The sequence below is a fragment of the Cricetulus griseus genome, chromosome 3 (assembly GCF_003668045.3).
Source record: "Cricetulus griseus strain 17A/GY chromosome 3, alternate assembly CriGri-PICRH-1.0, whole genome shotgun sequence".
Taxonomy (NCBI): Eukaryota; Metazoa; Chordata; class Mammalia; order Rodentia; family Cricetidae; genus Cricetulus; species Cricetulus griseus.
In genome coordinates this window covers 22,524,026-22,579,199 of record NC_048596.1, presented here as the reverse complement: position 1 = coordinate 22,579,199, position 55,174 = coordinate 22,524,026, and the positions used below count along the sequence as shown (strand labels likewise).

The 55,174-nt window shown below is 38.7% G+C and overlaps 1 protein-coding gene and 1 pseudogene across 1 annotated transcript; one reads left to right on the top strand and one right to left on the bottom strand.

Annotated features, from left to right (window-relative positions):
* Positions 1-8,785: 8,785 nt before the first annotated feature.
* Positions 8,786-9,154, bottom strand: LOC118238525 (annotated as a pseudogene).
* A 7,318-nt stretch (positions 9,155-16,472) lies between these two features.
* LOC113834830 (cytochrome P450 2C26-like) lies at positions 16,473-54,441 on the top strand. Its single transcript, XM_035443080.1, is given in 10 exon segments — positions 16,473-16,707; positions 18,212-18,374; positions 18,550-18,699; positions 29,077-29,237; positions 32,478-32,654; positions 36,510-36,651; positions 42,417-42,604; positions 44,878-45,019; positions 46,192-46,236; positions 54,281-54,441. Coding segments are annotated over 10 exon segments (1,479 nt in total). The 5' UTR covers positions 16,473-16,539; the 3' UTR covers positions 54,424-54,441.
* The last annotated feature ends 733 nt before the right edge of the window (positions 54,442-55,174 follow it).

Here is a 55,174-nt window from a genome sequence, read left to right as displayed (position 1 = left end):
GGATATCAACCATTTGTCAGATGTGGAATTGGTGAATATCATTTTCCAGTCTGTGGGCTGCTGTTTTGTTTTGTTATCTGTGTTCTTTGCCTTATAAAAGCTTCTCAATTTCAGGAGGTCCCATATATTAATTGTCAAGCTTAGTGTCTGTGCTACTGGTGTTATGTTCTGGAAGCAGGCTCCTGTAACAATTGGTTCAAAGGTCCCACCTTCTTTCTCTTCTAAGAGGTTCAATGTGGCTGGATTTATGTTGAAGTCTTTGATCCATTTGGACTTATGTTTTGTGCATGGTGATAAATATGGATGTATCTGCAGTCTTCTACATGGAAGCATCCAGTTATGCCAGCACCATTTGTTGAAGATGCTTTTGTTTTTCCATTGTAAAATTCTAGCTTTTCTGTCAAAAATCAGGTGCTCATAGGTGTGTGGGTTAGTATCAGGTTTTCATTTTAATTCCATTTTTCTACTTGTCTGTTTTTGTGCTACTACCAATCTGTTTTCATTACTATAGATGTTGTGGCCCAGCATGTTTCAGCCCCAAGCCACGAGGTTCAGCCTGAGTGGGGGACCGTGGACTCCAAAATTCCTAGCAACCCAATGTCGATAAAGACGAGATGCAGGCATCTTGTCATCTTTAGAGAGCTCTCAGTTCCATGCTGCAAAACTGGAGTCTCTTCGTTATCCAGCATCTTCCTGGCTGTTTCCTAACCATGCTTTCCTGACCCTGAGACAGCTTCTCTTCCATCTTGCTAGACCCTATCAGCATATCTCTTTCTACCATCCCCCCCCCAGCCAGATACCTCCTAACTCTATTTGTCCCCACTTGTCACTACACCTAGCCCTCTGCCCTGGTGCAGGCCTATTCAAATGCTTAGTTCTGTAGAGATGCAAACTAGGAAGCATTTTCCACGGAGGCTATGCTATTAAATAGCAGATCAGCTAGTATCTGCAATACAATTATAGACTGGAGCAACTGGTTACTGGAACCAAAGGGTGGGATCTCGAGAAATTCCCTACTGGAATTTTCCTGGCTCCCAACAATTCCCATCTCTTAAATTAATAAAAAGAAACCCATGCTTCTGCAATGGGACAGAAGACTGTGCCTGTCTTAGGTGGCTCTCTTCAACCTATGGGGGTTGGGGGAAGGTGAGTCATGTGTGATCTGTCTTAGGATTCCCTGAAGGCAAGGAAAACTGTACCCATCTGGAATCAGTCCCTGTAAAACAAATAAGGTTAATGGGGAATGGGCCTGGTCCAGCTCTAAGAGTTCCTGAATCAGAAAAAAATCCACTGGGAGGTAGCACCTGAGTTCTCACAGCCTCTGTGAGAAAGGTATAAAAGAGTTAAATGGCTTTTTAAAACCTGCATGGGGATGTCTCCAGTGCCTCTGGTACAGACATGACTGGAGTTTGCTCTCTTATACATACTTTTATCCTAAGGCTTGTGAATTAAACGTTACATTCCTGTTAGAATGAACTCTGACTTGTAGTTTCTATTAACATTTGCATAACACGTACAGCAAGGTTACAGACATTAACAATTTCATCATGAACATCCAAGGGTGAATTACAATACAATTAAAAGACAGTAAGATATTCTCATGATCTGTGAGGTGTGAACAATTTCACAATTCCAAACCATTTTCCTTTATTCCTTGCCTGGAACCCAATGCTCTTTGAAACTTTCTATTTCTTGCTTAAAGTCCAAAGTTCTGAAATTTGTAAAGTTCTGAAATCAGGTTTGTAATATTATGCATAGTCTTGGAATGTTAACTGAAAAGTCTTTTGTCCATGTCTCATTTAAGCATTGTGAAGGGGCTTCTGCCACTCACTCTAGTTTATACCAGTATCCAACTGTCCTAAATGGGTCCCTTTTCCCATGGGAAAACTGGCAAAACAGTTTTGTGTGTCTAGATGTGGCAAGAAGGCAAGCTGTTTGTTGTCCAGTTCTTAGTCTGCTCCAGAATGAGCACTCACATATTCGAGACTTGGATGTAGTTGATCTGTAGGGAAGCTGGGGCTCTGGAAAGCATCAAGAAACTGTAACTGGGTATCTCCCATCTTCCTCCGGCTGTAGGTTGGATGTCCTCAAGGTTTAGGAACACGGGTTCAGTGTTTCACTCCAGCTGGTTCAGATGGTCTCCTGTTGTCCCTGGCCCGTGCATGTCCCTGTTCCATGCATCTCACCAACCGTTACAGCAACCAGCACACCTCATTCTCCACCTTCGAGAAAACACAGACATGCCCTTGACCCCAGTTAGTTACGGCGTCTGGTCCCCTCTATTGTCTGGTACATAGATCTCTCCATCTGACCTGAGCAAAATTCATTGCGTTTGGTCATGCCAGAATCTGTCTGCAGCAGATTGCTCACTGGCATCCACATTTAAAAAGTTTCATTAAACCACCATCATGTGGAGACTGGGGGCACAGCCTTTTTATCTTAGAAGCTGTGTTTTTAAGGAGCTATGAGCGTGTTCTGAAAGTCCTTGTCTTGGAGGATCACAAGAAATATCTGTCTTTTGATCATTTTCCCAATGAGTACAAAATAACTGACATGCCTCATCATAATATCCATCTCTATTGTCTGTCTTTATAATTTCTGGGACTTCCATGTAAGCAAAAAACATCTTAAAACAGTGATTTATAACATCAAGAAATCTGAATATGTGTCAATTGCCACATGTACGTATTTTTAACTTGCCAAACTGCAATAAGTAACATCCATTTGCCATAGATGATTGGGTAGTAGGGCTCGAGGATTCACCACTAAATTAGCCACAGGTAGATACTGAGAACACACTCTACATTGTCTGATGATTTGAAACACAGTCTCTCTGGTTAAGCCAAATTGCTTTCTTAGACTTTTGCTATTTTAATGATGGAAGCTACAAGATTGTAGAGCTCTCTCTATTTAAGGCAATTCAACAAATTTTGTTAATCTGCTGACTCATTCATTTGGCTAGTAATCAGGGAAAGGCCTTATTTAACAGGTTCCCAGTGTGATCCATGAACCATGACAATTTTCTCAGGTGGACTACATTTTGAATTTGCTCAAATAATATTCTAACCTGACTATTACTGGATCCTATGCATGGAATTGTCTCTATTACCTGAAGAGCCTTAAAAACATAGTGACTATCAGTATACAAATTAAATGAGTTATTTACTAGGAGCTTGCATTTACAACAGCTTGCATTTCCACTATTTGTGGTGAAGGCAGAGCTGTCTTCTCCACCTATTCCTTTCTATCAGTAACATATAAAAGCAGCTTTCCCATTAGAACCATCAGTAAAAACTAACATAGCATTTTTATAGGATTGCTTTTTACAACTTTTGGGGAATAAAAGGATGTATCAGAGTAAATTGTAGTGGTATATAAGCTGCAAACTGATTATTAATTTTTCCTGAAAACAGAGCATAGGCAATTGCCCATGAATCATTGTTCTGAAAGAGTCAACCTGTTGCTTGGAATAAGGAACATATATCATAATAGGTTCTCTTCTAAAATACCTCCTAGACTCCATATGGCATTTCTGCACCATGCAGGCTACTGCTTTAAAATAAGGGTTTGGCTGGTGAGACAGGTAGGTGCAATGGTTCCCCCTTCCACGGAACAGAAGTGGGACTATGCTTTGTGGGAATCCCATAAGCTTCCAATTGTTTCAATGTAATATGTCTGCTGATGCTGAATCACCTCCTCTAATTATTGAAGGACTTGTCTACCTTCTTAGTTAGCTGTCTGGGTAAATTGGGATCACTACCTCCTTACAGAATGTCATTTAAAGGATTTAAATGAACATTAGATGCCCCCAAAAAGGGACTCAACGATTGAATATTTTTAACAACTTCTAACCAAAAATCACTCAAAGATTGTAAACTATTTTTTCTAATTGCTATCTTTAAGTCTTAATTTCTTTAGAGCACTGTGAATCTAACAGGGCAGCTGTCTCCTGAGGCTTTTTCTTATGAACCCTTCCTTTTTAAAACCATGTATCAACTTTTGCTTTCTAGATTTTCCTTTTATAACCATAAAATTTTAGGAGGATCTGTATCCTCTCCCCTGCCAAATTTTACAGAATCATCCACAGATTCTTCATGCCCCTAAGCTAATGCTATAGGCTTCTGTTATCTTTTTTACTATCTCCTAGGGCTCAACTCATTGATTTTTCCTGTTAAGACATTGATTGACTGGATGCTCTTTTTGACTATATTTAAAGCAATTTTGGTAGTTTTATTTAACTGTGTCCGAGGCAATATAAATATCTCTCTAATCATATAGAAGGCAATTTAGGCAGTTCCTTTTATCCACATTCACAAATTCATAATCATATCATGCACTAGGTGTGGCCACACGGATCATTCATAACTTGCATACATCTCACATTTCTCCTTTGGCCTAGGTTATGATCAGTTTGATGAAAAGAAAAATCCTTGACTGAAATTTTTCCTAACACAGGAGCTATAGTCAATCCTTGAAATATGAGCATCCAAAATTTGAACAGATCTAAACTTAAATATGTTGCCCTTTCTTCTCCATAAGGTCTTAAGACAGTTCCTGACAGGCTGTATTAATAGTATTTATATACATTTGACTGGCATCAGACATAGTAGCATTTTCCAAGGCTGTAAGTTACCCTGAGGAGCTCCAGGCTGTTCACTGCCCTGTCAGCCACTATTCAAATGTTTAGTTCTGTAGAGATGCAAACTAGGAGGCATTCTCTATGGTGGCTATGCCATTAAATAGCAGATTAGCTAGCATCTGCAATACAATTATATACCAGAACTCCTGGTTATTGGAAGTGGAGGGTTGGACCTTGAGAAATTCCCTAACGGAATTTTCCTGGCTCCCGACACATAGTTCTATAGTAGAACTTGAAGTCAGGGATGGTGATGCCTCCTGAAGTTCCTTTATTGCATAGGGTTGTTTTATGTATCCTGGGTTTTTTTCCATATAAAGTTGAGTATTTTTCTTTCAAGTTCTGTAAAGAATTGTGCTGGGATTATGAAGGGGATCTCCTTGAATCTGTAGATTGCTTTTGGAAAATTGCCATTTTTACTATGTTGATCCTACCTATCCAAGGTCATAGGAGATCTTTCAAATTTCTGGCATCTTTTTTGATTTATTTCTTTATGGACTCAAAGTTCTTGTCATACCCAATTGGGTTTAACAGACATCTATAAAACTAAGAGGTTCAGTTTGGCTGGATTTATGGTCTTTGATCCATTTGGACTTAAGTTTTGTCCATGGTGATAGATAAGGATCTATTTGCAGTCTTCTACATGCTATCATCGAATTATGCCAGCACCTGCAGATCAGAATGCAAAGCTAGCCACAGCCATAGAGGCCAGGCTGTGGTGATACACATTTTTAGTTCCAGTGCCACCCTAGTTACCTATAGAAGCTTGGTGGTGGTGGCATATACTCCAGCACTAGAGACATATATAAGACAGGAGCAGGGTCTCAGAGTAGGCATTCAGTTTGGGAAACTAGTCTTCAGTCATGTTTAGGACAGGATTTTCCCAGTCTTGTTAGTGATAAGAGCTCTCTGGTGGCTTGACTGCTTTGCTTTTCTGACCTTTAACTTGAACCTCAGTATCTGTCTGTGGTTTATAGTATTTGAGCTACACAGTAGAGTTGACCCTATGGATGGGGTACAGGTGAACCAGCCCTGAGAATGTGAGCATAGGAGTTCTTGTACTGCATCTTATCTGCGATATGGTGGTGTGGGCAGGAGAAAGATGCCCTATCAAACCCCAACCCTTGCCTTTCTTCATAGCCTGTTGCACATGGGAGAACTGGCCTTGAGGTCTTGAGTGTGGGAGAGCTGTTTCTGCCCCTCAGCAGCTACAGCATTTGGGAGAGTGGTCCTTGCACCTCACTTGGTGCAAGTGGAGATGGCCCTGATGGTGTAGGTATGAGAGCTGGCCCTGAGGGTGTGAAAGCAGAGAAAAATGGCTATGTCTCTTGCTCCTTGTTGCAAGGGGTGAAGTAGCCTGAACAATACTGGAGAGCTCACCCTGGTGGTGAAGACAAGGAAGAGATGTGGGGCTGACCAACTCTGCAACTACTGAGGCCCAGAAAAAGGTTTATGAGTTAGCCCACCCCAACATCCAGACCATCTATGATCTGCTGGAACATGTGAGGGGGCTGGTCCTCCAGACCCAAAGGTGCAGGATCTCCATGACACAGGGCATCAACAGGAAATCCAAGAGTTATCATAGTGAGGGCATAGCATTGATAGTGTATCAGCAACCAGTAGAGTAGAACCAGACCAATGATTCTTGGCAATGAACACTTGCAAGTAAAGATATTTGGGCAGTTATCCTTTGCTCTATGTCTTATGAGTGAGTAAATACCATGTTTGTCTTTCTGTGTCTGGGTTACCTCACTTAAGATGGTTTCTTCTAGTTCTATCAATTTGCCTTCAAGTTTCAAGACCCCTACTCCCCGCTGCTGAGTAGTATGCCATTGTGTAAATGTACCACACTTTATCCATTCTTCCATTGAAGGGCATCTGGCAGTGGAACCCGTATTTATCCTTAGTGCACTAATGGGCTTTGGGAGCCCATTCCCTATGGAGGGATACTCTCAGCCTAGATACAAGGGGGTGGGTTTAAGCCCTGCCCCAAATGATGTGTCAGACATTGATGATCCATCATGGGAGGCCTCACTCTCCCTGGGGAGTGGATAGGGTGGGATAGTTGCAGGCATGGGAGGGTGGGAGGAACAGGGAACTGGGATTTATATATAAAATAAGATTGTTTTCTATTTAAATAAAAATTTATTTTAAAAAGATTCATTACAAAAGAAAAAATAAAGATATATGGACAGAAAGGTTTATTGTATGATTCACAGTGTCACACTAAAGCTTCCGTGATGGGATTTTCATTTTTTCTCCTTACATTTTATTTTATTTTATTTTGTGTGGGGGGGGGAGGTTGCTAGGGGAATGGGCAGAAACAAAAGGTAGGGAAATCAATGGAATCTAGATGCTTGATATGAAAGACACAAACAATAAATTAAAAAGTAAAATAACACTTGTGAATTTTGAAGGAATTACATAATAAAAAGAAGTCACTCTCTATAGTTTAAGTTCATCTTAGATATTTAAAACTTATTTATCGTGAAAACATTCAAAATTCTTTCCCCTGCTTTTGGGAATATAGAGTAAATTTTAATTATAAGTATTTATGCCAAAATTGCACACCAGAATTTCTACTTCCATGTAACTATTGCTTACTACCAATTGATTAACTTTTGCTCATCTTCTATTTTCCTCAAACTTTGATAAATACCATTTTATTCCCAATTTCTATGAGAAAGCCTTTTAAAATATATATACCTCATAGGTGAGAAATTGTCAATAGCTGCTGTCCTGGTACCCATCTATTTTCACTTAACATAATGATTTCCACATCCATTCACATCAACTGAACAGTTAGCTGTGTTGTCTAAACACTCCCTCCTATATGTTAAGATTTATGAAAGAAATAAAACATGCCAAATTGAGAAAGTAAATAAAAATACACAACTTAGAAAGTCCCTGGAAGCTACGGATTCACAAAGTCCTATACATTATTAAATAAATTGCACCAATTGTTGAGATGAGATTTTGCAATGGGGCAATCTGCCTCTGGAAGATATTCAGGAAATTCTAGGAATGTATCTTTGGAGAGTACTTACACTGTGGTTGACTGTTTGGTGATACAGCTACTTTGAGTCATGCTCCTTTGAACAATCTCTCATTCATACTCATGTAAGTCACCCAAATGAACTCCATGGTTCACCAAACTAGATTTGGGAAACATTGTTTCTTTAGTCTGCTTTGCGTGCATTGTTTGACGATATTTAGTCAATTAACATTTACCAAAATTTAAAGAAAATATTCTATCACCTATCCTATCTTTGTGAGTCTAACATCTTACATGTATCTTATCTTTTATCATAACTAAGGAAAACCATAACCATAACTATTTGTCTTCAACACCATCAGAGACCAGAGAAGGCTTATATATAAACTATAGAATTGACAGAGACATCTTGCTGCCTGGACAGTCGCCCGAAGTTCTTCTGTAACATTGGAGCATCCATATTCAGCCCATATGCCATAATGTGTCTGGCAGACTTCTCAGCAAAACAGGAAATTTGAAACTGTCCACTTTTTTGGCAGTTTGCCAGTCATTTTTGTCTGTTTCTTGCAGAATGTCTGGCAGATTCTCTCATGAAGCAGGAACCTTTAAGGATTTTCCCATCATGTTCAGCAGTCACTTTCCTGTAGATTCTGCATGTCCAGTTTATCAAACAGTCCGGGCAAGAGCAGTTTCTTGGCCAAATGGCTAATCTTTCCATGTTGAAGGCAAACTCCATATTGAGTTTCTTTGACGCTCATCTTCCTTTCTGACTTAATTGGTATTTCCAGGAGCAGTTGTTTCTCACTGTCATGAAAAACCCTAAACCATTTTAAATGCCATATTCTGTAGGTCTTTGAAAGTTTTAAAGACTATCAATCCATCTCAAATAAATCTCTGCATATCCAGAAAACATAACTAAAATAACTAAAAGTTTTTACTATCATAGGTGACTCTATATAAGCTGTGTTTACTTATACATTACATTTTACAAAGAGCTGTATAAACACAATACTTAAAAAAGTGGAGAAATATATAACAAAGATGATCGATCTTAAATTTGAATCAATAAATGAAAATCCATACCAATGCAAAACATTCATTTCTAAATCATTCCCCCCTTTTTTCAGCCAGTCTTACACTTCATTGCCTTCTCATCAGGCCTTAACCGTATACTTGGGAAGAAGGTACAGCCTCTCCTTCCTCTGCTGCTTCTTGGTCTTCAGCTTCTCTTCGTGTTTGGTGAGCCAGTGGTGCATAGCTCTAGTCTTCTTGGGTCGCAGGTCTAGAGGCTTGTTCTTCTTTCCCTTGTAGAATTTCCTGAGGTTTTCTTTTTGAGTCTGGTTAATTATGGTGAGGACATGGGCAACAGATTTTCAGAAGACTCCTATCTTGGAGAGTTTGGAAGCGGCACTGCCTGTCACCTTGGTGACACGAAGCTGGGACATCTCCACCTTCAGATCGTCCAGTTGTTTTAGCAGCTCCTCCTTTTTGCCGCACAGGTCCTGAGCCTTAATCTTGGCCATAGCTGCGCTGCTCACTGCTGAAGCCTCCTGGTCCGAGAGCTCCCCCTTTTTTCTTTAGAAGGATATTGACTGTGATCATTAACCATTTATAATCAATTCCATTTAACTGAAACCAAATATTTATAAACAATATTTGGGAATTTGAGTGTCATTCTCTCCAAACTGCTGCCTGCTGCTTGGGGGTGCTGTAAACCGTGGGGATCATCAGAAAACACAGAAACCTGTCTAAATCCTGGCTGTAGTAGTCTGCAAGGCAGCACGGTCTCAGCTGTTTTGAATGTTCAATCACTTGGGTCACTGGTTCAGGGGGTCTTGCTTGATCAAACCATATTAGTCTCAAAGGAATCCACAGCATTTCATTGTCTGTGGAAACAAAAGTAAAGCCTCTTTCCAAAGTAACATGTTCTTATACTTAAATTTTGAAACAGAGCATTTTAAAAATATATAGGTTGGATTAATGCAGCAGCGTTTGCAATCGAATATCTGTGAGCAACTGTACTATTTCCTCAGTAGTCAAATGATTCAAAGACAATACAATAACATACAGTTTCCAGACTCCCTATATACTTCCTATCTTTATGTGGCTTTTTTGTTATGGTATTTCTTTTCCTTTTATTTTTCTCATTTTCCAAGCAGGGTTTCTCTGTGTACTTCTACCTGTCCTGGAATTCACTCTGTACACCAGACTTGCCTTGAAATTGCAGAAAGCTGCTTGCCTCTGCCTCCCAAGTGCTGGGATTAAAGGCATATGCCACCTCTACCCAGCTCCTCTCTCTCTTCTTTCTTTCTTTCTTTCTTTCTTTCTTTCTTTCTTTCTTTCTTTCTTCTTTTAAACTACTTTATCTTGTTTCTTTTATTTTTAAAATATACTGTGAACCCTCTAGAGGTTTTACTTCATCTGAATCTTTCCTTACTGTAAATCTCTACCTTTTTATAGTCAGGAGCCTTTAATTGTTAAGCAACATTGCTAAAATTAAAGCCATGGCTATTTTAGCTGATGTCTTTCCATGGTGGCATGGGTATTTTTACCACCAGAACTGGGAACTATGGTCACCGCCTTGCTCTATACTGCCATCAAGCAGCATGCTGCCAGTTTGGAGATATGCTCACTGCCACTGCCAGCTGCTTGTACACACCATTCAGTTGTTAGCAGGGCCTGTTAAAAGAGATCTTCTGTTTTGCCACTTATGCCAAGTCAGGAAACCTCCCTCAAAGGAGCTTCCTGTCTCTCTGCTTGTCTATAGTAAAACAGAGCCTATATGAGAAAATGCTGTTATCAAGAAGGTGCACTTGCCTCTTCTGTTCTTTTGTTTTAAAAATCCTTTAGTAAGTGTTTGTCAGGTTTTAAGTGGAAATATATGCACTAGTCCAGGCACCATTTTTTTGTAATGTGAGCTTTTTAGCCAGGCAGGGCCCGCTGCCCTAATCTTGGAGAAACATTGTAGATCATGGGAAACACAATAAGATGAAGGTCCCATCCATGCTACTATACCAATCATTGCTTTTTTGACTGAGTCATTTGCAGGGGAAATTGCTTACTATGCCTGCTTGGGGGCTGGCACAGGTGATGCTGTCCACGTCGATTTAAGTGCATTCGGAGAAACGAGGTTTGGCAGATGAATGTCTTTCACTTTGCAGAATTTAGAAATTGAAAATATATGCATCATACTATCGACACATTTTCAGGTTTTCAATGGACTACTGCGCTTATCTCTGAAAAGTCCAGATTCTGGTCTAACACACCTGTTAGAGGTGATGGCCATTATGGATATACCTGCACAAATACAAACTGACAATGCTCCAGCATGTCTCCAGAAAATTGGAACAGTTTTTCAAATATTATAACATAGTGCATGTAACTGGTTTACTACACAATCCCACAGGACAATCAGTAGTAGAGACATCTAATGGAACATTGAAAGAGATTGAAAGAAATGCTCCATAAACATGCTAGGGAAACAAAACACCCCAAACATAGGTTACATAATACTTTATTAACACTTATCTTTTTTAATGCTAATGAGAAAGGACAAACAGCTGCAGAAAGACACTTGACTACCGAAAAAAACTGCTGGACTGAATCAGCCAGTATACTTCAAAGATGTATTGACCTCTGTGTGGAAACCAGGACATGTGTTACACTGGGGAAGGGGTTTTGCCTTTGTTTTCACAGGAGAAGAAAAACTTTGGATACCATCAAAGTTGATCAAATTTTGAGTCGAAAAAGAAAATCCTCTCGATGAGGAGAAATGACAGGTAATCTACCAAGGTATATCTCATAAATGGTATAGAAACCTCACAAAGGAGAGGGAAGTGTTTTGTTTTTTATCTTCACAGGAAAACTCATCTCCAGAAGTCAAAGGACACTGTGTGGGTAGAAACTTAAAGAATAGAAGGTAGCTGTAACCATCAATCCAAAGGAATGTGCTATATGGTGAACTCTACAGCTTTTTCTCAGAGAACTCTATTTCTCTTTATTTCTTAGTCCCTATTCAATTAAACCAATGCTGGCTTTAGAGTTGAATTTGGCTTTACTCCTCTAAATGCAACCACATTGTTAAAATGAACTTCAGAGTTTCTGTATATATCAAGAAGCCAATTGATGTAATATAGAACAGGAGAAATATTGGGGACAGTCATTTATCTTTTCTTGGCTCTTTCTTTCAAGGTATACATTCCCTCATAATTGTTGCCTTTCTTGGTATTCATACATATACAAGTAAAAATTTCTCTGCTGACATGACATTTATGTTTGAGTCCCACACAGCCAATGAAGAAATGCCTGACAGCAATCCCTGGACACTCCCGAAAGAAAATGGGCCCCACCTCTTTGAGTACACTGGATCCAACTTGCTTTGTTTCAACTGACACTCTGGCCAGAACTTCGGGTACTGACTTCAACACAAGAACTTCAATCAAGCATCTCTCACCAGATGTGGACTGGATATATGCTGGATCAAACTGCAAGAAAGTGTATCATCAAGATACTTTCACTACACTAACATTTTCTCCCCACAAAACCCCATGAGGCTGTAGTCATCCAGGTTGGAGAATATTATGCCCCCCCTTCCCCACTGTTGACACCTAGTTAGGGCTAGTTTCCTATTGTTTAAGGTTGGGTTTGGAAAGAGGAGTTCAAGTTTCGACATCTTTTTTCAGATGATTTTAAGGTTTAGTTGGAATAGGTATAGTTAAGATGTGAGAATAGTAGATTATTATAAATTCTTGTAATTCACCTTTATGATTGTTAATTATATATAATTTACACTATTAAGTTTTAATCCCCCTTTAGACTAAAAGGGGACTTGTAGGGGGGAAATGCTGACCATGCCCCTTGGGGTCTGGCACAGGTGATGCTGACCATGCCCACTTGGATGTGGTCAGAGTGACATAGCAAGGCTTTAAGTGTCAGGGACACACACATGCAGCTCTCTTTCCCTCTCATGCCTGGCTGACCAGGACTGGCTCCATCGAGTGAGTACTTTCTTAATAAACTATCTGTGGCCAATCTAGTTCTCAGTCCATTTTGTTCCACTTTAGAAATGGATACACACTATGGGGCATTTTAATTATATTTTTGTTAATGTTTCTTTTAAAATTCACCCCTTAGCTGACCAAGACCAACTGGTGTTTTCTTACTGTGTACAGTAATGGGTCTTCAGAAATATGTTTTTTTTCAAGACAGGGTTTTTCTACGTAGCTTTGGAGCCTATCCTGGCACTTGCTCTGTAGACCAGGCTGGCCTCACAGAGATCCACCTGCCTCTGCCTCCCGAGTGCTGGGATTAAAGGTGTGCACCACCAACGCCCTGCCAGAAATATGTTAAATGGATTTTTAACATAGGATTGACAGAGGTAAACTAAACACAAAGGCTTCATTTCTAATAAATCACACTGGAGAAGAATTGTATGAATCTGGCAAAGCCTTAAGCTCCCATTCAACTCTTATTCATACTAGAGAGAAACTATATAAACGTAAAGATTCTAGAAAAACCTTCAGAACAAATCCTGTCCCCTAGCCTCTGGTTCTTGTGTTGTGAGAAAAAACTCCAAGATAACCTTCCTCTTAGACTTAGCTAGTACCTGAAAACTGTGTTTAACGACAAAACACCTCGAAGAGACAGACAAAGTCACAGATACCACAGAATGCTCCCTTCCAGCACCAACCAATGAGAACAGACTAACTGCAAGTAACAGACAAAGTCATAGAAACCACCAACTGTTCCAAACAATCAAAAACGCTAGCAAGCCAGTTGCCCTGACTCTGGAAAAATCCTCTAATTGTTCCCCAAATGTCAAGTAATCAGGATCTGACTGGTGTACCTCTGATACCTCCTCATACCATAGGATGCAATCTTATCATTTTTTAAAATTCTGGCAATAGGCAAGGGACCTCATTCCTTCTGGGGGCTGCTGCATCAGCTTGCTAAATGGAGACCCTACTGGTAGGATGAAATAATAAATCCTTGCATTTGCAGTTCAGTGACTCTGTCTCCTTGATGTTCTCTGGGGATCTTCAAAATTTGGGCATAAGAGGGTAAGCTTTGAATGTCTTGTAGATTTGTAAATAATTTAGAACAGAAATAGACAGTGGTTGTAGAGTGTATATGAGGAAATCATGCATGGATTGAAGTAGAATCCCCAGGAACCATAGGCTATAAGGTAACTTCCACGTGTCACAGGTATGTTATGTTGTGTTGCCTCCCCAAGAATTTTTGGCTAAAGAAATCTTTGAAATCCACCAATCATAAGGTTATTGCAACTGTTGTTGGCTGCATGCTAGACAGTAAAATACTATATCTGAAAGCGCCTCATAGTTTTGGTAAAGTGTGTGGAGAAATCTGACTAGAGGTGAGTGGGAAGCTTCCCCTTTTCTGGACAGATTTTATACTTCTTGAAGTTACCACACAAGATCTTAGTGGAAACTTGTCTTCAATAGTTCTATTCAGTTTTGGAGCATATTTGTGTCTTCCCCACCTTACCAGGAAGATGTTCCAATTGATGTAATGATGAAGCAACTATTATGGGTGCAACTAACTTCTTCCTTATAGGAAATGATTTTCATTTGGCTTTGTAATCCAAATGCCCCCTTGGAGTCTGGCATAGATGAAGCTGTCCTTATATGACCTATCTTCTTTGTGAGTATTAGGTAATCTTTTTGAATATATAAATAGATCCTTATCTTCTACCAACCAAAATGCTGAGAATGTAAGAGAGCATCTGAGACCTGTACCTGAGATTTCTCTACATTTCATAATCATCTTACCGAAAAGGCTTCCATTGGTAAATTTGACAAATGTCTTTGTTTTTTATTTTTTTGAAATTGTTCCCATGGTGGAACAAGGTGCTGTGGGAAACACTGTCCCAGTTTTCTCAGTCATTGTACCTCATATTTGGCTCCAGAATAAACTATTCCTTTTTATTCCTTTGAGTGAGAGCTATTTCTTAATCACAGAAGAGGGACTCTTTCAGAAGAGAAAGATGACTGGGAGTCAGATTGATGAGGAACCAATATCAAGAAGAAAGGGTTTGTATAATGTCAAAGTCATGATATGCTTCAATAAAAATGCCACTATAAAATCTTTTCAATTGTGTTATGAATATTCACTAGTAATTTTTCCATAAAATACCAACATACTGTTTTAAAATTATGTGATGTTGATGAGAATAGGGAGAAGTTAACAAATGAATTGTGAATTAAAACTTTTCTAAAGAGACAAATCATCCTTCATTGAGTTACGGTGATTGGTTATGCTCCATGTATTACTATCAGCTCTTTCCTTAAAGAGCAAAGCAAAATGCAGACAAGTTGAGCTGAGAGGCCCATCTCTCTTTAAGTATTAATCAGTTCTTATATTTTATAAAAGGAAAAGTGATCCAAAGCGTCATGCTGACTTACAAATGTGCCAGACCAATATCCCTCCAGGCATGAAAAGTAATCTACTGACACTGTTTTATTCAAACCTATTCTTTGGGATTTTACAGCAATATGATTTGGGCAACTATTTATTGTTTTCTTTGTTGTGGATAATGAGGATAACAATGACTTTGTGTTATTGAAATTTATCTTAGCTCCCTGTGAACCTTTTTTTGTAATGTTTGAGCAAGATTGCAAAACTTGGGCAACCTTTTCTGACATCTATGTTAAATCAATGATTACATAATTGTTAACTAGGTTCATGGTCCCATGAATGTTAGTGATTATGATCAGCATAGTGCCATATTTCACAGTTAAGAATTTATGATGGGTATAATTGAATTGTATGTCTTTATGCATGGAAGGGGGTAACATGCAAAAATGTGGGTTAAAACTTATAATTGCCCCCTTCGGCTCAGGCATTTTTATACTTGGTACCCACTTGGTGGTGCTGTTTTGGGGGAGGCTAGGTTATATCAATTATTGTTACAGACTATAGACTATTGTGCTTATCCAGGTTTATTTCTGTACTGCTTGGACTAGGAGAATTCAAATACCTGTCTTTGAGAATCCATGGTAATGCTAGGGGAGTAAGTACAACACTTAGATAGACACTTTGATTTCTAAATTCTTCCTGCTATGTGCTTTGAGACATTGATAGTTCTTTCTGTCCTATCACCTTTAGGAAAAAAACGTCTTTCATGTTTGAACTACACAACACTGAAAATCACAGAACATTCTTTAGCCAAAAGGTTAATATACATTTTTGGATTCAAGATGTGTTACTGATAGCTATGCTTAGTTATCTTGGTTTTATAAATGGTCAAAGAGTGAAATGAAGAGCTATACGTCTTACATTGTTGAAAAATATGTTCAAATATTTCATATAGCAAAAAATTTTATAAAATATGTCTGACTATGGTGGTGCCCAAATGCATTTCTAGCCATTGAGACAATGTAGTAGTAGAATTGTCAGTTTGAGGTCAGCCTAAGCTATATAGTAAGACTTTTTTTTAAAAAAGAAATATATTTCATAGAATATACAAACTCTTCTTAAGTCATAATCTCCTTCCTGGGCACTAACCTGAGAATATAAATGTTGAGTAGTTTTCTTAAATCTCAGAATTAATCCATTGCTTCTCAAGAGTAGTTTCATATTATAAATACATTAGTTTATTTTTATTAGCACTATTTGGACAATAATCAGTACTTTTAAACCAGAAATTCAAATGGATATCTTGTATAGAAGGATGTGTAAAGTGCATCTTATTTTTATTCTTATCAAAAGGACAAAGTCTACTTGAGAGAGAGAGGGAGATTAAAGGTTCTCTCTCTCTCTCTCTCTCTCTCTCTCTCTCTCTCTCATTGGTTAGTCAATGATGTTTCAAGAGGAACATATTGATCCAGCAGATAGTGTTATAAAAGCCCCATGCTGGCTGATCACAGCTGTGTCAGTGAGAAGGGTCTCCATGGATCCAGTTTTGGTGTTGGTGTTTAGTCTCTCCTGTCTGGTTCTCCTCTCACTCTGGAGACAGAGCTCTGAGAGAGGGAAGCTCCCTCCTGGCCCAACTCCTCTCCCACTTATTGGCAATTTCCTCCAAATAGATCTGAAGGACATCAGTGGATCCTTGACTAAGGTAAGTATTCTTTGTGCTCCTCCAAGTCATTGATAAAGAAGATACATTGAAAGCTACTTTTGATGGAAATCTAATATCAGAGGCAGTATTGGTATAAATAACCATGAAGTCAAAACCCTTTCAAAGGATTGTGTACTTTATGACTTAAACAGCTGGCTATTGTAGGAACATTCAGTAATGTGAGAGGTTTCAGGTGAAAGGACATTTTATAAAACAATTCTCAAGAAATTGCAAAATTTGTGATTATTTCCTCCCTTAAACAGATTTTCCCATTACTTGATTGAAGGTCAATATCAAGAAATAGTTTACTCAGTAAGTCAGGTAGAATTTTAGATATCCATGTTTACTGAGATTATCTATTTGATGCTGGACTCTAAAAGAACTGACTGATGCCTAATTTAACTAAGTAGCAGTGAATATGGAATAACACAAGAAATTCAAGAAAGATGCCAAGATTCCAGTGTAGTTGGTGATATTTATATCTAGTTTTAATATTTCTAAAACCGAAGCCTGTGGCTAAGAATGCAGAAAGAGAAGTAACTGACTTTCCAGGAAATATTGCTTGCTCATGTGCAGTGTCTGTGGTGCCAACTCTCTGTTTGAAGTAGCAGACTGCCAAATCTGAACTGCTCAACCAAATCTTTTGTGCTGACTTACAAGATTTCATCTCATATATAATTGGGCCTGGCATTTTTGCTTTATTTCTGCATCATTTAGTCTATTTCTTTGGTCTACTTTTCTATTTTTTTGTTAGTGCCAGATTGTTTATATCACTATTGCTCCATGATATAATTTGAGGTCAGGTATTGTTATACCTTGAACAGAATTTTAGTTCTTAGGAGTCCCTTGAGTATTCTTGTTTCTTTGTTGTCCCATATGAAGTCCTCTGTTGTTTTCCTAAACCTGTAAATATGGCATCAGAATTCTGATGAATAGCATTCAATCTATAAATACAGAAGTTTAGTAGATTGGGTGTTTTGTTTCTTGGTTTCTCCTTCTTCTCTGGTCTTCTGGCTGGAGTGTTTGAGTAGAGCATCTCCATACCTGTGGGCTGGAGTTCTGCATATCAAAGTGGAGTGGCCTGTGTTCAAACAGGGCATTTATGCCCGATTTGGGGGACTGGGACATGGTGGGAAATATGAGATGGGTGATTGTGGGTAGGGTAGGCAGGCACTGAGAGATTGTGGCCAGTCAACAGACAGGCAGGTGGCCTACATGGAGTTTTGGTGGCCAGCTTCTTGCTGGATGTTTTAATGCGAAAATTCCTTGCAATCTTTGTGTAATAAGTACCTGACCTTAGTCGTACATGGTTCCCTATAGGTGATCAATAACTGATAATCATCATAATGGGATATAAATAGGCTTCGGAACCATTGGAAGCTGATTTTTTGAATAAAAATATTAAAATAAATGAGTGATAATGTTAGTGTGAATGAAGTTGGCTCCATGAAGATTAAAGAGACTTTTACTTGCTAGTATTTATGATTTTCTTTCCTATTTCCAGTTCTCAAAAGTCTATGGCCCCGTGTTCACCCTGTACCTGGGCACGAAGCCCACTGTGGTGCTGCATGGGTATGAAGTAGTGAAGGAAGCTCTGGTTGACCATGGGGAGGAGTTTGCTGGAAGAGGAAGCTTACCTATGGCAGAAAGACTTAATAAAGGTCTTGGTAAGTAACTGCGCATGTTCATGTGAGTGCTGCATAGTGTTGACTGTGAAGGTGAAGACTGAAAAGAGGGGCTGGACTTCTTCCTGAGGTACGGGTTGGTCCTCTCTATGGTTTCACTTATCAGATCTCTCATCTGTTTCCAGAATCTATTTCTAGTGTTTTACCATTTCTTCAGGCATTATTTTTAGCAATGGAAGTGGATGGAAAGAGACAAGGAACTTCACACTCATGACTCTGAGGAATCTGGGCATGGGCAAAAGGAGCATTGAGGACTGTGTTCAAGAGGAAGCACAGTGCCTTGTGGAGGAACTGAGGAAAACCAAAGGTAACTTCAGGTTTAAACATTTGCATCTCAGTTAAGTATGTGTGCACGTCATGTTAATCATATCCTGTCTAAAATATTTGTTTTTAAATCATAAACAATGATTATAGGTTTATGTTAATTTTCTGTTGAGCTGCAGAACTAAGCATTTCCATTAGCACAGGAGTAATTTGTCTTTGTGGTTCATTTCACCATGGAATAAGCGGTTGTGTTAATGGTGACATAGCCCAAATCAGAGGATATTTGTTTACATTTTCTTGGATCACAGTGGTTTGAGCAAATTAACTGAGCAATACCAGAATTCTTCTAGGCCCATGTTACAGTCCTGCGTATCAATGATGTTCTTTATGATTTTCCTTTCGCAGTTGAGTGTAATAAATTTTCACCAATAACTGTGTCTTCTACAGCATGATATCAAATTGTATTGTTATTTGTTTAAAAATTATTTACTACATTGTGAATGTGACAAAATGTGTTTTGATCATGATCCCCCATCAACTCTTCTGAGATATACCCCCACTTTCCTATCTATCCTACTTTGTTTAATATTTATCTTTATTTAATATCAACTAAACCTGATTTCTTCTTGACATATATGTTTTCTAAAGAAAATTTTCATTAGTGCTTTCACAATTTTATACTTGTTTAAAATATATTTTAATTGAAATAGAATTACACAATTCCTCCCTTTTCTCATCTATTCCTTTCCAGATGCCCACCTGTGCCCCTTTCATTCTTTTCCCATTCCTCAATTGTTAGCCACTTGTCTTTGATTATTATTGTATATATGCATGTATACAGAATCATGACTTTCACCTACATTCAGAGGGTCTAGTTCGGTCTCATGCAGGTTCCCAAGCCTTCAGTCAATAGTTCAGGTCAGCTGTCTCTGTGGTTTTACACGTCATGCTCTTGACCCCACCTTGTTCATATGATTCCTTTTACCTCTCTTCAGCTGAACTCCAGGACCTCAGTCTAGTGCTTGTTTATAGATTACTGTATCTGCTTCACTCAGTTACTGGATATAGGTTCTGTGATGGCAATTAGGGTCATCATTAATCTGGTTAAAGGGGAAGGCCCATTTAGACTCCCTTTGCAAATTGCTAGGATTCTTAGCTGGGGTTATCCTCATGGATTCCTGAGAATTTCCCTAGCATCACATTTCTCCCTAGCCCCATAATTGCTCCCTCTATCAAGATATCTCTTTCATTGCTCCCACTCTCCACTCCTCCCACAAATCTGCCTTCTTGATCCCTCATGATCCCATTCCACATCCCTTCCTTTCTACCAGCCTGCCCTGTATACTCAGGAGATTTTAACTATTTTCCTTTCCAGGGGCCCTCAATGTGTGTCCCATTTAGGGTTTCCTTTTTGCCTAGTTTCTTTGGTGTTGTGGACTGTAGCCTGTTAATCTTCCCCTTTACATCCAATAATCACTTATGAGTGAGTTCTTGTCTTTCTGGCTCTGGGTTACCTCACTCAGGATTTTTTCTAATTCCATCCATTTCCCTGCAAATTTCAAGATGACTTTTTTTTTGTTTTTTGTTTTTTGTTTTTTGTTTTTTTTTACAGCTGAGTAATACTCTATTGTGTAAATGTACTACATTTTCTTTATCCATTGTTTGGTTGCAGGGCATCTAGGTTGTTTCCATAATCTGGCTGTTACAAATAATGCTGCTATGAACAAACTTGCACAAATGTCTTTGTGGTATGATTGTGTATCCTTTTTGTATATACCCAAGGGTGGTATTGGTGAGTCCTGAGGTAGATTAATTCCCAATTTTCTGAGACAGCAATACTGATTTCCATAGTGGCTATATGAGTTTGCACTCCCACTAGCAATATAGGTGTGTTGTCCTTACTCCATTGTCATGAGTGTTCTTGATCTTAGCCATTCTGATAGTTGTAAGATGGTATCTCAGAGTTGTTTTTATTTGTATTTCCCTGATGGCTATGGATATTGTTCAATTCCTTAAATGTCTCTTGGCTATTTCAGTTTCTTATGTTGAGATTTCTCTGTTTAGATCTGTACTTGATTTTTTAAATTAGATTATTTGGTGTGTTGGTGTCTAGTTTCTTGAGTTCTTTGTATATTTTTGAGGTCAGTCCTGTGTCATGTGTAGGGTTGGTGAAGATATTTTCCCAGTCTTTAGGCTGCTGTTTCATCTTGTTGACCATGTCCTTTACTTTAGAGAAGCTTTTCAGTTTTAGGAGGTCCCATTAATTGGTTGCTGCTCTCACAGTCTGTCCTATTGCTGTTATATTTAGGAAGTGTTCTTCTGTGCCTAAATGTTCAAGGTTACTTCCCACTTTCTCTTCTGTCTGGTTTAGTGTAACTGGATTTCTGTTGAGGTCTTTGATTCAATTAGACTTGAGTTTTGTGCATGGCAATAGATATGGAACTATTTGTATTCTTCTATATGTTAGCAACCAGTTATCCCAGCAATATTTGTTGAAGTTTTTTTCTTTCTTTCCATTGCACAATTTTGTTTTTTTTTGTAAACAAAATCAGGTGTTCATAGGTGTTTGGATTAGTGTCTGAGTCTTTGATTCAATACCTTTGATCCACATGCCAGTTTTAATCCAATACCAAGCTGTTTTTATTATTGTAGCTCTATAGTAGAGGTTGAGGTCAGGGATGGTGTCCTGACAGGGTTTTTGTTTTTCCATATGAAATTAAGTATTCTTTAAAGATCTGTGAAGAATTGTTTGGGATATTAATGGGGATTGCACTGAATGTGTTGATTGCTTTTGGTAAGATTGCCACTTTTACTATGTATATCCAAACTATTCAAGAGCATGGGGGATCTTTCAATTTTCTGATATCTTCTTCAATTTCTTTTTCAAAGACTTAAAGTTCTTGTCATATAGATTTATACTTGTTTGGTTACCATTACCCCAAGTTATTTTGTGTTATTTGTGGCTATTTTGAAGAGTGATGTTTCTCTGATTTATTTCTCATCCATTTTATCATTCTTATATAGGAGGGTTACTGATTTTTGTTTTAGTTAATCTTGTATCCTGCCACATTACTAAATGTGGTGAATCATCTCTAAGAGTTTCCTGGTACAGTAGTCGGCATGACTTAAGTATACTATCATATCATCTGTAAATATTTGAAGTTTTGAATTCTTCCCTTCTAATTTGTATCCCCTTGATCTCCTTTTGAGTTGTATTTCTCCAGCTAGAACTTTGAGTTCTATATTGAATAGATATACAAGAGTGGACTTTCTTGTCTTCATCCTGATTTTAGTGGGATTGCTTTGAGTTTCTTTACATTTAGTTTGATATATGCAGTTGGCTCACTCTATATTGCCTTTATTATGTTTAGATCTGTTCCTTGTATCCATGATCTCTCTAAGACCTCTATGTGTACCTTCAGCTTTTGTAGCCTCAGTATTTGTCATCATCTACTGTAAGCAAATCTCTGATGGTGGTGGAGACATGTTTTGTTTGTCTGGCTTTTTTCTGGATTATGTTTGACTTACCAGGATCTATACCCTTAAAGAAAGGTGACTCAATTTCTTTGATGAGATAAGTAGTGCCAGTAGCTTCCTAACCACCTTTGGGACTTTGTACCCACCTACTCTCTCCATACTGTGATTCTGTCTGGCTTAAACTTACATGGGTCTTGTAAATGTCGTCACAACTGCTGTAAGGAGACATGTTCAGATGCCTTGCTGTGTTCATGAGATTCTGTTTCCTAGTAGTCACACACCACATCTTACTTTTTCTGTTTGTCTTCCCTAATGATCCCTAAGCCTTAGGAAGAAGCAGTGAGATATAATTGTTCCATGTATGGCTGAGCATAGTCTTTTTTTGCTCTGTGCTTGAGCAGCTGTTGCTCTCTGTGTTAATAATCATCTACCACATTAGGTGTTTCTCTGATGAGGGTTGAGAGATGCATTAATCTATAGGTATCATGACATTGTTTGAAGTTGATTAATACCATGCCCATGTGGCAGAAGAACAGTAGTAGATTCTCCCCCAAGGTTGATTATATGTCTAGGCAGAGGACCTTAGCCTGATAATGGTGCCAAGTTTGGATTCCTCTCAGGGAACAGGCCTTAAAATGAAAATGAATGCACTAGTTTATATGACTTCCAGGCATGTTGTCCTTGTAACTTGCACAGTTTGGAGCTGGGTAATATTGATTCTTACTTTTTTCTTCTAGTAACCCACATAGCACCTTTCAGCACTATGAGAGCTGGCAAGATATAAGAATTTTGAGAAATCTAAAATTAATAGGTTAATATTTCACCTAAAAATCTTCAAAAGTGAACAAATAATATCAGAAAAAGTAGGCTGGGCATTGGTGGCATACACCTTTAATCCCAACACTCGGGTGGTAGAGGCAGGTGGATCTCTGTGAGTTGAGGCCAGCCTGGTCTCCAGAGTGAGGGCTAGGATAGGCTCCAAAGTTTCACAGAGAAACCCTGTCTCAAAAAAAGTAGATAGGAGGAAGGCTGAGTATGTTTGTACATGCTCTTAATCCTAGTACTCAGGAGTCATAGACAGTTAGATATTAGTGAGTTCAAGGCCTGCCTGTTGTACATAGTAAATTCCTATACAACCAAGGCTATGCTTTTCTTAAAAACAAAACATTAACAAAAAACTAATTAGGAAGAAAAAAATCAAATTAACAATGTAAAAACTCAAAAACAAAAATGCATAGAATCAATGAAGAGTTATTTAAAAAGATTAATCAGATTAAGAAAATAATTCAGTAAAATTGACCAAAAGAGAAATATGGCCCAATTTTTAAAATTGTAGTTGAATTAGGAGGCATTACAACACACACTGTGCAGTTCTGGCTGCCCTGGAATTTACTCTGTATACCATCCTGGCCTCAAACTCACAAGTCAACCACCCTAGTGCTGGAATTAAATGTCTGTGACACCACTGCCCAGCTAGAAATTCAGATAATGCTTTTCAATTCATTTAGAAACATTCTCATTTTACATATCAATCCCAGTTTCCTCTTACTCCCATCTTTCCATGCCCCCCACTGACCACCATGCCATGCCCTTTTTGCACCCCAGGGAGGGTGAGGCCTTCCATGGGGATCATCAATGATTGTCACATCATTTGGGGCAGGGCCTAGGCCCTGCCCTGTGTGTCTAGGGTGAGAGAGTATCCTTCTTAGGGGAATGGGCTCCCAAAGACCATTTGTACATTAGGGATAAATACTGATCTGCAACCAGAGACCCCATAAACTTCCCAGGTCTCCTAACTGACATCAACATTCAAGAGGCCTATGGTTTGGTCCTATGCTGTGTTCCCAGCTGTGAGTCTGGGGCCATTCAGGTCAGCTTTTTCTGTGGGTTTCCTCATGCGGGTCTTGACCCCTTTGCTCATCACTCCTCCCTGTCTGTAAGTGGATTCCAGGAGTTTGGCTCAGTGTTTAGCTGTGGGTGTTTACTTCTGCTTCTATCAGCTGCTGGATGAAGCTCTAGGATAGCATATATGGTAGTCATCAACTATTATCAGGGAAAGGCATTTAAGGTAGCCTCTCCACTATCACTTAGATTGTTAGTTGGGGTCATCCTTGTAGATCTCTGTACAATTCCCTACTGCCAGATTTCTCTTTAAACCTATTAAACCTATTAAGGTATCTCTTGCTCTCCTTTATTCTTCCCTGGACTCAGTCTTCCTGCCCCCTGTTCTCCTCACTCCTCTTCTTTTCTCCTAATACCTTCTCTCCTCCCAACCACTATATTCCCAATTTGCTCAGGATATCTTATCCATTTCCCCTTTTCTGAGGGACCCTGCATGTCTCTCTTACAGTCCTAGCTTCTCTAGTGGTGTGGATTGTAGGCTGGTAATATTTTGCTCTATGTCTAAATCCATATATGAGTGAGTACATACGATGTTTGTCTTTTTGTGACTGTGTTACCTCAATCAAAGGTACAAGATTCCATTGTATTTTTTCCAGTGATTATTACTGCATTATGTAAATGTGTGTCATTTTCTTTACCCATTCTTTATTTCTTTACCCTTCTAGTTGAGGGACATCTAGTTTTTTCCAGGTTCTGGCTATTACAAATAATGCTGCTATGAACATAGTTGAACAGATGTCCTTGTTGTATAAATGTGCATTCTTTGGGTATATGCCCAAGAGTGGAATTGGTGGATCTTGAGGTAGACAGATTCCCATTTTCCTGTGGAACCATAATACTGAATTCCAAAGTGGCTCTACAAGCTTGCACTCCCACCAGCAGTGAAGGAGTGTTCCCCTTTAGCCATCATAATCTGTCTTTGGTGCTTTTTATTTTAGCCATTATGACTGGTGCAAGATGGTGTCTCAGAGCTAATTTGATTTTCATTTCCCTGATGGCTAGCGAGGTTGAGAACTTTCTTAAGTGTCTTTCACCCATTTTAGATTACTCTATTGAGAATTTTCTATTTAGTTCTGTACCCCACTTTTTAATTGGATTGTTTGGTGTTTTGGTGACAAGCTTCTTGAGTTCTTTGTATATTTTAGAAACCAGATCTCTGTTAGATATGGAGTTGGTGAAGATCTTTTTCTATTCTGTGGGCTGTGGTTTTGTCTTGTTGACTGTGTCCTTTGCCTTACAGAAGCGTCTCAGTTTCAGGAGGTCCCATTTATTAATTGTCAATCTCAGTGTCTATTCTACCTCCTTTATGTTCAGGAAGTGGCCTACTGTACCAATTCGTTTAAGGGTATCTCCCACTTTATCTTTTAAGAGGTTTAGAGTGGCTCGGTTTATTTTTAGGTCTTTGATCCATTTGAACTTAAATTTTTCATTGCAATGCATATGGAAATATCTGCTATCTTCTCAATGTCAGCATCCAGTTATGTCAGCACTATTTGTTCAAGATGCTTTCTTTTTTCCATTGTATAATTTTAGCTTCTTTGTCAAAAATCATGTGTTTGTTTGTGTGTGGGTTAATATCAGGGTTTTCAATTCAACTTCATTTTCCTACCTGTCTATGTTTGTGACAATATGAAGCTGTTTAAATTACTGTATCTCTATAGTAGAGTTTGAAGTCAAGGATGGTGATGTCTCTGGAAGTTCCTTTATTGTAGAAGGTTGTTTGGCTCTCCTGGGACTTTTGATTTTCCTTACCAAGTTGAATATTGTTCTTTCAAGATATGTGAAGAATTATGCTGGAATTTTGATGGGGATTGCATTGAATCTGTAGATTGCTTTGGCAAGGTTGTCATTTTTACTATGTTGATCCTACCTATCCAAGAACATGGGGATCTTTCCATTTTCTGGTATCTTCTTTAATTTCTTGCTTAAAGACTCAAAGTTCTTGTTATACAGGTCTTACATTTGTTTGGCTAGAGTTACTCCAAGATATTATTTGGTGTTTGTGATTATTATAAAAATGATGTTTCTCTGATTACTTTTTGAACCCATTTATTGTCTATATATAGTAGGGCTACTGATTTTTTGTGTTAATCTTGTATCCTGCCATTTTACTGAAGTTGTTCATCAGGTGTAGGAATTCCCTGGTAGAATTTTTTGTGTCACTCATATAAAGTATCATAACATCTGCAAATATTGAAAGTTTTTCTTCCTTTCCAATTTATATCCCCTTGATCTCCTTTTGTTTTCTTATTTCTCTAGCTAGAACTTCAAGTACATATTGAAGAGATATGGAGAGAGTGGACAGCCTTGTCTTGTTCCTGATTTTAGAGGAATGCTTTGAGTTTCTCTACATTTAGTTTGATGCAGCTGTTGGTTTGCCATATATTGCTTTTATTGTCTTATGTATGTTCTTGTTATCCCTGATCTCTCCAAGACCTTTATACTGAATGGGTATTAGCTTTGTCAAAGGCTTTTAAAGCACCTAGTGAGATGGATCATGTGGTTTTTCTTTTTCAGTTTGTTTGTATGGTGGATTACACTGATGGATTTTCATATGCTGAACCATCCTTGCATCTCTGGGATGAAGTCTACTTAATCATGATGGATGATTTTCGGGATTTGTTCTTGGATTCGACTTGCCAGTATTTTATTGAGTATTTTTGCAACAATGTTCATGAGGGAGATTGATCTTTAATTCTCTTTCTTAGTTGTGTCTTTTTTGTGGCTTGACTATCAATGTAATTATAGCCTTATAAAAAAAGTTTGGCAGTGACCCTTCTGCTTCTATTTTGTGAAACATTTTGAGGAGTATAGTATTTGCTCTTCTTTGAATTTCTAGTCGAATTCTGCACTGAAACCATATGGTCCTGGGCTTTTTTGGTTGGGAGAGTTTGATGACAGCTTGTATTTCATTAGGGGTTATAGGTCTATTTAAATTACTTATCTGTTCTTGACTTAATTTTGGTAAATTATATATGTCCAGAAAATTGTCCATTTACTTCAGATTTTTGAATTTTGTGGAGTACAGGTTTTCAAAGTATGACATGATGATTCTCTGGATTTCCTCAGTGTCTGTTGTTATGTCCCCTTTTTCATTTCTGATTTTGTTAATTTGCATGTTCTTTCTCTGCCTTTTGGTTATTTTGGATAAAGGTTTGTCTATCTTCTCAATTTTTTCTAAAAACCAACTCTTTGTTTCATTGATTCTTTGTATTGTTTTCTTTGTTTCTACTTTATTTATTTGAGCCCTCAAATTGATTATTTTCTTGCATCTCCTCTTCTGGGTTATGCTTGCTTCGTTTTGTTTTAGAGCTTTCAGGTGTGCTGTTAATTCTCTAGTGTGACTATTCTCCAATTTCTTAATGTGGGCACTTAGTGCTATGAACTTTCCTCTTAGCACTGCTTTGAGAGTATCCCATATGTTTTGGTATTTGTGCCTTCATTTAGAAATTCAGACAGTCTTAGGCTTGGACTAGAAAGCTATATCCCACCAAAGTGAAAAATCTAAAAGAAACAGATACATACAAATCAAATTGAAATAAACAATTCAAATGGACTCATAGCATCCAATGAGATGGGAGAAGACATTAAAATTCTCTTACTACCATAGGCCAGGAGGAGGTGAATTCATTGCATAATTCTACCAGAGCTTCAGAAAATACTTCTCAAATTATTTGGTAAAATAGAAAATGATAAAATATTTCCAAAAATCTTTCTACAATGTTGGTATTGCCTTAAAACCAAAACTATGAAAAGCACAAATAAAAGAAAGAAATAATGGAATCGAGAGAGAGAGAGAGAGAGAGAGAGAGAGAGAGAATTATAGATTATAGGCTAACATCTCTGATGAACATGGAGAATATATTTTGTCAATAAAACATTTGTAACCAAATTCATAATGCATCAAAGATATTATCCAATATGATCTAATTAATTTAATCCCAGAGCTTCCATGGTTCACCATATGGAAATCAATAAATGTATATAATTTCATTATGTTTTTAATGTAACTTATCATTTTGACTTACATTCTTTTGAAACATGTATGACATCAAAAATCTGCAAGATGCACAAGGAGAAAGCAAGGATTTTATTTCTTAATTACATGATGTCTTTAATTAAAAATGAACTATTTTTGCTAGTCTTTTGACTCTCTCTTTAATCCTGCCTGTCATTTCTGCTCAAATCCACCGTTTTGGTATTTTGGTATTTTGGTATTTGGTATTTTGAGGTACTGGTCACCAGGAGGGTGCTCAGAACTTAAATTTTGTTCTCTCAAACAGCAGCAAGAATTTTGAATGCAGAACTATCTTTCTAGCAGTGACCTTATTATACTTTCAGTCTACTTTTCAAATACTGTATTTCCTTTCAATGAAACAAAATATATTGTTTTAAATGTTGAAATGAGAAAAGGGAAGTCTCTTTCACTACCCCAATGCTGTTTCTCTCTCTTGGAATTAACTATATAACAAAAATTTTCATTTCATTTAGTAATGCAGACAAATTCACATGGAAGTGGCTGTTATTGAGTTCACACATTACTCTCATGTAACTATGAGGACTTCTCCCTATATTTATTCTTCTTATATTAGAAGTCATCTGCAGGGTTGCCATTTCCTCCTTCCTTGGATCAACACTTGCTTTGGTTACTTATTGTGGCTGCAGATCTTCCAGGTGTACACTCTTCTATTTAAACCCCAGTGTTATGTGGTAATTAGGCATTCCAGTAAGAAATAATACTGCTGCAAGTACTAGAAATTTTGGGTTTATAAAATATTTTCCCATTCATATACCAGATTATCAAAAGTGTAAAATATGGTGTAACAGATATGATTTATTCTTATTTAATTGGTGAGGGTGAGGTCATCCCAAGTTTAAGGTTAACATGATACATTGATTCTACATAAATGGATGCTTAGCTGTTAGGAAAATTGTAGATAATATATGGTTTAAAACTTCTAAAGAATCTTTACCTATAAAGAGCAAAATATTGTCTTTGTATATTTTAATGGTATTTCTCCAATTGTTTTTAATTCTCCAGGCTCACCATGTGATCCCACCTTGATCTTGGGCTGTGCCCCCTGCAATGTGATCTGCTCAATTATTTTTCAGAATCGTTTTGATTATAAAGATCAGGATTTTCTTACCTTTATGGCAAAAATAAATGAGAATATCAGGATTCTGAGCTCGCCCTGGTTGCAGGTAAAGTAAAGATCGTTTCCTTCTGGGAACAGCCTTATAGTCTTTCATTCTTACAGGTCAAATTCAATATGGACCAAGAAGTGAGGTGACCAGATACCATGGTTCTGAAAAACATGTTATAGAAAGAATATCTGGAAGGCAGGTCTAAGCCCTTTGCTGTACAAAGAGCAAAACTAAAGGGCAAATTCCAGGTTGGCCCATTTCCAATTGATGTTCACAGAACTGTTTGTATAAAATATTTTATTCATTTTTAGAAGTGTTGCCAGTTGTTCACAGGACATTATTCTGTAATAATTCTTATACTGTTTTCTATTATTAAACATATATACCCTCATCAATTACCAGGCAGGAATATTTTAGTTTAGAAAGAATATTCTCTTAAAGGATAAAGATTATTAATGGCAATGAAATTTGCCAGGAAAAACTGAGCAGTTTTAGTCGTTTGATGGATCAGCTGGAATCATAGTTGACAAACAGACAGGTAGAAAGGAGAAGATGACTGGTCTAATGATCTGTGGACCACATCCATCTTCTCAAAGGTGTCCTAGGCAGAAGTGGCACCTCCTAAACTCTCTATAAAGAATGGTTGTGGTCTGGGCACTCAGGGAAACAAGGCCTCAGACAGTCAGACACTACTATGTTAAGTAAATGTCAGGTGTGGTATAGGAAAAACAGAGAGTTAAAATGGTTCATGTCCTGTGGAGAGAGACACAGCTGAAGAAGTGAAGAGGTGTAGAGAGGGCTGAGGTGGGTGGCTTGATTACCACCAAGGGCCAGGGTGATGTCTGGTCCTCGACTGCTGCCAAGGCACACGTCTGGGTTCATGGCCCTGTTGAAGCCTTGTTCTGTGTTGATGTCCATAGCTCCTGATACAACTGAAGGTCAAGAGGAAAGGGCTGTACAGGGTTGGTCCTGGCACTCACTGGCTGCAACACTAGGGAGAGTGGGCCCCATATTTCCTCTGAGAGGCACAGTGGAAATGATGTGGTTGAAGGGCTGTGGAGCCCACCCAAAGAATGTGTGCTTCGGGGATCTGACTCCAGCCTTCATCTGCCATATGGTGTCTTGAGTGGGGAAGAACTTCCCCCTCCCTCCACTACTTGTGGCAGGGGCTACAGCTATCCCTGAGGTCATAATAGCAGGGGAGCTCCCCTTGCTGCCACCACTGAAGATTGCAGGAGAGCAGACACTGCACCTTGCCTGGGCAGCACAACAGAGCCAACAGTGTCCCCAGGGGTGCAGGTAACTCAACCCTGAAGTTCTGAGTGTGGGAGAGCTGGCCCTACTACCTGTCTGTCATGTGGTGGTGCGATTAGGAGAGATATCTCCTTTATCCCCAGCTCCTCACCACCTGAAGCAGATGAGGGAGCTGACCCTTCCCCTTCCCAGCTGCAGCACTCAAGAAAGCAGGCCCTGTTCCTAGCCTGGGCCGCAATGTAGAGCTGACCCACTTGGCAGAGGCACAGGTGAGCTGGCTTCCAGGGTGTGAGAATAGGGATGCTGACCACACCTCTTCACCTGCCATGTGGTGGTAAGGGTGAGGGAAAGATGCCCTCCTCACCTTGCTGCTGTCACCTGTGGTGGGTGAGGTAGCTGACCTTCCTCCCAGGCACTTGGGAAAATGGGCCCTGCACCTCCCCTGGGCAGTAGAGTAGAGCTGACCCTATTGACCACATTGATTGGTGCTGGGGGCAGAGTGTGAACAAGCCTAGAGGATGAGAACAAGGGAGATATGGTCACTCTTCTCATCTGTTTCCTGATGGTATGGGTGGGGATAGATTCCCTACCCTCCCTTGCAGCCTGTGGCACATAGTAGGGCTGTCCCTCTAGTCATCTGAGTGGTAGAGTTGTTCCTGCCCTTCACCACTTGCAGCATTTGGAAGAGTGGCCCCTACACCTTGCCTGGGTAACACAGTCTATCTGCCCCTGATGGTGTACAGGTGGAAGAGCCAACTCTGGGGGCATGAAAGAAGCTCATTGCTGTAAGTGGTAAACCTGCCAGGGTAATGCCAGAGAGCTCACCCTGGTCATGAGGTCAGGGGGAGATTTGGAGGGATGGCCATCATAGCAACTACCCAGACCCAGAACTAGGGTTATGAGTAGATGCATCTCAACATCCACCCCATCTGTGATCTGCTGGAAACATCAGGGGCTGCTCCTGCAGGCCCAGGGCTACAAGATCTTCACAGTGCAGGGCAACAACAGGATATCCCAGTAAGGACCTGGTATTGAGATTATAATAGAAACCAGAGGCCTCGAGCCAGACCAATTACTCCTTGAAGTGACCACTTGCAAGTAAAGATATATGGATAAAGGGGTTTACTGTGTGACTCTCTGTCATATTGCAACCTCCATCATGACATATTTTGTCTTAAATTTATTTTATTTGTTGGGGCTGTAGGGGCCGAGAGAGGATGGGAAGGGATGCTGAGGTAGATGGGATAAACATGTACAGTGTGAGGGGCACAAAGTATAAATTAAAGGCAAGTTAAAAAAAGAATGGCTGTGATCATAGAGAAACCCCCAATGGCTGTGCTGTACTTTGCTTTCAGAACCTCCTGGAGCCTCACCCACTTCATTCCATGGTATAGGCCAGTTTACAGGAGTTTAAAGGGCATGTGCTACATTTTGTGCTATAAATCACGGTGCCTGTCTCTCTTCACTGCTGGTATCATCTAAGACCTGTAAATGACAATGACTTACATCATATCCTATTACATACTTGAGGGAATAAATGGAATAAGCCATCAGTCAACTTTCATAATTATGCTTTATACTAAAAAGGATTCATGAATGTGGAAACATGATTATGATCTTTATCATTAGGTCAGGAAGCCAGAGAATTGATACACACATGAAATAAATCACCTCTTTCTTTTGTGGGACACTATTTTCATTCACTATTTTCAATCTATAAACCCAGTGGGTCTTGCTATATATTATGGATATATGTATTTCCTCATATCTGTTCCTTTAAAAATTTTTTGGCAATGACTGGAGAGATGGATCAGTGGTTAAGAGTGTGTGCTGATCTTTGTGATCTTCCAAAGGATCTGATTCCAATTTTTATCATCCATGTTAGGTGCCTCAAAAACACCAGCTTCCAGGGATCTGATATCTTTGGCCTCCAAGGCACCCACACATACATGGCACATACATGTATGCATGCATATATATATACTACACACACTGCTAAATGTAAAACAGTACATATTCTCAGAATTTTCTTTGATTTTGTAGGTCTGCAATAATTTCCCTTCATTAATTGACTATTGTCCAGGAAGTCATCACACAATAAGAAAAAATGTCAATTATCTCACAAGTTTCGTTTTGAAGAAAATAAAAGAACTCCAGGAATCATTGGATGATGCAAATCCTCGGGACTTTATTGATTATTACCTGATTAAATTAAAGCAGGTAAGATGTTAATATAAATTTATATTATTGTTTGAGCATTTTGTGGCTTGTTGAACACCAATGTATTTATCAGAGATGGTTTAAGTCAGTTATAAAATAAAAAGTAAAGACCCAGTGACTTTTACTGAATTTCAAACTTCAAGCTGAATATCAGAATGTCAAAGCAGCTGGCCACTAGCTTCTTACCTCTACCTCAGCTGAATGGACTGATCCTATCTCCACTAGCTGGAGCAGCTGTATTCATCAACCAATAAGAGAAACATATATTCAGAGCATACAGAAGGACATCCCATCATCTCCCCTTTTCTGTCTAAATAAAAAGGAAAGTTTTAATTTTTAACATAGTAAAATTATATATGACAGACTGTTATCATTCTAAGAATTATGCTTACAACATTTAGTCCACTATTATTTGGAAACACTTAATGAAAATATTCTATCATCTATCCTATCTTTGTGAGTCAAAACTTTTTTTTTAAATTTTCAGAATTTATTAGAAAGTTATTCTAGCCTGATAAACTCTTTTGTTTTCTAGACTATAATAATAGCCTTTCATTTGTTTCTTCTATGATTTAACTTGAACGTCACTTCCAAACTTTCCATTTGAATGTCCTCCATATCTCAGCTTCATGAGGAAGAAACCTTGGTAGGCAAATACAATCACTCTTCTTCCTTACACAGACTCTGGTCAAAACTTTTATATGTAACATCTTTCATCATAATTAAGAAAAACCATAACCATAACTATCTGTCTTCAACTCCATCAATGACCCCAGAGAGAACTTTGCCCACATCCACATTCCCACATAGTGTTAATAAATGTTTGTCTTCATTTAAATGGGGTTGGTTATAAATAGTTAATGATCATGGTTAGTCTCTATCTAAATAAAAAAGCAATATGTTGTAGAAATGAATACTTTGCATCGCTATTGATTTTGCATTATTGATAAAATTTTAAGTTGTTTTTGATACATGTATATTACCACTCTAAGTATTGTGTTTATACAGCATATTTAAAATGCTATATTTGGTCAAATACAGATTATAGTCATTCAAATAGTTATGTTAATTAGATTTTCTAGATATACAAAGATATATTTCAAATGGATAGGTATTCTTCAAAACTTTTCAAAGACCTACAGACTACGGCATTTAAAATGGTTTATTAGGGTTTTTCACAACAATGAGACAAAGTGCTCCTGGCTATACCACTTAGCTGCAAAGAAAGGAGGTAGTACTGCCTTCTTGCACTTGCATAAAATCTTGGACATTCATGCAAATTCATTGTGTCTCAGGAGTTTTTCATTTCTTTGCAACAAAATTCACTGTCACAATTTAGTACCACAATGTACTTAATCCTCATGGATGGTTTTTATGTTATTTCTACCTGTAGTTCCATATATATATGTATGTATGTATGTATATGTACATATATATGTATGAAGTTTTGTGAATCAACTGATAACACCTTTTTTCTTTACCAACTGCTAATAAATTCACATTAACATACCATTTTGTAGGCTTGAGATCCAAAGAGGTGCCAAAAGTTATAATTTTGAAACTTTATTATCAACTCAGTGAGTGTGAAGTGGTACCTCAGGGCAGATTTGATGAGTATCTTTTAAATAAACAGTGAAAATAGACATCTTGTTAGGTGCTGTTTTGCCTTTTCTGGTATATGAGATTTTTTATTCAAATATTTTTCCATTGGATTGCTTGATGCGTGTGTGTGTATATAGATACTATCCTTTCCATATAAATGACATGGAAATATATTTACATCCTGTGTGTTGTCCTTTTCACATTCTTAATTATGTCCTGAATGTGTTAACTTTTGTCATGGATGAAGTCTGGTTTATGTGGGTTTTTATTTGGTACATTGTTCTGAAATCTATGAGTCCAAATCACAAGGAATGAGGCTTATCCCTATTTTACTTTTCTAGTATGCATTTCTTCATGTAATCATATTGCTGGTTCTGTCATCACTTGCTGAAGACCCCCCCTTTAAATGGAGCAATCTTGGAACTCAGTTGTCAATCTTGGCCATGGATGTTTAGGTTAACTCCTGGCTATCGAAAATTTGATGCTGGTTTGTTTGTCAACACCTCACTACTTTCATCACTGTAGCACTTCAATAAGATTTATTAAACAATTGCTTTATGTTTGATATATCTGTTTTAATTTATTTTGAAATATTTTGTTTATTATTTGAGAATCTCATATGCAATATGAGCATGACTCTCAACTTTCTTTATCCTCCTCTCCATCCTCGCATCTCTTCCTATCAAACATTGTCATTTCTTTTTTTCCCTTCTCTTCACCACTGAGTCCAGTTTCTGTTGCTCGCCTAACCTCAGGCCTGACATATGATCAACATACCAGGGCGCACAACACTGAAGAAAATTGATATTCCCCTTCCCAGAAGCTAATATGTTAGAGGCTGGATTTCCTATTTCCTTTCCCCAGTTTGTACTGGGTTTTTATCGGTTGAAGCCTACACAGTTTTTGTGTAGGCTGAAACAGTCAGTGCAAGTTTTTTATGTTCATCTGTCCTTTTGTGTCCAGAAAACACTGATTCCTTGATGCTATTGATCACTGATGGATTCTTAACATTTATGGCCCCCCTTCTACAAAGATATTTCAGTCTTCTGAGGAGGCATGTTTCATGATTTAGGAGTGAGCATGACACAATACTTTATTCTCTGCACATTGAGCAGCTCAGTGTCTCAGTATTAATTGCCATCTTCTGTAAGGAGAAGTTTCTCTGACTGAAAAGTAAGAGAGTTCTCATCTATGGATATAGTAGTACATCATTAGGAATCATTTAACACTATTACTGTTAGTCCATTATACTAATATATTTGGCCACTAATTCTAACATCCTTTAACCATGGCAGATACAGTGGTTACCTACCTAAAGAGGTGGGCCTTAGATTTAATCATAAAGTAGTTGTTTGCTCTCATGAAATTGGTGTAACTATTGCACTAGTGGACATTAGTTTTCAGGCCTGGCATTGTTGTAACCTGCAGGATTTCAGCTGGGTGAGATTGAGAATAACTTTTCTCTACCAGTAGCACGCATGTCACATTTCAGCATCACAAATGTTAACCAATAGGGATGAAGCTTTTTGATGAGTAGCAGATTGATTTCCTCCTGTTCTGTGACTGAAATATATAGTATCAACAAAATTGGGTTTTACTGTCAAGTTCTGGAGAGTAACCAAGTTATTGCCAATAACCTGTGTTACTTAAGGATACATGTGGCTCTATTGGCCAATGGCTCAAAGGATGTAATCTTTTACTGGTCCTGGGGCATATATCACAAGATGAGAACTACCACACATTCTTCTTTACATGATTTTTATAGGAGAAAATAAAAAAATGAATAAATGTTTCCTTTATTATTTTTAAGACATAAGTGTACAAAACTGTATACACTTATGTGCAGATAATCACATCAATGTAAGAGTTAGACTAGTAAGGAATTAGGGTGAAATTGAAAGTTAAAAACATCTGTGCCATTGTCTTTGAAATAATATACTAATTACTCCTCTACTCTACATCACAGGAACTTTGTTGGCAACACTATAAAACAGAAATTTTGTAGAAGTCTTATTATAAAAAACTTGTACATAAATAAAACATCAAATCAAATTAAATAGACACAAAGTCTATACTACTCAGTAAACTTATCCTGTATAGATAGAATAACCATTTGGAATGGAATCCATGGAATTTTACTTTAAATTTTATACTTTCAGTAACAAAATATAAGCTTGTGTAAAACTGCAAAGCCATTGTAAGCAGATGCACTAATAAATTATTCATCAAATTATTGCATCAAATTATTCTTAGTCAAACCACAATCAAGAATCTGAATTTTCACTTGAAAATCTGGCAACCACTGTGAGGGATCTGTTTGCTGCTGGGACAGAGACAACAAGCACAACCCTGAGATATGCTCTCCTGCTCCTGCCGAAGCACCCACATGTCACAGGTAAGGACACAGGTGGTGAACCACAGTGTTCCTATATGATGATAGAAAGACACTTCTAGTGTCATGTGTGTTGCTATTCTTAGAGAAGTCTCAGAGCTTCACCTCCTGTGCCACTCAGTGATTTTAATGAAGAGCATGACTAAGAGAGACTCTGGCTGTCTGAAAAGCAATGAAATTCTGCTTAGTGTCTGAGTTCTCTTGAAGGTAAACGGCTACAGGGATGGCCAGGGTACATTGTCCTGTGGATACATATTCTTCTATTCTTAAAAGCCATGTGTTTAGATCAGCTAAAATCTTTCAGCTCCCTTTCCTCATTTGGATGAAATGAACTTTGGAGTGGAGAAAAGGTAACTCATCTCACTGAAGCAGAAGCAGAAAGCCTAGAATTTTCTGAGACTAGCTGAGATAATGTGCATTTTGAGAAGTATCCAAAATATTTAGATTCTCTAAAAACATTTTTCATTGGTGCACAAAATGTAGATTAAGGAATTTTATCACTTTAGAAGTCCATTTCCTTAAACTTCTGTTAAACAATTATTTATTTCAACCATACCAATATTGTTTCCTTTTACATTGTACTTTAAAAAACAGCTCCAGTGTTCCAGCATATATGAAACACACCTTCCTCCTGTGCCCAATATATACTGCATGGTAAAAACACAAATATGAAAGAAAATGTGTATTTTTAGGATAGGAAGAGATAGCAATAAGCTGCCAAGAAGGCTTCACCAAATTAATGAAACCACAGTATGAGGAATAAGAAAAAAATAGAGGAGGAACTATGATATTGAAACATAAATGTTAGATGAACATGCATGTAGTAAGAAAAACAACCCATGAATCTGCATGTACAGGCCCCTCAAGACTCTTGTTCTAAAGCAATGGAATTTTAATAGAGAACAATGATGTATACAGGATGCTGGACTTGCTCAAGTTTCCTTCCCATTCCCATTCAGCAGGTGACCCCCCTCCAGGAAAATAAATTCTTAAAAGAATCTAAGTCAAAGAAGCTCTTTACCTGACATATTGATGATTGACAGGGAATGAGAAATGCATAGGGATGAAAGCAGATGCCGACAACATTTGAGTCCCCGAATTCTGCATGTCAGAGCCCTTTCTGTTTCTTATTCCACGTATGTAAGCAGCAGGGTCTATCCTCCAGATAAAAGGACTAAATCAGCATGTCTTATTTTACCACCTTAATAGAAAGTATTTTTCATGTATTAATCAGAATGGATTCAAAACAACCAACTAACAGACTCATAGAGTTTTAAGACTGAATAGAAGCATGAAACCCTTCAGGGAGTTCCCTCAGTTACATGTAAACTGTTCTCATCAAGACTACACCAGAATTCTCCAGATCTGCTGGCTTCTAGTAAGTTTATAAAATACAAGACAGATGAGAGCTCTGGGTTTGCCATAGATTTATCCAATTTTCCATTTCTTCATGATACTTGTGTGAAAGTTTTTTTTTTTCATCCTAATATCTGAAGTAAAGTCACAGGAAGTCAGGGGCTCCGGGTATCTGAATGGCTCTTGAGGGAAGGTGAGATTATCAGAGATGTTGCTGGGGACCAGGTCTGAGAAGCTCCAAATTCAGTATTTACCATGTAAGTGCTGTAGCAGTTTTACCAAAAGAGTGAGAGATGAAAGAGAAACAATTTGTAGTATAATGCTCCTTTTAATTGAGTGTGTATTCCCAATTTTTAAAAATACCTACTTAAATTTCCAGTAGAATTCTAACTCAAGAAATGGAAAATTACAAAAAATGTATCCATTTATCAAAAAACTGCTAATAATGGAAATAATCATAATTTTTATAATGAATAATATTTATGCAATTATAATTAATCTAACAATGGATATTGTTACAACAAAGTGTTAAAATCCAATCCTCTATTTCCCCTTTTCATTGAAAATGTTTTTTCTTGCCTAGTGTGTTAGGATTATGGTTTCCCCTCCCTTATTCCTTCCTGTTCCTCCCCATCTCCTCTCACATCCAGATGCCCTTGTTTTCTGTCTCTCATTAGATAACAATTATGATTCTAAATAATGATACGTAATATAATACAGTATATGTAACATGACACAAAAAACAACACATCAGAATTGGACAAAACAGGAAAAAACACAACAGAAGGCACAGGAAAAAGACACTCAATCATTTATACATCAATAAATCACATGTAAGCACTAAACTGGAAACCATACTCTATGTGTGTAGGACCGTGCAGACCTACACAGGCCCTGTGCATGCTGCCTCAGTTTCTGTGAGTTCAAACGTCCTTTGATTATTTTGACTTTAGAGGACGTTTTTCTTAATATCCTCCATCATCTCTGGTCCTTACACTTTCTGCCCCCTATACCACAGGGTTCCCTGATCTCTGAGGTGAGGGATTTGATGGAGACATTCATTCCATTTATGGCTAAATATTTCGAGGTGTGTCACACTCTACATAATGTCTGGTTAAGAATTTCTGTTTTTGTTGCCATCTGCTGCAAGGTAAAGCTTCTCTAAGATGGCTGAGCAAGACACTGATCTATGAGTATAGTAGAATGTCATTAAGAGTCATTTAATTGCTTTGTTTTTGTTGTTTGTTTTTTATTTTTGAAAAGAAGTATTTGTTTTTATCATAAGTTCCTGGGCTCTCTAGTATCCCATTATTGGCCAACCAAGCAATTTCAGAAATGGGTTTAATAGCACGGGGTGGGACTTAATTCAAATCAATTCTTGGTTGGTTACTCCCACAAGTTTTGTGCCACAATTGCCCTATCATATCTTGAAGGCATGACACCATGTTGATCAAAGGGTTTGTGGCTGGTTTGGTGTTTATGTTTCTCTTTTGGTAGCATGCAGAGTACATTCTTGTACTAAGATACTGGAACATAGAGGTGAAGGTTCTATATAGGCATCAGTTGACTTCTCCATCTTTATAGTGTTGTCTAGGTGTTACTTCAACAATGGGTTCTTGTTTGTGGAGAGCAACCCAATGTCTTGGCCACAGTCTTGGTGGTTTGGAGATTTCACAGAATGCTCTTGATCAACAACTTAATTAGATGTAACCTAACCCTAGTACTAGAAGTTTCATTTGATGACAAGGGATGTTCAGTTGGGGCTCTGTCTCCTAAATATTTGTCTATTTCATTTAGAACACCTTCATATATGTTTCAAATATATACTTTGAAAGTTTCTACTATATTAAGTTTCCATACTATCCCTCAAATGGCCCTGTATTCCCTCCTGCATCCCTGTCTCTCTTTCCCAATTAATTCCCCTGCATACTTCCATAGTTATCAATTCTACCTCCCTTTCCTGACAAGATCTCTCTCTCCTCCATAGTCACTTACTTACATTGACCCTCTGTGGTTCTACAGAATGCAGCTTGTTTATCATTGATTTAACAGCTAATATTCATGTATTAGTGGATACATACCATATTTGTCTTTCTGGTTCTGGATTATATCTCTTGGTGATTTTTTTCTTTTTTCATCCATTTACCTGAGGATTTCATGATTTTATTCTTTTTTAATGGATGAGTAATACTTCACTGTTTAATGTGTCACATTAAAAATCAATCTATCCTGCTGTTTAGTGACATATTAATTGTTTCCAATTCCTGAATATTATGAATAAAGCAGCAATGAGCATGGCTGAGCAAGTGTTTCTGTGACAGGATGAAGCAACTGTATGCCCAAGAGTAGTTTCACTGTAACTTTGATGCAGATTGATTGACAACTTCCAAACTTACTGTCACACTTTTATCTGAAGTGGCTGTACAGGTTTGCATTCCCACCAACAATGCATTAATATTCCTTTAGATCCTCATCCTTAAGAGAATAAGATGTTACTTTTTAAAAACGGATATTCTCCATTCTGTTGGGTGTAAGATGAAATATCAAATACTATTATTTGCATTTCTATGATGACTAAGGTTTTTGATCATTTTTCTAAGTTTCTTTAAGATTTTCTCAGCCATTTGAGTTTCATCTTTTGAGAATTCTCTGCTTATATCTCTACCCCTTTATTATTTGGATTATTTGTTTTCTTGAAATCTTGGTTTTTGAATTCTTTATATATTTTGGATATTAGCCTCTTGGATGTATAGCTGGCAAAATATTTTCATTCTATAGCCTGCTGCTTTTGTCCTAATGATAGTGTCTTTTGCTATACAGAAGCCTTTCAGTTTCATGAGGTCCCAAAATGTTTTTGGTAATGAGGAAAGAGGAAGGCTGTATGTGTTTTGCATGTATTTGTTCCTATAGATGATGTAGATATAATTGAAAATTTCATTTTCCATATCTGAAAGTCATAAATATTATACATATGTGGGCATATAAGAAACCATCATTTTACAAATATCAATATATTTCAGAAGTTGTTGAAGAGGTTGAACTTGTTCAATATGGGGTGTGAGTAGAAAAGAATAGTCTTTTAAATTGTACACATGCAACACATACTCACACATGCTGATAAGTAAACATACATTAGTATGTGACTGTAACAGAATATTGTATTTAGATAGAGATTTAATATCTGACTTCTCATGTCCTTCACCACAGACTTAAGCATGGTGATTATATTGTATTACTTGATGCTTCTAATTACTTATACTCTATAGCCATCATGACTACTAAATAATAAGTATATATTGACATATCATAATATCTATGTAGAAAGATAGTGATATAAACCCAGAACACAGAATTTCTGTATAAATATATGTATAAATGCTTTTACCATCGAAAGAAATAATGAACATTTATAATTCTTTTGGAACCCCTATATTATTCTGTGTATGGCATGACCCTGTACCAAACATGTCACTGTTCTTTTTTTCCTGTTTCAAATATAAATTACTAAATAATGTTGTTATTTTATTCATAGTGCTTTGTGCATATCTAAAATAAAACAATTTTAAATTATGAAAAACATGCAATAACCAATATTCTGATGAAGTAACAGGTAGCAATCCTATTTTTGATGCTACACTATAAAAATGATAAAAGAGGAATAATGTAAAATTCCTAGCCAGGTGATGAAATGAAGTAAAGTTTTTCTTTAGGTTTAAATCCTGGTTTACAAAAATAGTTAATAAGATGTAAATGTTAGAAGAATATTTTTGGCTAGCTTTAAGGATTAGCAAGAATTAGATACAGAAAACCATCCATAAGAAGAGAAAATGGGATACAACAAGGTGAAAAACATTCTCAATAGATTAGGGATATGCAGATTCCAAGAATCAGCAGGGTCTGTCAAAATACATACTCACTTTAAAATGACAGAACATGAAGGAAAAGAAGAGAAATGCTGGTGAAGAGAGAACCAACATAAAATGGTTGAAATACCATGGGCCCTGTAAAATGCAAGAGGGCTAAAACCAGATTTACAAGTCTAGTCAAGTAAACAGTCAAGTAAATGAATGGTTTAAAAACAAAAGAAATATCTTAAATGGTAACTTTTCTCTTTCAAAGCAAGAACTGATTCCAGCCATAGATGACTTAAAAAATTAGATTGTTTGATTTGTTAATCATTTAAACTAAAAAAATAAAATACGTTTGAATATTTCAAAGTATATTCATTGGGTATTTGCTTAACTGAAAATCAAAGTTATTAGGGTATTGAATTCTATTACTAACATTATTATTATAAAATTACATGGGAGGTGACCATTTCTCAAGTTGCAGATATCATTTACAATATGTCTATATAGAAATGGTCAATGTGTCACGTTTCTATTCCCCCATTTTTTACTGTAACCAACCAGCTAAAGTCCAGGAAGAGATTGATCAAGTGCTCGGCAGAGACCGAAGCCCCTGCATGCAGGACAGGAGCCGCATGCCCTACACAGATGCCACGATTCATGAGGTCCAGAGATTCATAGACCTGGTCCCCACCAACCTGCCCCATGCGGTGACCTGTGACATTAAGTTCAGGGACTACTTCATCCCCAAGGTAAGCTTGTTTCTTCTCTGCTGCTCCTGTGTCCTCTTGATGCTCCCACGTTCACAGTGTGGTTCCAGTCCTCTGAGCCACCCAGGGCTGCTTGTGGTTTGTACTGCTCCATGATCTGGAGGCAGCACTGCTGCAGGTACAGAGATATCTGGTAATGATACTTCCATATTTGCTCTCTCTTCCAAACACTGTTGCGCAAAGCTTAGGTATTTCTGCTTGAATGTTAAACATTTTGTCAAATTCCTATAAGTCTTTTCTAGATTTTCATCATTATGAGAAAAAAAAAAACCCTTCAAACTGGAAAGAATCCATATCCTGAATTGTTCAACTCCTTAATAAGGCTACTTCATTCAATCATTTATTTGTGATATTGATTTCTTTTCCATGTATCTTGTCAATGATGCAGCCTATAAATATTTTTTTAGTGGTTTCCTGAATTACTAATGTCTATTATTATTTCTCTAGTGACTCTGGTGTTCTTTCCATCAGCTTAAAGGAAACAATTTATGTACTCATTTTATTGGTCTCATTTTTTTCTCCATTTTTTATTTAAATTAGAAACAAGATTGTTTTACATATCAGTTCCCTTTCCCTCCCCTCCTCCCCTGTCCCCCACTAACACCCTACCTATCTCATACCATTTCTGCTCTCCAGGGAGAATGAGGCCTTTAATGGAAGGGGTCTTCAGAGTCTGTCCTGAAGTCCTATCCTTTGGGATAGGGCCTAGAACCTCCCCCATGTGTCTAGGCTCAGGGAGTATCCCTCTTTGTGGAATGGGCTCCCAAAGACCATTTCTATGCTAGGAATAAGTACTGATATACTACAAGAGGCTCCATAGATTTCTGAGGCATCCTCACTGGCACCCACATTCATGGGGTCTGGATCAGTTCCATGCTGATTTCCCAGTGATCAGTCTGGGGGACAAGAGTTTCCACTTGTGCTGGTCAGCTGTTTCTGTGGGTTTCACCAGTCTTGTCTTGACCTCTTTGCTCATCACTCCTTCTCTGCAACTGGATTCCAGTTCAGTTCAGTTCAGTTCAGTTCAGTTCAGTTCAGTTCAGTTCAGTATTTAGCTGTGGTTATCTGCTTCTACTTCCACCAGCTGCTGCATGAAGGCTCTATGATGGCATATAAGCTAATCATCAATCTCATTATCAGGGGAGGGCATTTAAGGTATCCTCTCCAATGTTGATTAGATAGTTAGTTGGTGTCATCTTTGTAGCTCTCCAGACATTTCCCTAGTGCCTGATTTCTCTTTAAACCTATACTGGCTCCGTCTCTGATGGTATCTCTTATTTTGCTCTCCTCTATTCTTCCCCCTACAAAGCTTCCTGCTCCCTATGTCCTGCTCACCTCTCCACTTCTCCCCTTCTCATTCTCCTAGATCTCCCTCCCTTCCCACCATGCTCCCAATTTGCTCAGGATATCTTGTTCCTTTCCCCTTCTCTAGGGGACCATGTATGTCTCTCTTAGAGTCCTCTTTGTTGCCTAGCTTCTCTAGTGGTATGGATTGTAGGCTGGTAATCCTTTCCTTATATCTTCAGAAGTTGTATTGATTTAGGTGTCATCAGATCATGGCATCATAACTTACCAATAATCTTATTTGGATTTTATGTTATTTTCTCCCTCTCCTCCCCATTCCTTCCATTCCTTCTCCAAATAGTCTTCATCCTGTTTTTTCTGACACATATAAATATGTGCATTTCCGTGTTTGTGTATGTGCATTCACATAGTTATTCCATATATGTTGGCACACCTCTACTCTGGTACTTAGTTGTACACTTACTTTCTTATCATAGAAAGTAAGATAGATAGATAGATAGATAGATTCTCTAAATGAGAAAAAATAGTGGTATTTTTCTTTCCAAATTTTCCCTATTGTTCTTAATGAATGGTCTCCTCTTCTGTTCAAAACACTCAATGAACTATTCCACCTGGAACCTGATTCACATGTGAAGTGTGTAGACAGATGTGATAAGCTGTAGCAGACACTGGTCAGAGAAGTATGGGTCCAATCTGAAGGAAAGAAAGAAGAGACTCACGAGTTTTAGTCCAAGTACTCTTATGAAATGTCACTGAAGGCACTTTAGCCATACCTCTGTACCTGGTCTCAAACTCCTCCCTGCTCCTTATCTGTTCTGTGTTTTGAAACTTCTCTACTGTATTTGAACTTTATCCACACTATGGAGTTGAAGGTGAACTAGGTTATTTCCCTAATGTGTTTTAGCTCTACGATTTTTTGTAACTTGATTTCTCTCTGTGTGTTGTTATAGGGAACAACGGTAATAACATCACTGTCATCAGTGCTGCATGACAGCAAGGAATTCCCCAACCCAGAGGTATTTGACCCTGGACATTTTCTAGATAAGGATGGAAACTTTAAGAAAAGTGACTACTTCGTGCCCTTTTCAACAGGTAAGAGAAATTCATTTACATGGATCCAGTGACATGAGAATCTGTGGAAGCTTACATAGTGGCTCCCTAATGGCCAGCAGACTTGCAATGATCAATGGTATTACTTTCAGTTCATGCATTGTCATGAAAAGGAGATTCCTTCCCTGTCAGGGTATGAAAGTGAGGCTTTGATTGATTATCCATAGTTCAAATTTGAGAAAGCTGGAGTGTAGACTATTTGTTTTCTTTCTTTAGTTACATCAAGGAAATACCAAAGAAAGCCAACTTCATTTATACTTTTCTCACTCACCATGAAAATGGAGACATCATAACAAACATTCATGTCTATTTTGCTGTGTCAATCACTTTCTTACTCAACTCTGTAATTACAAGTTTCCAAAATACAGACAATTCTTAAAAGCCTCAAGTGCCCTTGGTAAACACCTGAATAAACAATATTTATCAAATACCAATTGGACTAGGGCAATGAAAAAGCCTCCCAGATCTCTGGGTTATTAGGGATAAATTAGCATATTTATCTCTCAAACCTTATGTATTAATGGAAAAATGTAGCAACATTCTAATACAAGACTTCTTTGCTGCCTCAAAAGGCATGGGTAACAGAGAATTTTAAGAAGAAATCACATATAATTAAAAGACGGTCATGAACCATTAGGTCAGAACATTTTTGCAAAGTTCAGATTGCCAGAAGCTTCAAGGTCATCATGAGATGATGGACATATTATCAATGTGACAGGACACTCTGCACAGATGATTGAGAACCCTGTTCCTTCTCATTCAGGGTGAGAGTAAGGGATATTGAGTCAACATCGTCAGTGTGCATGCTGCCTTTGTATGTGTAGCTTCTGTCCTTGGTTTGGTTATTTTTGATAATGAACACAGAATCCCTATTCCCCAGTCTCCAAGGCAGTATGATTACACATGTGAACTACCCTACCTAGCTAAATAGTATTTTTGAACTATGTATTCCTTAATAGTGTAGGGTAATTGAGCAAAAAATTTGTTCCCCATTTTTCTTTTTGCCTAGTTGTCTGTCCTTTCATGTAGCCATCCTTCTACCAACACATCCAATAACTTACCCATCATTCATAGCCTCTTGTGTCAGTTACAAGTACAGTGATTCTCATATTTACAAATGAGAATAATAATCTTTTTAAATCCCCATCCCCCAGGAAAACGGATGTGTGCAGGAGAAGGCCTGGCACGCATGGAGCTGTGTAAGACTAATGTCTCTTTATTCAAGAAGACACCAAGGCAAAACACAGGCCAGAGCTAGGTTATAGAACCCAGCAAGTGCAGCCAGAACAAAAAGGGGACAGAGTCCCCACGTGCAGCCCCTTAAGAAGCTCCCTTATGTCACCCCGGCTTTCCTTCACCATGCCCTTCTGGGCGAGTCCCGGGTCCACCTGGTACCTGTCCCAGGACTATTGGGCGGGGCTAGGGTGTCTCCCTACAATTCCCCTTTTAGTCTAAATGAGGATTAAAACTTAATAGTGTAAAATATCCAAAACTAACAATCATAAGGGTGAAATACAAGAAGATACAATAATCTGCTATGGTACATGCTATGTCTATTCTAGCTAAGTCTTAAAGTCATGTGGAAAAAGTGTCTAACTTGAACACCTCCTTCCAATCCCAACTCTAAACAATAAGAAGGTCATTCTTAACTAGACTTACACTACCCTAATACACAATAATGGGGAATGGGGTCGTAGCATCTTCTAGGTTACTTCCTGCTGAAATGGGACGATGATAGTCATGTGGGGGCCCTGTGGAAAAAAATGCCAGTACAGGGAAAGTCTCTAATGAGTTATGTCTAGTCCATGTTAGATGAGATTTGTTTGATTGAAGATCTACGTTGAAATCCTCAACTTGATTGAAATTGTTACTCTAGGTTCTGGTTGAAGTGTCAGTCTAAACGGAGTGGGTTGAATCCAGTGCAGTCGGGGAGGTGTAGTCCAATTCCTTTTTCGCAGCATGCAGGGATTGCTGTCAGGCTGGGTCTTGTTGGCTGTATGGGACGCAAACATAAGTGTCATCAGAGAAATGTTCGCTTGTTTATGTATGTGTACCGGGAAAGGTACCTTGACGAACCTTGACGAACAACGATTGAGAGGGTGTGAAAGAAAAAGCCAAGAAAAGACAAAGATAGTCCTCTTATTCTTCATTTATTCTGTATTATAGCAATTGGCTTCTTGATATAACACAGAAATTTTTAAATGTTGTTAAATAACATGCTTGGATTTTAGAGTAGGAAAGCCAAATCCAACTCTAAATCCAGTCTCGATTTAGTTGAATAGGGACTAGGAAATGAATAGACATAGAGTTATTCGAGAGACAGCTGTAAATTTTACCGTATGGCACGTTCCTTTTGTTCGATGGCTATAGCTACATTCTTTCCTTAAGTATCCATACATGTAGTGTCCTTTGACTTCTAGAGGGGGGTTCCTCAGAAAATACCTGTCAGTCATCCTTGTTGAGGAGTCGTCTCCCTCAACTCGAATTTTGATCAATTTTGATGGTATCCAAAGATTTTCTTTTCCTGTGGAGACAAATGCAAAATCCCTACCCCAACGTAATACATGTCCAGGTTTCCATACCGAGGTCAGCACATCTTTGTAATACACTGGTTGGTTCAGTTCAGCAGTTTTTTCCGTAGTCCAGTGTCTTTCCGCAGCTGTCTGCTCACTGTCATTGGCATTAAGAAAGTTTAACGTTAATAAAGCATTATGTAATCTATGTTTGGGGGGTTTCGACTTACCAGCTTGTCTATGGAGCATCTCCTTAAGTGTCCTGTTAGACCTTTCGACGACTGCTTGTCCTGTGGGGTTGTGTGGTATACCTGTGACATGCTTAATGTTATAATATTTGAAGAACTGTTCCATTTTTGTGGAGACATATGCTGGAGCATTGTCAGTTTTTACCTGCACCGGTATGCCCATAACTGCCATCACCTCCAGTAGGTGTGTAATAACGGAATCAGCTTTTTCAGAGTTGAGAGCAGTAGCCCATTGGAAACATGAGAATGTGTCAATGGTATGATGCACATATTTCAAATTTCCAAATTCTGTAAAGTGAAAAACATCCATTTGCCAGATCTCATTCCTCCGAAGGCCTTTAGGATTACATCCTGCTGGCAGTGGAGTTTGGTTATAAAAGGAACAAGTAGGACAGTTTCTCACTATCTCCTTGGCTTGTTGCCAAGTGATGGAGAAGCCCTTCTTTAAACCCTTGCTATTTACATGATGCTTTTTATGAAATTCTGAGGCTTCTAGCACAGTGCCAATTAATAAATGATCGATCTCATCATTGCCTTGTGCCAGTGGGCCTGGCAGACCCGTATGGGATCTGATATGTTTAATGTACAGTGGGTTACTTCTGTTTCTGATTGTTTCCTGTAACTGCAAGAACAACGAGGTTAGTTCAGTATTATCAGGGACGAATTCTGCAGTCTCTATGTGCAAGACGACTCTCTCTGCATATTGGGAATCAGTAACTATATTAAGAGGTTCCGTATAATCCATAAGCACCATAAGAATTGCATATAATTCTGCTTTCTGTACAGATGTATATGGACTTTGAACTACTTTACTTACCTCACCTGCTTTATAACCAGCCTTACCTGTTTTGTTAGCATCGGTGTAGAAGGTAAGAACTCCAGAAATGGGAGTTTGTCTTACTATGCGTGGAAGAATCCAAACTGTCTTTTTTATGAATTTAATTCTGTCGGTTTTGGGATAGTTGTTACTAATTGTTCCCAAAAAGTTGGTGAGAGCTATTTGCCAATATTCATTATCCTTCCATAAGGAGGAAATCTCATCATTAGTTAAGGGTACTATAATCTCTGCTGGGTCTTTCCCAGTCAAATGACGAAGTCTTAATTTGCCCCTTAAAATCAAATCAGAAATCTTTTCTATATATGTCTTTAACTTTTTGTTCTGCTTATGTGGCAGGAATATCCATTCCAATATAGTGTCTTCCCTCTGCATCAGAATCCCAGAAGGGTATTCTCTGGATGGCAAGATGACCAGAATGCAGTCTAGATCAAGGTTTATCCGATCTACATGCGCATCCAATATTCTGTTTTCTACCCATTGTAGCTCTTTTTCTGCCTCAGCCGATAATATTCGTGGACTGTTTAAGTCCTTATCACCTTTTAGTGCCATTTTTAAATGCTTTAAGTCATGTCCTTCCACACCAATAATTGTCTGTAATTGAGAGATTTCTCCCAGTAGCTTCTGAAGACTGTTAAGAGTTTGATAATGGTCCCTTCTAATTTGTACCTTTTGAGGTCTGATTCTTTGTAAGTCTATCTTATATCCTAAATAGTTAATAGAATCTCCTCTTTGTATCTTTTCTGGGGCAATTTGTAAACCCCATCTAGGCAGAACCTCCTTCACCATTTTAAACATACATTCTAAAGTTTCCTCACTAGAATCTGCTAAAAGAATATCATCCATATAATGATAAACAAGAGATTGTGGAAATTGTTTACGAATTATTTCCAAAGGTTGTTGTACAAATTGTTGACACAAGGTAGGGCTATTTAGCATCCCCTGAGGTAAAACCTTCCATTGGTATCTCCGAACTGGTTGTGAGTTATTAAGAGTTGGCACCGTAAATGCAAACTTTTCTCTATCACTTTCTTGTAATGGTATAGTGAAAAAGCAGTCTTTAAGGTCAATTACTATGATTGGCCATCCTTCAGGTATTAAGGAAGGCAATGGCATTCCAGGCTGCAGAGCGCCCATAGGCTGAATTACCTTATTTATGGCTCTCAGGTCTGTCAGCATTCTCCAGTTACCTGACATCTTCTTGATGACAAATACAGGAGAATTCCAAGGGCTGGTAGATTGCTCTATGTGACCAGCCTCTAGCTGTTCCTGTACTAACTTTTCTAGAGCCTCAAGCTTTTCAGAGGTCAAAGGCCATTTCCCTATCCAGACTGGTTCGTCTGTAAGCCATTTTAATGGCAGGGCCTTTGATTCCTCTGAAGGCCTGTCATTTTTATTTAGTGTCTGTACAGCCCGGATAGTTGGTAACCATTTTCCGTGGCATCTTACCCGATCTTTTCTACTATCCAGCGATTGTCTAGAATTCGTATCTGACACTGGAGGGATTTTAATTTGAGTATTCCACTGCTGTAATAAATCACGACCCCATAAATTTATAGCAATATCTGCTACGTAAGGTTTCAGTATTCCTTTTTGTCCTTCCGGTCCAATACAAACCATCGAGTTAACACTCCGTCGAACTCTAGATAGAGTTCCAATTCCTAAAAATTGTACATTGGCCTCTTTAAGTGGCCATTTTTTAGGCCAACATTTCTGAGTGATAATAGTCACATCAGCTCCAGTGTCCACTAAGCCAGAAATAACTTTATTGTTAATTTTAATTTTTAACTGAGGCCTTTTATCATTAATAGAAGCTTGCCAAAATATGCGTTTGTCATTTTCACCAGTCACATGTGATTCTTCATCACTATTTAAACTACCCTCTAGAGCAGTATCATTTTCCCCCATAGGCAAGGAATCATCTATTCGTCCTGCGAGAGATTGTCTTCCACTGTTACTGGGAATGATCGAACTGTTCTCGGGGCAGGGGCCTGCTTGAGGCCCCCTTCCGAGTTTCCTGGCACCAATAAGTTCCCCTGAACATCCCTAGTTGATCTGCATTTGTTAGTCTAGTGTTTGCCCTTACCACATCTCCTATATAACCCAGAGGGCAACGACCTGTCGCATGGAGAATTGTTAGAATTTCTCTGTCTACAATTTTTCCTTGTATGTCCTATTTTACCACAGCTGAAACATCTATTCTCCTGACGCCTCCATGGACTTCTGGAGCGTGCTCTTCCTATGTGAGGCTCTGGGTCAAGGTGGCGATGAGCACTGGCCTCACAGTACCTGTGTGAGCCCCTGTAAGGTGCTCTTCCTTCCCAAGTCCTTCTGTTGCTATCTTTTCTAATCTCCTGTTGTTTGTTGAAAACTCTTGGGACAGCTTCTTCTGCCCAGATTCCAGCATCTTGTATGTTACAGTCAACATGGCAGTATGCAAAACCCATTCTTCTAGTGGAGCTGATCTGATCTTTAGAGGCAAAAGTATTCTTTTGCACATTGGGTTTGCACTGTTATAAGCTAAACTATACACAATTGAATGTCTTATTGTTGGATCTGTTACCTGTTTGTCTACTGCTCTGGTCAATCTGTCTAAGAAGTCTTTAAATGGTTCTGTTTGTCCCTGTTCTATTTTTGTAAAAGCTTCTAGCTGTTCTCCTGATTCACGGACCTTGTCCCATGCATTTATTGCTGCTGTCCTGCATAGGGACAGCGTATGGTCGTCATATTCAGCCTGAATCTGTGGGTCAGAATAAATGCCTTCTCCTAGGATTTTTTGGAGAGGTGCATCAATTCCGTCCCTGGCGGCTTGCCGTTCTAGGAGCCCTCCTTCTTCCCTGAATAATGCTCTCCATTCAATTAAGCAGGAATTCTCCAGGACAGCTGATGCCAATCCTACCCAATCTGCGGGCGTCACCCTGTTAAAGGTGGCCCATGAATGCAACAGCTGTTTTACATTTGGGCTATGAAGACCATAGGAGACAACTGATCCCTTAATATGCCTAAGATCCTTTAATTGGGTTGGTTGCCACGTATATGCTCTCTGCCCCTGGGAGTGTTTTTTAGATGGTTGCTTGTCCACCACCATGGCCGGGTATACTAAAGGTGTGTGTGTAACCGCTTTAGGGTGATTGAAATACCTTCTCGAATTGTGCATCTCAGATCGAAGTGAGTCAGTGTCTTCTTGTTCAAGATATGTCAGCCGGGTCAGGATTTCCTCACGTGAGGCTTTAATCTCATCCACCATAAAAGATTCAAGGCGTGATGCGGAATCCACGATTTGCTTCGACACTTCTCCTGTAAGATTTTCTAGACGAGTAATACTTTCATCCCTAGCTAGCATTTGGGTGGCCTGGAAATAGCCATCCAGAGATTGAAATTTAGAATCAAGGTTGCGATTAATCTCTGCCATGAACTCGGTAGACATTTCCAGTTTGGCAACCCTGGTCTGTAACTCCTCCTGTCAGCTTTGAAACTTACTTCTAAGTTCATTGTAGTCCCTCTCATATTTCCCAGCTATTGATTTTATGGCATTATCTGATTGTTGAAGCCTATTCTGGGTTCCTTGTACCTTAGTAACAAAGGAATAAGAGAGAGAGCCTAGCTGAGTTTCTAAGTGGCTGCATACCATCTCCAACGATTCACAGTCTGCTGCCTGCCTAGCCATTAAGGCATCATGGTCTGTAGCCTGTTTTGTTTGTAGCATACCTAAACTAGATTTCAGTTCCTCATGGTCTGTAACCTGTTTAGTTTGTAGCATCACTAAACTAGATTTCAGTTCCTCATGGTCTGTAACCTGTTTAGTTTGCATTATTCCCAAACTAGATGTCAGTTCCTCATGGTCTTTGGTCTGTTTAGCTTGTAGCATTCCTAAACTAGATGTCAGTTCCTCAGGGTCTTTAGTCTGTTTAGCTTGTAACATTCCTAAACTAGATGTCAGTTCCTCATGGTCTTTAGTCTGTTTAGCTTGTAACATTCCTAAACTAGATGTCAGTTCCTCATGGTCTTTAGTCTGTTTAGCTTGTAGCATTCCCAAACTAGATGTCAGTCCCTCATGGTCTTTAGTCTGTGTAGTTTGCAGTATACCTGAACTAGATGTCAGTTCTTCATGGTCTTTAACCTGTTTAATTTGTAAGGTCTGAATAAGTTCCTGAATCTCATCATGATCCTTTGCCCGATCGGCTTGTAAAGACTCGATGGAGCATCTGTCTATTTTTATGTTGTTATAAATGTGCTGAATAAGTTCCTGAATCTCATCACGGTCCTTTGCCCGATCGGCTTGTAAAGACTCGATGGAGCATCTGTCTATTTTTATGTTGTTATAAATGTGCTGCACTTCAGCTTGAGTAGTAGACAGATCTGTCTGTATCTTATAGAACATTGAATGGAGCCCATTGTCCAGTTTTTGTTCTAACAGCTCAAGAATCAATGAATAGGTAAGTTTTGATTCATTTAGAGCCTGGCTACGTAAGGCTTGTATGTCCTGCAAGTGGGTAGAGAGATCAACCTTCCTTCTGTTCTTGAGGAACAATGACACGTGAATCAAGAAAGTCACAGCTAACAAAACATGTAAGCCCATATTTTGTAAGTCAGCCTGCTCCTCCAGCAGTGAATGCATATAAGCATAAGAGATGTTATACATGTCTAACTGCAAAGGAAATGTAGCCATATTTATTGGTAATTTCATTTCCGGTTGTAGTAACCACATGCCGGCCAGCAGGTGGCACAGCACGTCTATCTAGAGTAGGATCTGACTCTCAGAAATCTGCTTTTGCCGCTAAGGAACTCTTTAGAACTTACCTGTCGGGTATTTGAGTCAGGCAGGTGGCTGTGCCCATGGCTAGAGTTGAAAGACTTACCCTGCCAGGGTCTGGCCGCAGATGGCGGCAGCAGGTGTAGACAGGCAGGTGGGAACAGAGGGGGTAGGTGCTTTCCCTGTGAATGAAAGCTGAAAACCCTCTGCTGTGCCCGCAGGGAACTCCTGCGTTCAGGCCCTAAGTGCACACATGTAGCTAGCTAAAGTGAGTGCCCGGGAGAATTCTCCCAGGCAGCAGGAGGGCCAGACAAAGCCAGGCCGGGTCTCCTGCGGGTGGGCAGCTCTCACGGGGCGGGAATCAGAAGTCCCAGTGGCGCGATTAGGCACGAGCCCTGCTTTCGCGGCTGAGCCGCGGCATGCACTGGCACCGGCGCCTGCGGGAAGTGGAGGAGTCCGGTCTGCAAGCGGGTGGGTTGGCGAGCAGGCGTATCTCACACCGACACCGCGGCGGGAGTCAGCGCAAGCGCTGCACCGGGGCCCGGGGGGAGTAGAGGGCGGGGGAGGGGATGCCACACGTGGCGGAAGGAACTCACTGATTCTCCTGGGTGCCCGTTGGCTCTTCAGGGTCGTGAAATTCCATTGGGCGCCACGTGTAAGATTAATGTCTCTTTATTCAAGAAGACACCAAGGCAAAACACAGGCCAGAGCTAGGTTATAGAACCCAGCAAGCGCGGCCAGAACAAAAAGGGGCCAGGGTCCCCACGTGCAGCCCCTTAAGAAGCTCCCTTATGTCACCCCGGCTTTCCTTCACCACGCCCTTATGGGCGAGTCCCGGGTCCACCTGGTACCTGTCCCAGGACTATTGGGCGGGGCTAGGGTGTCTCCCTACAGAGCTGTTTATATTCCTGACCACCATTTTACAGAATTTTAAGCTGAAATCTCTGGTTCACCCAAATGACATCAATACAACCCCAGAGGTCAATGCATTAGCCTCTCTGCCACCCCCCTACCAGCTCTGCTTCATTCCTGTCTAAGGAAGATAAGACTTTCTGGACCAGGCTCTGTTGTTTTCTGGAATCCCCTCTAGACCTTCATTCCATCAGGGACAAAGTGTCCTTCCTCCCCTCTTATGTATTCCCATTCTGACAGTCCCAGGAAGCACCTGTCAATCATCCTACAATTTCTGGAGTCACTGCACAAATATATTCCTTTTTTCTATTCTTTGAAACAGTATTATTATCCCTTGTGTTAATATGTATCTGGTCTTGAGCTTAAATAAAACTTTACTGTTATATAAATTATATAATGAAATATAATTATATAATGAAATAATTCATTATTATTTTTCTTCTTCTTGTGTGCAATAATAAATGTATTTGATTTGTGTACTTTTTCTGAGACTAGCTTACAATTCAGGTAAAAAATGAAAGAAAGTACAGTTTCCAACAAAACATGCTGGTCCACATACTGTGAAGGATAGAGGGCTAGAGAGGTATTTCATTCACTTAAGTGCTTGCCTCACAAACTTGAAGACCTGTATATAAACTGTGGTATGTGTATAATGGCCAGCCATGGTGGTGTGTACTTGTTATACCAACACTGGGGAGATAGAATAAGAGATACTTCAATCTTGCTGGACACCCGATTTAGCCTAATTAGTGAGGCCCTATTACTCTATCTCAAAAAGCAAGCTTGTCATCTCCCACAACACCCAAGGTTCACTTTGACTTTCACATGTGTGTGAAAGTACATACAAGTACATACATTCGCTCACATATATGCATC